Raw genomic sequence first — 72,089 nt, forward strand, 5'->3', positions numbered from 1 at the left:
ATGAACATTTTTTATCCCCTTGAAATCTTTAATCACACAACTATTACACTTTTAAAGGAGTCAGCAGACAGACTTCAAATCTGCATGTCTCAAACGTGAAATGTCAACTTGATTAGTTATGAAAGTAGGAATGAGTATATAGATTTAACAGCAATGAACACTTAGAGTTTAAAATGACTCAGTCACACATCTGTACTGTCAAGATAGCTATCCTAAACTTAGATCTCTAATTAGAATATTTATGCATTCTGTTGCTCTTGGTTGCAAAAAAGATTCTTTCTGGTATAGACCTAATATAAAAATATACATTGTCCCTGTTTTCTAACATAGAAATTCTGGATAGGTACTTTCTTAGTTTATGACTCAAAATGAACTAGAAAACTATGCAGATAAACAGCTGGCAAATTTTGGATAGCATATTATTTTCTGATTTTATTTCAGAGGATGAAGAAAACTCCCTGAGATATTTATTAATAAGGAAGCTAGAGTGTTTTTTCTGCCAACATCTGCACCAAACATTGAAAAGAACTCTACTAAAGTATTTATACTTTAAAGTATTTATAGGACTTGTGGATCAACTGAGACTCAGTATATTAACATATACATAACTTAAAAGGTATTTATCTCTGGAATAACAAGCTCTCTCCTATATCAATACAGGCACGTTGGCATGGATAAGGACAGAGTGCTCTTAGCCATGATCACAGAACCAGAAACCCAGAAACTAGCATTTGCTCTTGTTAAACTTCATATTGCTCATGGCTGCCCAGCCCTTTGATTTTTCAAGATCTCTCTGCAGGGCCTGAGTGCTTTCAAAGGAGTTTACAGCTCCTCCCAGTTTAGCGTCAAGCAAGTTTAATTTGCATGCCTTCAATTACTGCATCCCAGCCATTTATAAGGACATTGAAGAGAACCAACTCTAAAATGGAGCCCTACAGGACCCGGATAGTGACTGGTTGGTCACCAGCCTCATGTAACAATTTACTGCAGTCCTTTGTGCCTGAACTGTGAGACAGTTCCTTACCCATCATATCTTGTGTTTATTCAGCTGTTTGCTGGACATTTTGTCTATAAGAAAGACTGTGAGAGATGTTATCAAAAGCTTTACTGAAATCCAAAATAAATTAGATCAACTGGCTTCCCTTGATCAGCTAAGTGAGTGACTTTGTCATAAAGGAAATTCAGTTTTTCAAGCAGGACTTGACCCTCAGTGTATCCCCTCAATGTAATCCCAATGCATTTGTGAGTGCAAAACTAATTACCCACTGAGAAGATGAATTACAGCTAGAGAAGTGATGGTGCCTTCAATTTCAAAAGAAAAGGGTCAGTGGGTGAGGCCTACAGGGCTAAAAATGAAATTAAGACATACAGTAAGTAATTTAACTCTTTCTGTATGCATAGATCTAATGGGATTATCTGCAGGAATTTTGATACCAGCTAACTCTTCTAAAAGGTTTGATATAGAGAGATTTTGTTTCTTGTTGGTTTTGGTTTTTTGTTGTTTTTTTTTTTCCCTTTGGCTCTGCAGCTGCTTCTGGAATGAAATAAGTACTTGCAGTGCCATAATGCTGCAGAAATAACCAGCAACAATGAACACTGGGCATCAGGGCATTAATGTTGCCTAATAAATTGTTCAGGGGAAAAGAGATAATCTCTGAAATGAGGTCTGTCCATCTGAAACTCCAAATATTAATTTTGCTTCTCTGTGAGAATTCCTCCTCGTGTTCCTGCAAATCTTCTTTCAAATACAATACACAGAAGAAGTACAAATGCACAGATTCAATTCCGTCAAGCACCTGAGAGAACACCTGAAATACTACCAAAATATCACCAAAAAGCTGTGAGACTTCAACCAATTTCCTGTCTATTTTTCTTCACTGCTTAACCCTCCCCTAGCTAGTTTAATCCAGCAGGCAGCAAAACACACAGCTGCTCCCTCACTCCCCACTCACACTGAAATGGGGGAAAATATCAGAAAAAAACCCTAAAGTCCCCATCTTCACATAAAGGCAGTTTAAGGAGGCAGAAAAAGAAGGGAAAATAATAATAACTAAACCAGCTACAATGGAAACAGAATTATTAAAAATAATATTAACAAAAACAACAATGGCAGTAATAGCAGAATTTGAAAATTCAGAACTAGCAGTATGCATGGCATCACCTCAGCAGCCAATGGCCAATACCCAGCCAGCTTTCTCCACAGTTGAGCATGATGCCATAGGGTATGGAATTATCCCTTTGGCCAGTTGGGGTCGGCTGTAGTGGCTGTGTCTCCTCTCAACTTCCTGTGCCTTCCAGACTCCTTGCTGGCAGGACACTATGAGAAGCTGAGGAGTCCTTGACCACTGCTCAGCAACAACCATAATATCAGGGGGTTATCAACATTTTCATCCTAAATCCTAAACACAGCACTGTACCAGCTACTAATAAGAAAAATAACTCTTTCTCAAATGAAATCAGGGCAGGGATACATTCCTGTAATTAACATATCCAGTTAAATGTTTCAATAACAGAACTTGGCTGTAGGTTAGGAATTGAATCTTAAGAGTAGAAAGGTAAATAATAACTTTAAGTGGAAAATTTTCTCAAAAGAAAAAGTAAAGTCTGAAACAATAACCAAAAGGAAACATTTGTGCCAATAGACTTAGCAATAGAATAACAATTTTAGAAAAAAATTATGTTCAAATACTGTGAAATCAAAATTGTCTCAGTAATTGCTTTTTTAGAGTGTTTTTGCAAGAGGCTACTGGCCTTATTGAAAAAAAAACCCTATTCTTGACTTCTTTTCTTTTTTGCTATTTTTCATCTGAATGAAGATCATTGAAAGAAAAAGAATGAAATAGCAGCAAATAAACCCAAACCAAACTAACATACACCTTCCCCAGCAAGAAGCACTCAAGCAAACAGAATACTAAGGAATCAGCATAAGTCTTTAGGTAAACATTTAAATGGTATGGATAATCTTGATTTGGAATTGAATAAAGTCAATAAGGTTAAAAATAGATGGACATTTGGACAATGAGAAGCTTTACATACAACACTTTGAAATCAAACATCATACTTCAGTTGTTTTTGTTGTTTTAATGGTAAGTACTGATTTATAAGTTTCAGAAGAACATCATAAAGAAGATGCTGGTATTTCAATAAACAGAACAGAACACAGCATAATAATATTGGCCCAGTACAAATTTTCTTTCCCAATTTTCTGTATAAATCTATTTAGTTCACAATTTCAAGATGGCAAACCTGGGACAGAAAGATGAATGATAGGTACCTACTACGGTTTCCAAATCTAGGTATCAGATCAAGATCCCAGAGGTTGCAGATTCCTAATCTAAATTAAAACGAAACAATATTGTTGATCCTGCTCTCCTCGTGCAGCTGGTTATTGATCTAGTATCTGAAAATATGGGGATTTAAAATAATTTTTCTTTGATATTTCGTCCCACTATGTTTGAGGTTTAAGAGTATTCCATATCTATATACCAGTTCGGTATTTTGCACAGGGAATATTCTCTACTGGCTGTTTACAGTGATAATCTGTACAAAGCAAGCAGAGCAGATCTAAAGGCTTGATTTTTTGTGCAAACAAAATCCTTTCCTCCCCTGGCTATTGAGGAAGCAACGTTGGAAATTAAGATATAAATCTGAATGTCTGTGTATCTGTGAAGTCTATACATTTTTTTCTGCTCAAAGTAGGATTTTTTTTTCCCTAGGAGAATTAGATTACATACTTTTAATTTTGAGTAGAAAGTAAGCAGATAAAAAATTTCTTAGATCAAAGTTAACTTACTCTAAGTGATACATAAACAAAAGCAATTTACAAGCTAAGTTTCTCACTTAGGATTATACATATTTTTATCTTTTTAACAGTCTAAACTTCACATATGATATCAGTTTTAGGACATTATTAATTTTTCTCATTTGAAATGTCTCAGGTTCCTAAACTCAAGTTATTTACCCATGCTTTTATTTATAGTCAAAGGAAGCACTTTAAGAATGACTCATCAAATTTAGATCAAATTTAGAGGTCAGTTTTAGGATGTTGTAATTGCCTTTGGAGGTGTCTATCCATCTTTCCCAATTACAGTCCACTTATCTCAGCTATCAGTCTCTGACAGTAGCTTGTTACCAAACTAGGCCTAAAAGAGTACTGTTAGATTCTAGAAATTATTAGAATCTGGGTTTTTTGGGGGGTTTGTTTTTTGGTTTGTTTTTGTTTTTGTTTTTGGGTTTTTTTTTGTTGTTGTTGGTTTTTTTTTTTTTTTCCTGGCATTTAGGAGAGACTGGAGTTTTCAACGGACCTTTCGTTTTCTTCATTTGTAAAAATTTTTACAAATCTTTTACCTGAGGAAAACTGTGACTTATTTTTTTCTTACAGAGCAGTTATATCTTTAAAACACTCACTTATATTTTAAAGTTATAAAATCTCGGGTTCTACTGGTTTTTTCAGTTTTCACTGTTCTAATGTAACAGAGCACAAGTTATTTTTAACCTGTTATTTAATCGGAAAATTGCTATTTGCTAGTGGATTTTTTTTTCTAAAGATAAATACTATTATGAAAGAAATTAGTCTGGAAATATAAGTTACAGTGAATTTTTCTGTGTATCAGGGGGCTTTAATTTACAATTTCAGCACCATCTATTCAGTGTGGGCAACCACCAGTCAAAGGATCTGAAGGCAACCAGGTTGCTTATTGCTGCATTTCATTAGTACATGACTTCAAATTTACACTTATGCAGATGTATGTCAGTTACCATAAGTACCTACAGCAGTCTGTCCACAGCAGACAGAATTTCAGTGCAGGCTACTTTATTCCTATTTAGGATCACAGAATTATGGTTTGAGCTGGAAGGGACCTTAAAGATCACTAGTTTCAACCTCTCTGCCATGGGCAGGGACACCTTCCATCAGATCAGGAAGCTCAAAGCTCCATCCAACCTCACCTGAACACGGCCAGGTATAGAGTATTGGCAGCTTCTCTGGGCATCTTCCAGGGAGTCATATCCCTTGTTTGGCCTTTTTTTTCCTCTCTTTGCTCCAAACCCCACACTGAAGCAGCCCTGTCAGCAAAGCCTGCACCCTACTCTAACACTGCTCACCCTGCCTGTACCTCTCCCTACAGCCCTGCCCCCAGCCTGCCCTCACAGAGCCCTGCCCACCTGTGCCAAAATGCAGGAGCATCATTCAGGTACACCTGTGTACCTCCAGGCCCATGGCTGGTACAGGCTCTCGTGTTCCAGCTGTGCTCCTTGGGTTCTCTCCGTGTCTGGGGCTGGGATTGATGGCATGCAGCAGCAGAAGGCTGTGCCACTGAGATATGACTGAGAGATTTTGCAGGCACCTGGTGAGGACAGGCAGCAAGCCAAAATATGGTCGGGCTCCTGTGAGTCATGTTGCTGTGCAGTGACACTGAGTGTCCCTTGATCTTCCTGGTGGAATTGAACTGTCACCACAGAGCTGCTGGAAAATAAAAACCAACAAACAAAAGATGTACGAGCCACTCAGAATTATGGCCTGGTCTCTGGAAGAATGTGGGCTGAATTTATACTACTCCTTCCACATCCACAGCCCCTTCTGGATGTCTTACTCCTGCTTTTATTGCTCTGAAGGGAAAGAAATGTTCTGAGAGAAGAAAATGCTGCTGAGAGTTCACTTGTGACCCCCACAATGGGTTAAATGGTCAAGATTTCCAGTTGCTGGAGCAGCAGGTATTTCAGTGTCCCTGGGGTGTACTGGTGGGTTGAAAGCTGTATTCTGGCCTCCCCCCAGAGCACACTGCTGCTGATGGACAGCTGTGCTGCAGCGTGCTCAGGCCAGTCTGGATTTCTGTCCCCAGGGAAGCTTTGTCTTCTACCATGCAGACCAAAGCATGCTCCAGTAGCTCTCAGCACCTCCCTGTCGCGTCCCTGCCTGAGCACACAGACAGGGTAGTGGCTTTCCTGGGCAGAGTTATCTTCTCCAGTGCCACTCTGTCCTCTGGAGCCATCCTGCCAACCCAGCACCCACCTGTGCTGCAGCCATTTCTGTTCACTGAGCATCCCCAGGGTCACCTTTGCTGAGCATCCTGAGCCAGGGTCATAGTGGACTGGCCACATGAAGCTACTGTCATTCTGCAGGGAGGTCACAGCCTGTGGGTGCTGAGTGCCCAGGAGAACAACCAGCAATACTTTCTCCCCACAAGTGGGTTGTCAGTGTCAGCAATTCTGTATGGCTTCTGAGATTATGGGAAAGAGTTCTGATTTATTGAGTTCATTAGCTTCTGAAAAGTAAACTTTGTAAATAATAAAACACAGTAATCTGTGTTTTATTATTCTACTCTCTAGATTCAAAATACTATATGAAATAACTTCACAAAATGCAATGGATATTTCTCTTTGGTGTGGAAAAAAAATATTTCTTTCGTTACACTGTTGATTTTTCAAGATGACTATGGAAAGTGCACAGACAAACCTGGCAGAAATGGAAAACAAAACATAAGAATAGAAAACAGAAATACAAGAATATAATGAGTTTGAATTGTTTACATTCCAGTCTCACCCTGAAGCAAAATACACTTTTGTCCATGGAAATTTCTGCCTCTAAGCTAGTGCAGCATATGTATTGTTATAGCAATTAAAGCACAGATCTACTCACACAATGAATGGATTTTAGATTAGAATTCTGTTTTCAAAAGCACATAGCTGTGTAATTTAGAGACAAGATGTAACCAATATTCTACTTTTGTCCGAAAGGAAGTCCTATTTTTCACACCACAGTACAAAATTTAATTCACTAATGAAGATGACTCATATAGTGAAGCATCCAGAAAAGACACACCTACTCACCTTCAAAATTAAGCAACAGAAAAAGTAAACAAACAGAAAGGGCTACACGAAGACTCCATGAACACTACACTTTTATTTTTCTATGTATTTCCATTCTGATTCTAACCATCCTTTAAATTTGGAATTTGCATTGATTAGACAGCCGCTACTAAAATGAAATTGTTCCTGTAGAAATGAAAGTACAGCCCACAGAGTTAGGAAAAGTAGGATCTACTTAAAGTAATTCATACCAAAATAACAATTGATCTTGCTTTTTACATTCCATGATTCCACTTCACAAAAGAAGAATATTATCTGAGAAAATAGATAGACTGTTGATAAATGCGTCTTTTCCACATTAAGATTGAGGGGTTTAATAATAATTAAGAGTATTTGAAAGGTAGCTGCCAGAAACACTCCTAAAATCAAAACTTTATTGTGCCTGTTACTGCACTATTATCCAGAACAGAATGCAATACTGTCCAAGAGGCTGGACACAGAAAGTACCTCAAGTCCCTTGTAAAGGATCTGGGGTTTTAGCAATTGCATCTAATGATGCAATATATTGGCGATGACACAGAAGTATTTTTGCTGATTTCTCTGGGGAAGATATTGCTTTTGCTACCTCTCATTTTTAAAAGCAATGTTTGCTTGTTTGACATTCAAATAGAATATCCTAGCGAATGTTTATTGATGGGGTTTGGATACATTAAAGTTGCATTTTTCCTGTATTTACCTGTTTAATATATTATTACAACTTATGAAATAATGATATTGAAGTAAAATGTACTGTACAAAAATAATATCATGCAAAAAAGGAGGTATTTTTGCTGAGTTGCCAAATACTTGTCTTTAGGTTGCCTCTGGATTATCTTCAGCAGCAATGAGGACTTAGTAATACTCTGCCTTTTTTGGTCCTTTTATTATTTCTCCACTTAAGTTAAAATAAAAATGGCCTAAGGCAAAGCATGGTATGGAAACTTCCACAATAAAGCAAGAGGGGTGAGCATACAGCTAGCTAAGCATACTTTGTTTAACAAAAGAAAAGGACAAAAATAAAGGAAAAGGGAATAAGCAGGACAATTTTACTTTTTTTTCTATTTCTAGAGTGTGTCATGTGTGTTTACTATGGAGATTATTGTTAAATATGGCCTCTCCTTCATGAAGGAGTCAAGACACGCCATTTCTAATAAAATAAGACTTATTACTGAATCTGGCAAAGAGACAGGAATATTGATGTACAAAAACTATTTAAATTGAGAAAATCTCTATCTGAAATTAAAGGGTTAAAGTGAAGGATGCTGTACTGTACACATATTTTACCTTTACAGGACATGTATCGGCTGATAGGGCTGTTGCTGATAGTCTTATTTAGTTGCTTATTTTTATGACTCAGTGAAAGTACAAATGATATTTCCAGCATGATTTGGGCTAAAAAGAGAGCATCATTCTGGAACTCTTGGGCATGTAAACACAGCAGAACAAGTAGAATATGATGCACAACTAACTGAGCATGTAAAAACCCATTCTGACACAAATTTAACAAATATTTTCCTCTTATGCCCTTTCTAATGTAACCTTTTGGAGCAAGTTATTTAATATTCTGAAAATTCAGGCTTTGCTGCCTCTTCTAGATTTATATATCCTCTTCTCCTGCTTCCATCACTATCATCACTTTAGTGCTAAGCAAAATACCTTATTTTCAAATGCATTAAAATTACCACTTTTTGTTGAAGTCCATGTTGCAGTAGCTACAACTTCAGAGTTTGATTTAATGATGAGGTTTTTTGCCCACAATAATTACATCTTATCCCCTAAACCATTGCATATGGCTTCTCTTATTAGAACGTTTTCTATAAATTAATGGATTTAATTTAATTAAGTCTTTTTTCCATAGCTGTTTTTTTAATTCTTCTTGTGTTACTTGGAAGGTAAATATTCAGACCTGTTAAAAATTAAAGGGAAGGAAGAGAAAAGGGAAGAGGGAGAAGGTCACAGAGGTAGAAGTTAAAGTAGAGGGAGAAGAAAATTAGAGGGGGGAAGAAAACAAGATTGGAGGAGATCAAGGGAGGAAAGGAAAACAAAAGAAAAAACAAAAAAAAAACCAAAAGAGGAAAAGAAAAGTAAACAAATAAGAAATTTGAGCTCAGATGATGGATAAATTGAGTAGGAAGCTGTGAGAGATTTTTTTCCAGGATAGTAAGATGCTCAATGTGATAAGTGGAGTTCTTCAATCAGTAACAATGCCAGCTGCACTACTAAATATTCACTTAGAACAGACATTCTGAAGTGGGCAAGTCAGTTTGGAATACTAAACAATCCTACAGCTGCTTTCCGCCTTTCTTTTGCATTAAAAATTATACTTTTTTGAGAGAAAATTTATATTTCATATGCCAGTGTTTTTCTATCATGAATGAAGCCATTTTTATTTTCTGTGGCAAGGTGAAGGGCTAAAAGTCTTTCAGTATGTTTCCTTTCTCTACTAAAAGAATCAGTTATGACTGGAAAGTATTGCACTGCAGGCATTTTTTGTCAGATGCTGAGAGTTTCATTTTTATTTATATGATGTATTACTTTTTGCCCGCTTCAGATGCTTCGCCTGACACCTAACACCAGCTCCAAGAGATATTTATCAAATTGGCAAGTGGTAGAAAGAAGAGACTGGCTTTATTATCTTTGTCCTCTCCCTTGCTCAGACCTCCCATAAGGCCCATGAAGTATCCTCAACTTTGTGAAGATTTTTGGAGGTTTAACTGTTGCTGGATACTTGAAGAAATTTCTGTCAACTGTTAATTGCTAATTCAAAAATTCAAAAATAATTTTTGATCTGGAAATCCAAATATTATCAGTGACATTGAAGTTACTTAAAAATACACCTAGAGATCTGATTCAGTTCTCTAAACATAGTTTCTAGGCTCATCTCAGATGCCCTAAAACTTATTTTTCATAAAGACACAGATCTTCTATAGAAACTGTGTCCAGCATGTCAGCCCCATGCACATATTCTGCAAAAATAATGTATTTCATAACAGTGGGCATGTTGCTTTGATGGGAAAAAGCACAAAAATACATTTTTATCTGAGGATCCTCTTTGTGTAAAATATACATTCTTTCAATAAATTACAATAATGAAAAGTAAGAAATACATCTTAAAATGTGCATGTCTATATGCATGCAGAATAATTTTAATGCATATAGGGCTAGCAGGGCTTGGAGAAGAGATTTTCTCTTTTGAGTAATGCTGCAAAAATAAAAACTCTGTGTATTTTTATGGAAAATCAAGTACTGATGTCAGTAATTCCCAGAAGTATGATTTTACTAGCAGTTCAAGGAATAAAACCATAGCTGTTTGCAACTCATAAATGCACATCATAAATGTGGGATGGACTTCTGTAAAATCAAATAAATGGATGAAAGCACAACTTTTTCCTTTTTAAGAAGGGGCAGTCATGAAGATGTAACACAATATATTGGAACTGAAATCTGTTAATTTAATTCTGATTTTTTTCAGAAATAATAATTCAAAAATATCATTACTGTTATTAAATTTTAGAATGCTCTGCCTTTTCAGTATCTTACACATGCAGAAAGCTTCTGAGGGTCACGTCACTCAAAGAGTTTCATCAAAATTCAAGGAGATGTTGGCATCAGATTAGCATCCCCTAAACTGGTGCAAATTGAAGTGTGCTGCTGTCTGTGCCTTACTACCCCAGCTCCAGACCATCCCTGTGGCAGCAGCAATGTGGGATTGAAGCACAGTACTTTTGATTGAAGTTCAAGTTATATGGATTGGATAAATGCAAATCTTTTTAAGAGAATTTTTTTAGGAGAATCTACTCTATTGTCATTACTGGTGATAATGATGGTTTTCCTTATTTATAAGTTATATAATTATTTCTGGAATATAGCTTTTTTGTTAAACACACCAAATACTCCCCTTTGATGCATACAGTAATCATAACACGGTTTCAGTGCTTGGAATTCCTCTGGGGCAGATTTTACCTGTGAGGGAAATCTTACTCTCACAGTTACCATAATTTGTTTTCCTTGTATTTTGATTATGCTTTAATAAGAATAAAAAAGGAAAATAATAATCAAATTGTATTTTGACAGACATGTCAGACAAAAAAATATCTTCAGTGGTGTACTTTCAGAGCTTAGACATTTTCCAGATGACAGAAGAAAGAAACAGGACCACAGGCTGTACTGTACCTGCTTTTTTATCTGAGCAGTTTACTACATAGAAAACAGCATTTGTCTGACTCAATTACTTTTGAATGGACTTAATTACAGTGAATAATCATAAAAATAAATATTTAGAGAGTTTCAGACATATACACTGCCAGAACTTACATATTACTTTATATTTGCTGAATCATTTCTACAAACATGGATGCTAGAAATGCAGTATGTGAAAATGGTCAAGGGAACTGCTGGATGTCTGGACAGAAAGCAAGCACGATGCCAACAGTGTGTATGTAGCTCTGGTCAGATCTTTTGTAGATAAGAGATGGATTAATTTGCTTGCATTTTCTTCTAAAATATTTTGCTTTTTTGTACTTAAGAGGACTAGACCATCAAATATATTAAGCCAAATATTTTAATTAGTTTTGGAAGTCTGCTGTGCATCAGCCATTGCTACTGAAAAAGGTGTACTTTTGCACAAACAGGTAATGCGAACCAATAGAAGGTAATTTTTTACAGTAAAACAAATGAAAATGGTGACCAAGCATCCTCTCACAGGTATTCCAGCATTTTGTTTCTTCGGGGCAGCTTTAGGCTAGCTTCAACCACTGCAACATTTAATGCATTCTGAAAAGCTGAACATGATGCCCCAAGTTTTGTTCTGAAACCAAGAAATACACCATATAGATAGAGCTACAAATGGCAGAGTATAAAGTGGTGGGATACCCACAGCAGCTGCAGACCCCTCAGCCTGAGGTCTTCCTCTTAATTCTGGGGGTGCACCTTTCTCCCTTTCCCTGCAACCACAGCTACAGATTACAACCCCATTGTACACTCCCACACTGTGACACAAAGTACTGTTGTTCCCTTCTCCCAGGGGCCTGGCAGCTCCCATTGCAATGACACCTATACCCATTCCACAAGTCTCACAATCCTTGTTTTCGGCGTAATTCAAAGAACAAATCCCATTCAAGCAGTGAATACTCTTACCCACAGCTTTTGTGGCCCCTGGTTGAGCTACATATATTATATAACCCTGTAAAAGCAAGGAAAAATCAGCAAATGCTGCAGATCAGTAAACCTGTTAGGAGAGAAACAAAAGCCTTGTAAAAATATCCAGTACCAATGCAAAGAAGACCAGGGCTCTGACAACACAACAAGGCAGATCAGTTTGCCGCACTCCTGGTGGATCCATCTAGTTTGATACCTCTGGCACTTAGCAGCGTTATGCTGTAGCCTGCACATCCCACTGTGCTAACAAGATAGAAACCTGTTAGTGATTCTTCCTGATCCTTATTAGGGCAATAAAGGTGTCAGCTGATGTATGCTGTGGTTGAATGACCATCTGTTCAGGGGTAAACAAGTCACTTGAATGCTGGAATAAACATCGAGAAGCTTCTCTGCGGTATGGCTTCTGCAGTAAACCCTGCCGCACAAAATGCAGTCTCCATTTCAGACATTTCAAGATAACAGGCTGGCAACAGCTTTAGATATCCTGAATTTACCTGCATAGAATCACATCCTGAAGCAATTGCGTGTTTTGTAAGAGAACTGCTGCTGATTTCACTGGACAAATTCCTTCACAGATGGCACATACTTAGCTACATTTATGCAGTTGATTGCCCCAGGATAGATTTTGTGCCAGAACTCTTGCTCCCTGAGGATGTGTTTTCATTTTAGTGTTTTTATATTTCTGGGTAGCTCTTGGAAACTAGTCTTTCTTGCTCTCAGACCAAAAGCTTGGAGAACTGACTAGACTCCATGGTGTTCCTTGAAAACTGGAAAATATAAGGGCTGTAAATAATTGCTCTGGATTATTATAACAGTATTTTTTATACATTCAAAACAAACAGAAGATGGTTTTCATGTTTTCAAAAAACTCAGTGGGTTCACATTATTTTTCTCTGTGAAATTTTAACAAGTACCCAAAATTTTATTGGACTTTCACAGATGTATGTTAAGTAACTATTGCTAACAAAAAAGAATGCATTTAGGTAGAAGATGATCAATTACATCTAATTCTGCTCTTTTACATAATGTAAAGGACATTCCACAGAAGAAAATAATTTCAAATTGAGAAATCAAAATGTTCCGTTCCATTTTGAAAGGGAACACACTGACATTGAAATGCTCCACTTAAAGAAATTATCAAAATAGTTATTTATCCTAAGATACATTTGGCACAAGTCACTGTTTTCAAACCCCTTTGTAATCTTCCTAGACTTTCATTTTAGTCACAGACTACTTATTTTAAATGTAAAACTTATCTTTAATATGAGTATGCTGGACACACAGTTTGTCCACATAGATAAAGATCTTCTGCTTTCCTAGACTATGTTTTGTCTCAGTACCTTTTTCTTGCCTGACAGAGACAAAACTGCATTTAATCTGGACTCAGAGTATTATTCATGACAGTATAGCATTGCTGGGATTCATGGTAGGGCAGAATTATGGTTTGACTGCCCATACTCCCACATCATCCTCTCTCCCTCCCTCCTAAGCTCATTGTTAACTCTGGAACTCATGGGCCTGCTCCTCCAAGTGACGACTGTTTTCAGCCATGCAGGAAACACAATGGGACAACTACTACCCTGAGTACCCAGTACCTTCAATGATTACTGCAATAACTCCTTTTCAAGTATACATGCTTAGAACATATCAATTCTCAGTTTCCTATTAAAGTATCTTTTCTCAGGGGGGATGGGAGGGAGCAAATGGGTGGGCAGGAAATAGAAAAATCTCTTTTCCTTTTTAAAGGAAAATATTCTGAAACAGAAATTATGACCTGTTAATAGGGAATTTAAAGTATTGCTGTAAAGACAGGAACTTAGTCATAGTCTTTCCAAAAACTCATTGCTGTTACACTTTTTTACACTTGGTTTCCATAGTTTTTCCTTGCTTCTTTCCCACCTGAATACAGTGCCACTCTAATAATAAAAAAAGCACGTTATTTTGAGACTTAGAACTTGTACCCTGTGTATTATTCCTTTCCCAGTTCCTGTTCCAGCTTCACCATCTTTTCACCTTACACTATAACTTCATGAATACAGTCCTCACAAACTCCTCTAGTTCTTTAAGGTTGCTGCATCTTGGAAGTCAAATGAAGCTGCAGTCTGAAGCAGCCAATGGTGACAGAGGGTGCTTTTAGCTGCAAGCACTACTGTAGGTACACAATTTGTGGTAATTGGGAATGGGGCTGTGGCTGAGCCTCATCCCTAATGGGCTACAGCTGTGAAAAGCAGGTGGGCAGTATTGAAGGTAATGAGACATGGAGTGCCCAGGGGCACTGACCTGTCATGAAAGGGAACAGAGGGCACACAGGTGCCATGCATGAACAATCAGGAGTATAAATGGTTGGGCTTAAGAAGAAGAAGGGCCAATGCTTGAAGCCTTCTGGAGAGGTTTGGTGTTACTCTGTATGGGTTGGAGCTTTCTGAAACTGTATGGTGATACTCTGTGCACCGTGGTCATCTCAATTGCAACATATGCTGCAACAAGCTACAATCTCCTGTTTCACTTTGTGTTATTTCTGCTTCCTCTCCCTCAGCAACTCACTTTTTTTCCTTTCACCAATACTTCTCGCAGCTCTTCTTCTAACCTAGTGTTAATGGCAGCCTCTAGATGCCAGAAGTGCAGGGCAAGAGGGAGAAAATGCTGTAAGTCTGAGATATTTACTTTCATAGAAACAAAAATAGCAATTATACTCTTATTCATGATGTGTTCTCATGAACATTCTGTTTAGATATCCCTTTCTTTTCTTTGCTGCTCCTCTTGTCTTATGTGCATTATTTTGAGATGCTAGAGTACTCAGTACTGAAACATCTGTCTTTGCAGGTAAAATTGAAATACATCTGCTCCCTGCCTAAAGAAAGAAAGGGCAAAAGGCCATAGTCTTTACACCAGTTGTATTTTGTCCTGCTTTATTTTCCTCTCTGCTTTCAAAAGCCTCGGGACTGGGGTGCATTAAGCACAACATCACCTGCTGGGCAAAGGAGGTGATTATCCCACTCTGCTCTGCACTGGGGCAACCTCAGTTTGAGTACTGTGTGCAGTTTTAGACACCACAATATGAGAAAGACAATAAAGTATTAGAGAGCACCCAAAGGAGGGCCACAAGGAAGGTGAAGGGTCTGGAGGGGAAGACTTATGAGGAGCAGCTGAGGTCACTTGGTCTGTTCAGTCTGGAGGAGACAGAGGGGAGAGCTCACCACAGTCTACAGCTTCCTCATGAGGGGAAGAGGAAGGTCAGGTACAACTCTTCTCCCTAGTGATGAGTGACTGGACTCAAAAATGGCATGAAGCTGAGTCAGGGGAGGTTTAGGCTGGATAGCAGGAAAAGATTTTCCACCCAGAAGGTGGCTAAGCACTGGAACAAGCTTCCCATAGAAGTGGTTACAGCACCAGCCTGTCTGAGGTCAAGAAGTGTTTGGACAAGACTCAGGCACATGGTGTGACACTTGGGCTGTCTGGCACAGGGTGAGGAGTTAGAATATGCCTGAGTGGGAAGGCACTCGTGTGGATGACCAAGTCCATGATTCTATGACTCAGAAGCTACAACCATCAGAGACTAGGGAAATGTGAGTCCTAATTCTAAAAGTAAAGATGAAAGTTTGGTGTCTTTTAGTTCAGTTTGCCTTTCTTTTAAGATAACTAAGTTTTTCAGCCATGCAGGAAGTACTAACTGCATTTGTGACTCCTTTCCTATCTTTTCCCTCCTATGCTCTCTGTAGCTGTTTTTCTCTGCCTCAGAAGTAGCAAGTAGATAAGAGAAATAATACAAGATGAGAACTCCCAGGTTCTTGTGTGGAAGCAAAAATAGTAAATTTCATTTTTTACGGTGATGGAACAAAAGCTGTCAGAGATTCTTCATTCTCAAATAATCTTTCTAGTGACAAAGCACAACAGCTTGACATACTAGGACTGATACATTGCAAAGCATCATGGATTGACAAAATGCTCAACGGTAGCAGACCATGATGAGTTGCCTCCAAGTATTTCAGAAGAATGCAGGAGCTTCATTAGGTTAATGTCTGTTCTAATCTCACAGAAAAGTGAGATTAGAACAGACATTAACCTAATGTCTAATGTTCTAACTTTAGCTCACAGAAAAGTGAGCTAAATCCTTACCTTTGTAAATCTATGGCACCCTACTGATATGGCTGTAGCATTCCACTTGCTGCAGCAGTTGTAGTGCTTGTCCACTCTGAGATGTGATGAGTCCATTGAATTTTAAATTAATCAGGGAATAAGACAAAGTGAAGCAAGCAACTCTTTTGAGTTAGGTTATTGATTTGTTTTTTGGGGGTTTTCTGTATCAGTTTCAAGATTTTAGAGATAGAGCCTTACCCCAACTATTGAACAAAATGCAAAAGGCAACACTAGCAGGTGCAACAAAATCACAGCCAACAATGAAGAATTTATGATGAAGAGCAGTATTGCACTGCAGATAACATAAATTATAGGTGCTGCTAATTGTGTGAGACCTTCACTCTGTACTGTGATAAATAGTGAACAATTCTACAGCTGCCAGAATTGCTGAGTTCGCAAACATGTAAGAACTTTTGATTTCACATCCAGTTCAAAATGTTTTAGATTTGTGTAGTGGGTTGACCCAGGGTGGATGTCAGCTACCTACTGAAGTCACTCTATTACTCCCCTTGGCAACTGGACAGAGGAGGGAAAATGAAACAAAAGGTTCATGGGTTCAGATAAGATCCGTGAGAGATCACTCACCAAAAACCATCACAGGCAAAACAGACCTGAATTGGCGATATTAATTGAATTTATTGCTAACAAAACCAAAGCAGGATACTGAGAAGTAAAATAAATCTTAAAACCACCTTCCCCTCACCCCTCCTGCCTTCCCAAGCTTTACTTCCTCCCCCAGTGGCACAGGGAGGTGGGAAATGGGAGCTATGGTTGGCTTATCACAGGTTGCTCCTGCCCATGGATAAGAGTCCTTCTCCTGCTCTAGCCTGCAGTCCTTCCCAGCAGAGACAGTCCTCCATGGACTTCTTCAACTTCAGTCCATCCCATAGGCAACAGTTCCTCACAAACTTCTGCAATGTGGTCACTCTTCCCGAGATGCAGTCCTTCAGGGACAGGCTGCTCCAGTGTGGGTTTCTTATTTGATCACAAGTCCTATCAGGAAACCTGCTGCAGTGTGAACTTCCCTCTCCATAGGTCTGCAGGTCCCTGCCAGGAACCTCCTCAATCTCCCCCAGGTTCATAGCCCACTCTCAGGCATCCATCTGCCTTGGCAGGGGTCTCCTTCAAGGCCTACAGGTGGATCTCTGCTTCCCCATGGATCTCCATGGGCTGCAGGGGCACAGCTGCTTCACCATGGTCTGCTTTGGCACATGGAGCATCTCTTCCCCCTCCTTCTCCACCGACCTTAGTGGCTGCAGTGCTGTTCCTCTCACATATTCTCACTCCAATTGCATCTTCTCTGGATAAAATTACAACTGCACAACAACTTTTTTTTTTTTTTTTTTTTTTCTTAAATATGTTATTACAGAAGTGTTGCCACCATTTCTGGTTGGCCCAGCCTTGGCCAGTGGTGTGTCCATTCCAGAGCCTTCTGTCAAGCTTCTCACAGAAGTCACCCTGTAACCTTCCCACTATCAAAACCTGGCCATGCAAACCCAAAATTCAACTGACGTTCAAAATGGTGCTACATAAAATATATGCCATCAGGCTAATATACTTGGTCTTTCAAGGAATTGCTACTATAGAACTTTAAACTGAACATTCAGATATTGTTTCTGCACAATAGTTATGGCCTAGGGATTATTTTTATGGGAATAGTGGCCCCTATGGCTCTTCTGAGCTGAACACTATGGGCTTGCTCTAAGCCTCTGCCATGACATAGAATTTAAACCTCACCATTCAATCCCCACAATGGATTGCATCTGTTGCATCCTATATCCCACATTTAGTTTCCTCAGTTGCAGCCTGAAATCCTCTTCTGTTTCTCACTGACATGTAAGTTGTGATACCTATTTTTAACACCTATTTATTTCTAATTCCTTCACATAATTTTTACTCTTACAGTATGGCAGTTGTATAGTCTACTCCATAAAAAAAAGCTTGAATGCATTATTGTAACACATATGTATTCTTACTTTTTTCTGTAGAAAGCTGAAGATATTTTTGTTATTTCTCATCCATTTACTAAAGTTAGAATAATATTCTTGCTAACATGTTAAAATAACTGTGAAGAGTAGATTGAGTTGTCATGCAGTTTGGCCTTTCAATTGGTCATGAACCATTGGTGTGATTAAGGCAGGTGTATCTGAGCAGTGAGTCAGAGAAGTCCAGAGATTTCTACATAGTCTTTTATGAACTGATTTAAAGAAGGTGAAGATCTGGTTCAGCACATGAAATCACAAATCATGAGGTATATTTCTCATGTGTTCTTACACCTTTACTCTTTGCAAAGTGTGCTGTCAGTATTTGCATATGCACAGTCATACTTTGTCTAATGGCAACTCATCTAAGTATATCTATATATATGAACCTGTGGGGTAAAGTAGCTAAGATAGAATCGGCAGGATTTTATTTTAGACAGTGCAAAATAAGAACAAAACAAAACCCAAATTCCCTCCACCCCCATCTTACCAGTATCATCCTCACTCCTGACTCATCTACCTCTTCCCTCCTCCCTGAGCACTTTGGCAAGGACTGGGAATGGGACTTATGATCACATCCCATTTTTTTTTCTTTTGCTGCTTCTTCCTCTTCACATCCTTTGCCTGCTCCAGAATGGCATCCCACCCATGGGAGACAGTTCTCCACAAACTTTGCCAACATAAATCCTTCCCACATAATGCTGTTCTTCATGAAGAGTGCCAACATGGATTCTTTCCAAGGGGTAGAGTCCTTCAGGAACAGAGTGTTCCAGTGTGGGTCCTCGCTGGGCTCCCAGGTCCTGTAAGAAAACCTGCTCTGGTGTGACATCTCCATGGGATCACTGTGTCCTTTGTGCACACACATCTGCTCCAGTGTATGATGTTCCATGGGCTGCAGATGGGGATCTGCTCCACCATGGACCTCCATGTATGGCCCGTGAACAGCCTGCCTCATCATGGGCTGCTCCATGAGCTGCAGGGCAATATCTGCTCTGACTCTTGTAGCATCTCTTCCCAAGCCTCTTCCCTGACCTTGGTGTTGGCAGAACTATTTCTCTCTAATTTTATTACTGCTCTCCCCTTTTTTTACCCTTTCTAAATATTGTCCCAGAATTATTGCAGCACTATACCAGCACTGTCGATGGGCTCATCTTTTGCCAGCAGAGGTCCTGTCTTGGAGCCAGATGGAACTTACCCTGACATGGGAGCAGCTTCTGGTATCTATTCACAAGAGCCACTCTTGTAACCTCTGCACTACCAAAAACCTTGACATGGCTATTACAGATATTTAGCAAAAATAGTTTCATACCACCCACAAAGAGTGACTGTTGTTATCTTGTTGTTATTATATTCTTAAAGAGTCCATACCTTTTAACTGCTGTTCTCTGTAGTGCAGTTCCTTGTGGTTTCACAGGGGCTCCTCGCGGGCTCTCGACCCACCCCTTTTATCCCAGCTATCTTTACGAGCCACAGCTGCTGCCCAACTAAGGACTTCGCAGCTGTGACTCATTTAGAATAGCTAGGACCACCAAATACAATATAGATATTCACTAGGACTCCTACTATATTTCAGTTGTTGTATTCTTATTGCTGTTATAACAATACATATATTCAGGCCCCCACAAGTGACTAGTTGCACTCATTTCACCCCTTGTGTCTTCATCATAATCACACACAAGAACAGAAAAACCCGATTATTCTGCCATTCGCAATGGTTGATCCATACTGTGCCTCTTACCTCTCTCAATTACTGTCCTCCTCTCAAATTTTTAAGTGCCCTACCTCAGTCACTGAAAAGGACTGTGGTGGGCTCTTGGATTGCCACCCACCAGGTGTCCACAAATCCACTTTATGAATTCTCTCTTCTGTAGGACAGGAGGAAAAAGAAAAAAAGAAAAATTTGTGCATCAAAATAAAGTCAGCCTAATGAAGAAAGGTGAAGGACAGACATGGAAGCAAAGGAAAACAAAAATATATATTCTCAACTTGCCAACCAATCACTCCTTGGGAAATAGGGCCTCAGGATGTGTAGCAGTTGCTTTTGAATATGAACACCTTAACTACAAATACCTCCCTCCTCCTCTTTTCATTGAGCTTTTGTTTCAGAGAACAACATCACAGACAGAATAACCTCTTGGTCTGTTTGGGCCAGCAATCCTGGCTATGTCTCCTCCCAAGCTCTTGCTCACCCCCAGCCTCCTGGCCTTTGAAGCAGGGGTGAGGAGTGACAGAAGAAATAACCTTGATGCTGTATGAGCGCTGCTCACACACTCACACTCACTCACACACTGCTCCCACTCCTCTGAAACAGAGGTGTGATATCAGTACCATCCTGGCTACACAGCACAGCACTAAAAACACTGCTGTGGGGAAAGCTAATTCCGTCCCAGCCCTACCCTGTGTGCCAGCCTTCAGGTTCTAGCAAAGAGAAATGTTTAGGTAAACAGTTTTCTAGTCTTCCTATTCAGATGAGACATTATTCTGAAAAGGAGTTGAAGCTGGGATGAAAGAAGCTAAAAAGAAAAATATCTGTGCTTTTGCTATTATGGCATTTGACAAGGAGAGTGGAATCCTCTCTATTCCTAGGAATCCTTATATAATCCTTATATTGTATAAAACATTGAACAAATACACATAAAATATAAACTCACCAGTTTTCTGGTCTGGTGCCAAAAATGGCTGTAAGGCCCCAAAACCTCACTTTTCGAGCCTCTTAAAAAGGCTTATGGTTTTTTATGTACTCTGAGTTAGATGCACAGGAGAAATACAGATAAGATATTCTCAAAAGGTCAAAACAACAAAAAACTTTACTGACAACTTCAGGACATTTGAGAAACTTTGGCAAAAGTTTAGAGCAGCATTCAGTCAACGTAAAGAATTTCACAAAGCCTTGATTTGGCACATTCAATTTAGCAAACTTCAAGCCTGTTCGATTTTATGCTACTCAAAACTCTGAGAAGAGGGAATTAGAAGAAGAAAGAGAGAAAAGATACAGAAAAGAACAAGTATAGCTACCACTCCTGGTTCTAGTGGTGTTTTACTGGCAGAAATTACATGAGGAGATGGGATCAAGAGATCTTCACTTCATGGTTTGTCTTAAGCACCCTTTGGCTTTCCTGGGCCCTGCCCCCAGGTGGGACTTTGGTCATTTGGCCGCTCAGGAGCTGGGATAGGAGCTCCAGGGACAGCTGTGGAGCATTGCCTCTGGTGTGCCAGGGATTGGTGGCCACTGCAGGGATGGGGTACAGGCCGGGAGAGGGTGGGGTGTGCAGAACGGAGCATCACCTCACCAGGGCACGGCCCGACCTGTCCTTTCCCCCCAAATGCACCCAAAATGTTTTGAACCAACAATCCTTAGTCTCTTTTACTAATTTTCCAAAATAATAAGCTGACCTCATAGCAAAGAATTAATTACTTTAAATATTTGCTAAAATCTAAAATGTTAAAGCATTTGAGAGGGAGCATGTTTTTACAAAATCTACTTCTAACATTAAAATATTCCCCCTTATGTTTATATTTCTAGTGCAAAAACCACTTACAATTAGAACAAAAAATTAATAACATGAATTAATGAAATCACAAGCTTTGATTTCTTGCTTTAGCAGACAAGACACTTCAGATTTTAGTCTGGTACATCTCAGTGGCAGTTCTAATATTACAATCAAGCTCTGTAATGAGCCTTCTTGAGTGAAAGGGAATCAGTTACAGGTCTTTCCTCTGATTAATATTTGAAATACTGATTGGATATGAGGTATTGAGTTTTTAAAAGTACCTACAAGTATTATAGAGATACCTAGCCATTTGTATGATAATAATCTAATCATTCATTCATTTCATCTTCCTAATAATATTCCCTTTCCCTTTCTTACCTCCTGTTATTGGAATTTTGAGCAGTCTGTATAGAGAATCTTCAAATATATGCTGCAGTTTCTTTTGGAGTCCTTACCACTTCAAAGACACCACCAGTCATAAAAGATTTCTGCACCATCTATTTTTTTTTAATGCAATATCATTATTTTCAGAAATGTATCTTATCATTAAGACATTAATTAAGTGTTTTTTATTTCTGGAAGTTTCTCTTCTTCTGCCATCTATCCACTGTCTATACAATGACTAGCCTCTTCTCCATTAGGCTCTTTGATATGATAATCATGTCTTCGTAGAGCAAAAATTGGCATTAGACTTTCATGGAATCACAGAAGAAGTATTAATCAGTAACTCTAATTAATTATAAATATTGGGCTATTCATGTCTCCTTCCTGCCTACACTCAATTATATCTCTGCAAAAAATTCATGACCGTGTTGCAATTTATTTCTTGGTTCCTTTTGATTTATCACTATTATTCTGTTTGCAACACTCATAGGATCCTCAGCAGTATTTTACCTGTGGATTTGCACTGTATGGGAACAAAGTGCTGTATGCAAAAGAATTTATTATTACTAGTTTTATGAGGAACATTACTGTTTGTGTGGTGTAGGCCTGACTGCAGATTCACAGCCAAATGTCGAGCAAACTGTCATCTCTTATTCTCTTTTAGTTTTTATGTTCTTCACATTTTCTCTTTAGACTGAATACCAGTTCTTCAAATAAAGACACAATATAATTCAATACTTTTTCCACCTATTGAAATAAGTAATTCTTTTTAATTTGTGGTTTTGCATTATTTTTCTGTCTTAGCTTATCTCTCAATTTAGAAAAAACAAGTAAACAAAAACCCCCCTTTCTTTTCCTAATTTATGTCCTAAAATCCAATAGGCTAAATAATCCTAAAAAAGCAGATATTCCTTTACTATCCCAATAGATGAATCTTTTAGCCAAATACATCTACATTTACGTTTTCTTTACAGCCATTTAGTTTTTGAGTTCCCTTGACAGCATAATACCAAATCAATCCTCTTGTGTTTTGAGATTATTACATTTTTTTCAAACCTACATTCCCCTGTTTTGTAATTATATTCAAAATGCTGCATTGTATTTGCAATTATGCTTAGTTTAAAAAATCAGAGAGCCTTACCATGTCATAGCATCCAGCAAAGCAGGTAATTTACATTCAGCTTGACTGAAAATGTAAGGGATGTTCCTTCTTTCTCAAATTTGAAGTCTTTTTCCTTCCCTTTTAAAAATAACAGAGCAACATAATCTAGCACATATTATCTGATTAATATGCAATACTGATTTTGCTTTTCTCTCTGAGAAATAATCAGCAATCAACTTTAAAGTCTAACTCAAAATGTCCAGATCATATATTCTTCTCTAATTTGTTTTGTTATTGCTTTTAATATATAAACATATGCCTTCTAATAAATACTTTTTAGGATGAAAATATGTCAGTAAATTTTCCTGCCTGAGTGTTCTTAAGGAAAAGTTTTGCCATTAATTTTATCTTCCTATGGTTTTTAAAGCAGAAAACCTATTAATGTTTTCATTCAAGATTGGTTGAGTGTTTAGTTCCAGTAAAGTTTAGGTAAAAAACTGGACTTTATATTTTGAGTTTGCTTCTATTGGCTTTAGTCACTGCTTTTCAGTTCACAATCTATAATATAGTCAGTTATGCTTTCCAAATGCAAAAGAAAGTATATAAAAATTGTAAATAATTACAATATTTATTATTTTCATGACATTCAGGCTTTGAATGGTTCACTGTCAAACAAAAGAAAATAACATGAGAAATGCCTGAAGCAAATATTCCTTTAAGGTGTCCTAATGCTCTACTCTACCTGGAAAATATGAATGCCTGAGAGGCAAGAAATACAATACTGGTTTTTCATCATTAATGTACTTCAAATTTTCATTTGTCTAACATTGTATGACAAAAGAAAACAGTTTTTACTGTAAAATCCCTTCCCAAATAATTTCAAATTATTATGCATTACTTTTTAGCTCAAAAACAGCTATAGGGATGTATAACACTAAATACAACAAATTGAACTAGAATGAGACATACCATGACAAATGTTACCTAGTTTCACATTTGCAAGACAGCTCTGGCTTCCATGTGCTGAACTTACCTGTGAGGTATTATCAGCAAAATTTCAATTTCTCCTTGAGTTAAAGGCACACTGTCTTCAAAATACTAGCTGCTTTTTCTTGAACTACAGGAGGTATCTAATTGCCATTTGCAAGTTAAAAAGAGTGGCCTGACTTCATTCCCTCCTTTCTTCAAAACAGCTTAAAGCAAAGAAAGCTTAATTAAATGCTAATATTAAATGTTAAATGTTCATAAAGTTAAGATCAACTCAAAGTTTAACTTCCCAAAAAATCATTGCAATTGTTGAGATGGTGCCTGTCATTCTATAAAAGTTCATTGGAAAATATCATAACAAATCCACTACAATGTGAAAGAAGACCACCAAAAGGATTAGCAGGAAGCTTTTTACCTCAAAGAGCAAGGGATCTGCAGATTGGCTGAAGGTTTATAAATTAAGTGAAAGTCAGAAGGATCCTAGACCAGCTCACATATCAAGTAATAAATATGTATGGTCGGAGAGCACTTATATAGAACGGGAACAAACCAACTCTAGCAGCAGATTCATTGTGTTGGGTTGGAGATCCTATTTCTGCCTGTCAAGATTCCCACCAACGAAAGCATATAGAGAATAAATTATTTGGGTCCTAAAAGCTCACTGTAATTTTAGATGATACTGTGTTAAGGAATATTCCCTGTCTGACCATCCAGAAGCCCCTCTGGCTGTCACACTCCCACCACCTGAGACTGTCACTTCTGGAACCAAAGACCATGGGCAGCTTCAGGGAGATAAGTGCCCATCATGATGTCCTACACAGCCCACTCTCACACAGTCAGACCAGGTTTCCATACTGGCCCAGCCCTTGGATTTCCACAGCAGAACCTCAGACATCTGGATCCCTAAAATAATTTAATCATGGTGCGACCACAGAATAGCAGGCCAAGCTGGTGCCTCTGAGGACTGACCCTGACCAAAGGACTCCTGGGCTTTCATACCCTCACAACTGGTTTATGGTAGAGTCTGGGGTCTTCCAGCTGAGTGTCCCCGAGTTCCTGGTCATCTGACTGGGCCACAGGCCCCTGTGCCCCCTGTTCTGCAAAGGGTCAGCAGTTCACGGCCTCTTGGCTGGGGCTGCAACACCCAGAGCTCAGCCTGCACCTCGAACTGCAGCTGCACCCCGACCTATCAGCACTGAATGTATTCCTCAACAGTCACAAGAAACCTTAATTGAATAATTATGAAACAACATTACCGAAAGCAGAAGAGACCTCTGTGTTTCATCTGTTTCAGAGTAAAGCCACTTTTAACTAAGAGTTAAAAACAGTATATCACTACTGTGAGATGATAGGAAGGGAAAGGCCCAGTCTTCATCACTGTAGAGACCAATTTACATTTGGACATAAGAAGGAGTTTGTTCCTTCTACAATCAAGGAGCCTTACCAAATTCAAGATCAGTTATTTCTGTTTCAAAATCAAATTTCTTTCCAAGCTAATGAAATATGTGCTTTTAGTTCAGTTTTTCTAGGGAGAAATTAAGAAATTATTTAGTAGAACACAACAGAATGGCTCAGAAACAGGGATTAATGTAACTTAATGAAACACATGATACCGACAAGATAAAGAACAATGTATCCACAGTACAGTGAAAAGCCACACCACTGCAGTTCCAAGCTTGTTCCACATTTCTAAGCAGTAAAAGTAAAAAGGACAGATAGATTTGGTTTTGAGAATATTAGTTTATCCAGGATATTTCAACATTGTACACATTTTCATAAGAGAATATATAGCATTATTTATCCCAGAGGAGTACATATATAATTATTTAATACACAAGAAAAATTGTTTGTTTCTTCTCCATTTCGTGCTCCAATTCCTAAAAATTACCTATTCACAGTCCTTCAAGAGGAAAACAAGAGGCTGAGCCCAGAGCCCCTTGCTGCTCTGAGGCTGGGCATCTCTGTCTCAAGCACACAAACTTCACCTCTTGTCTAACAAATGAAATAGCAAGCCTGGTTGTGTTAATGTGGACAAATTGCAGCTCTAAACTATCCAGTATTAACAAATACATTTATTTTTGAAATTTACATTTATGGTCACTTGATTTTAGTCCACTTCCTTGGACTACAACCTGTTACTGTTGGGCTATTAATTCAATAGTTTGATCCAATAGCACAATCTCTGTGCAAGTTTACGTGGTTAGTGGAACTTTCCAGTTCCCCAGAATATTATCAATGCTACTGCAACATTTTCAGCAGATTTTAGTATTCTAAGAACAGAACATCTGATTTGGCAGCACATCTCTTCCACGCACTTGGTTGTTGATATACGCCACCATCTGAAGCTACTTTGAATACTCTAGTTTCCCCTCTTCTAAACAATCTCCCTTTTGAATAAGAAAAGAACAAGAACAAGAAACAAGGAAGATGATAACACTTTTTCTGTGCTTCATAGCTTTGAAACTGACACACCAGAAGGGTTTTTAAAATTCACAGTAATTAGAACTTTCATTCAAAGTATAGGCCAGTGAGAGCTGAATCAAAACTCAGTTTAACATCTGGGAAAAAAACTCTAAAAAATAAAAACAAAAACAACCAAAAACTCAAAAAAAGAAGCATCAGTCACCAATTGCAAATAACACTTCAAAACAATGAAATACTCCTTTATTCACAAGAAATTTCCAGACTGTCAGCTGAGAGCAAGGAACTTGTATGAGCTGTTCTATCAAGGAAACAAGTGAATGTATTCCAGTTCAGAAGGGAAAATTCTTTTCAAATATAAATATGTGCCTTGTAAATCAGGAAAATTATTCACAAGGCTAGTTTTTCAAGGAGGGGAATACTTAAGACAATACTTTAAAAACCTGATTTTTGCTTGGATTGAGTGTTATTCCTTCACAATTTAACTTAAATTAAACAGTAATTCTGTGGAAGTGTTTACCTTTCTCCATGATTACAGGTGGAATTTAAAGTTTTAGCTAAGATGTATAACAGAAATAAAGGTAGTCAGAGTAGTCTGCTATATCATATATATGACAAGTAGAACCTAATTAAAATCTATACAAATTATTATAAATTTTTTTCTATGTTTATGTTTGTCTGTAAATTTTTGTGTATATGTATAAAATGTTAGGAGTAGGAATGATTAATAAATTAGGAAAAAAAAGCTAAAATATAGTCAAAGTTGGACACTCTGAACTGGGACAGATGACAAAAACCCAAATGAAAAATAACATAAAAAAATTAAAGCACTGGATAAAGGAAAATAAAACCCACCAGACTAATGTTCTCAGATCTGCTAATGGAAATATTGAAGGACATGGAAGGAAATGAAAGCAAGTAAAAAGCTCTTTGAAATCTGTGAAGTGAAAATGTAAATCAATGAAGCCAGAAGTGATAAGATCTTTTATACTTATGTTTCAAAAAAATAGTAAGATTGTTTTTTAAGATATTAATGAATGAATATTCTGATCTTATAGTTTTGAGGATAAAGTACAACCAGCAGCTATTGCACTAGTAAGAGTTAAAGGCGTTATGGACACCTTATTAGGTTTTTTAAATTAAATCTTACATTTATCATGACAAGCATGTTTTGCCATTTCAATTCTTTTAAGCTCCCACATAATTTAAAAGAATACATAAAATGATCACATCTACTTACGTGACAGGATGTGCTAACCTTGTTTTGCTGAGCCTGAGGGGTAATTGAATGCCTGTCTCATTTTCTCAGAAGAGATTTGGCTGTAGTTCAGTCCAGTCATGAATATAATGTCACCCACGTTAAGGTTATTTTTGTGCTTTTGCTCACAGCCTATAGGCTTATTCTGGCAGCAAGAGATCTTTGACTAACCCCATTTTATGAGGGAACTTTCTCTGGGCACAAGCCCAAAATATACACCATTACAGCGGTTCTATAGGGAATCCTCAGGAACTTAATGAATCAGCTTTATGACTTCTTTGCACTGAACCATTACAAATTTGCTGTGGAGTATCAGTGAATCTGATCCAAGAATTAATGTTATTGACCAGCTTAGCATGATTATTGAAGAGTTAAGCTTTAACCTAGAATTAAAGGAAGGGTTTTTTTAAACCAGAATCAGATCCAAACAAGCAAATTTGTAAATTTGCATGCATTCATTCAAACTGAAAGACAGAATTATGTGGAACTTGCATGAAAATTCTGTGGTTACAGGTATAAAAATAATCCTATTTTAGGGGTTCATGCTGCTACCTTTGCACTAGAAATAAAATCTGTAAATGTTTTGAGTGTCATTACCTCCTGCTGACTTCAGCGAGAAATGGAGTTATTCAGAGCCTTAAAAGTATTGGACTTTTGTTGTTTTGCAACGTTATTAAAATTGTCAACTCAGCTTAAAATATCTGCTAAAGTTATAAAACTTCCAACCGGTATATTTGTTTAATTTACCATTGAATGCAAAGATGTCTGTTGTAGTTTATTCTGGCATAATTTTCTAGTCTAATCTACATTGATTAGATTATTATTTCCTTCAATTTCCTATTTTAGAAAAAAAAAAAGAATAAAATAAAATGATAATTCCTTTACTTACTAAGCTGAAGTGTCCTTAACATTTGTACTCTAAGCTAATAATGCTGGCAGTGTACTGCATTAGCTGGTTTATTGGTTTTCCTGACAGCTTGGAGGCAGAGCCTCCCAATGTGTCATCAATACATAATGTGATCTTTTTCTGCAGAGGGTCATTCTTATTTGGAAGACACATCACATTATGATAAATGGCACCCACATAATATAGTATTTTAGACCCACATATCTAAAAAGGTACATAATGTTCAAGTCTTGAAAGAATTGGGGAGAAATACCATTTTCAATGTAATAGCTTTTTTTTAAATACATTTTCTGGGGTTTTTAATCTTTTGTGAAAATCTGACTTAAAAACGATTTTCATCTTCTTGTTTTAAAATTATTTCATACATGATTATAGTCACTAAAAAGAAGCCATTTTAATTCACTGAGATCACATTAACCTTGACTTCAAAACAATAAAGAAGTAATTGTTTTTGAAGTAGATATTTTAGCCTTCAGATTCTTCTTTTAAACATACAATAATATATTGTTTAATATTGTCACTCAAAAGTCAAATAATGCATTCTTTATACTTCTTAGCATTTGTAGGGGTCAAATCCCTTTTTGTATCTGAGTCAAAGCCAGATTGCCAAACTACTTCACAATATTTTGGAGAAAAGAGAGAAAGAGATTTATGCAAGAACTTATACTAAAAGCTTTGTTAAAATAATGAATATAGCATTGAAATAAGAAAACTAAGAAAAATCATCCATTCTATCAATCTTGTTGCAGTTTGGGCTTGCTCCATATGGAGAAGAGGTGAAGGATCCAGGGCACAAGAGGTTAAGGTCTGTTTTTTTCAGCTGGGGAATGCAGAGAGAGGAAAAAAGTGAAAAAAAAGTGAAAAAAGTGGAAAAAAGGGAAAAAGAAGAAAGGAAATAAGGAAAAGGCAAAAAAGTAAAAAGGAAGGCAAGGGAAGGGAAGGGAAGTTCCGGGAAGTTCCGGGAAGTTCCGGAAAGGGAAGGGAAGGGAAGGGAAGGGAAGGGAAGGGAAGGGAAGGGAAGGGAAGGGAAGGGAAGAAAAAATCCATTAAGTATTTAGAGTCTCCCACTATCTAAAGAGAGGTTATTCAGAAGATCCCATATTCTTCTACTCTTATTATAGACTTGCAGAAGAAACTGCACAGTCACAAGCTGCAAGATGGAAAATCACAGAGCAACAATGAAGCAATACTTAACAATAAGAGTTGCTAAACCCTGATAAAAGATGTCCAAAGGGGATATGGAATCTCCGTCCTAAGAAATTATTTGGGTAAAGTCTTGAACAGTTTGATAGCAATGTTGAGGGTAAAGCTACAACAGTGGAATATTGGACTAAGTGACTTTCAGAGATCTATTTCAACTTACATTTTTCTATGATATGGAAACGGTTCTGTTACAGTGTTTTAAGGACATAAAAAAAGTTAGATTTATAAAACTGAAGTCTGCTCTTAACAGTGTCTGCCAAATTTTGGCACTCTATTGACTTGGCCAAGGGTTTTGGTGATCTATAGATCTATAGCTCTCTATAGAGAGCTTGCTGCACCTGTTTTAAATCAAATGAGGCATTGAAGTAGCTTATTGATTTGTCAATGACATCAACTGTCAAAGAGTTCAAGGTCAATAGCAGCCATACACTAGATACCAGACACTCAAAAAATGTCAGATAAGCCCCTATACATTTTTAAGCACCTTTTTATATAGCAAAGCATTCTAATTCACACATAAACCTACATTTCACACTTCACAGGGCATGAAGATGCATGTCCTCCTTTCCTGTGAGTGTGAGTTCCCCCACATATTTACACCTTTTCTGGGAGAGATGGTTGTGCCATTGCTTTACATCTACCCAGCTCCCTACAACCTGCTAATGCACGAGTGTGAGACAGAACACAGGCCTAGTGGGACAGCAAAACAGACAAAACAGTCCAATCAGTCAAAACAAACAAACAAAAAAATCGCCACAGTATAAAGAATGACAATCAAACCTAAATGCCCAAAGTTGTCCCCTGATCCTGTGTGGCATCCAGCTGACACTCCAAGAGCATGCAAGTCCTCACTGCATCTTGTGTCATGCCTGACAGCACAGCACTTGGATGTCCTATCCCACTGCAGTGTGTTTAATTGCTCAGTCACACACCTGGTGCTTGTCACCACACTCATTCCACAGGCTTCTTTTCTGTATTGTGCTTTGACTACAATGTGGCCAAGATTCCAGTGTCCATGTGGCAAATATATAGTCACCAACATATAGACAGCTTAAATCTGAAATGGAATCCCTACCTAGGTTTCACTAGCAGTGTTTAACTGCTCTATGGTCAACGAAAGAGAAGGGGCTGATATGGGCAGGGGAAATGCTGCTTTTGATACCAGGAGAGAAATAAATGGATAAAATATACCATGCTCATTATAGCAGAGAGAATAGAGAGCTGAGCATAGAGGGTCTGACAAAGTCTCATGGGAAAATGGGGTTTAAATGCACTTCAGACTGCTTTGTACCGTTCTATACCTTGTGCAAAGGAGAAACAAAATTCTTTCATTCTAATTTTCAGTGTCAAAAAGATAATTTCTGCTTCTTCATTTTACAGACATTCAAAATATACAAATGAATTATCAGCATAGCTACTTTGTTTAGTTTAATATATAAATGAATTATCAGCATAGCTACTTTGTTTAGTTTAAAATCTGTAAATATTAACTTTCAAACAAGCTCTAACATGGTTCATGGTGCACAGTGCTCTGTTTCACTGTGTTTAGTTGAAGCAATTAATCTTATGATAGAAAAAGCAGATTCAGCAAATGAACAAATCTGGCTTTTGCAGATCTAAGACCCTGAAGCACCTGCAGCCCCCACAGCTTGTCCCAGTGTGAAAGGCTTATCAAGCACTATGTTATTATTCCACTGGTCAGATTTATAGAATCACCCTGCCCTCTCTTCAGATCTCTAGGAAGATTTTTGCCTCCAGGGTTTCTTGATTCCAGGGGAATTTCAGGACAAAGGTCCCTTAAGACTCAAGGGTCTGTTGGTCCTTGGGGACTGAACATTCCTCAGAATGGGGTAATTTTGAGGATGAAGACAGTTTCAACTGCAGAAAATCCAGGAATGAGGATTATGAGAAAAACCAGAATCTGTGCATTTTCATCATACTCTGCAATCACATAAAAAATCAACATGATGTACAGAATCTAATGAATCAAAAATATTTTTTAAAAATCTATTATTTTCATCAGCTTGCTAAAGCAGCAATCTCAACAGATTTTTAGAGGTTTAAAAACACTATGCTGGAGCAGCAGATTTATGAATACACAGGAGAAACAGGTGCAAGGCATGTAGGAAGAAAGAAAGATGCTGAGACGATATTATGTGAAACTATAGCATTGTATCTAATAATGTATTTTAGTTAAAGTCCTTGCTAAAGGATAAACCAAATTTTTGTTTTGTCTTTATGGACCTTCAAGAAAATGTTTAAGTCCATCAGTCTGTTTCCTATGAAATTAAACAAAATACAGAAAACATAAATAATATCTTGGACACTGTGGAGAAGGTCAAAAGATGTGGAGGATAAAACCTTTGATTTCTCAGACTCTTTCTTGTTATTGTGGGTTTTTTTGATTCCAAAAATTGAATATAGTTGTATATTGATAATTAATGTCTTCTCTACCAGCAAAAAAAATATAATCCAAGCATTGGAATAGTTTCTAAGTAATCTCATCACTATCTGGTGGAAAGGAAAGCTGAAGACTACACCACAGGCATTTTGCTTAAAGAGCTACTGATCTTTACAGGACTGATGCATATTCTATCCTCCCTTCTCTGGCCTGTCTCTGCTGGAAATAGTAAACTCAGCTCCACTTCACACTATCTGTAACAATAAAATCTCAAACAAACAAATTTAGCTTCAAATCAGTCAAAAAAAATCATAATTGATTTCACACAGTATGAGAAGTGGAGAGCTAAGAACTGATTTAAATCCTTGTCTGAGTATGTAAATCCCTGGTAGTCGATGAAATAGTCTAGGGAGGATTTTTCTTTGTAGGTAAAACGAAAATTCTATTAACTTGTGTTCTTAGTTGAACAACTACTCATTTCTCTGTCTTTTTATTCTAGATTGGCTCTGAGATGACCATCTAGAATGAATCTACCACATGAAATACTTTTCAGAAGTTTCATAGAATCACAGAACATGCTGAGTTGAAAGGGACTCAGCAGGATCATCAAGTCCAATTCCTGGCCCTATGCAGGACTATCCCTGTGAGTCACATCATGTGCCCAATAGCATTGTCCAAATGCTTCTTGCATTTTCTCAGGCTCTCAGGCTGGTGCTGTGACCACTTCCCTGGGGAGCCTGTTCCAGTGCCCTTCTTCTGGGTGAAGAACCTTTTCCTGATATCCAACCCAAAACTCCTCTGACTCAGCTTCATGCTGTTTCTTCAAGTCCTGTCACTGATCACAAGAGTGAAGTGCCCCTCATCCATCCCTCACAAGGATGTTTTAGACTGCAACGAGGCCTCTTCTCACTCCTCTTCTCCAGGCTGAAGAAACCAACTGACCACAGCACTTCTCCATAAAGCTTTCCCTCCAGACCCTTCACCATCATTGTGACTCTCCTTTGGATGCTTTCTAACAGCTTAATGTCCTTTTTATTTTGTTGTATCCCAAACTGCACACAATATTCAAGATAAATCTGCACCAGTGCAGAGTAGATTGCCAAAGCTCATTCTGTGTGATCTCTGCTATTTACATACACTTCCAGGTCTCTGATTCTTTTTGTATGTACTTATGCAGGGACTGTCTCTGTAATAATTATTTTAAAGTGATAAGGAATGTTCACATTGAGACTGTCATTGGAACTGTTCATTGTTCCAATAAAATATTAAAATAGTTTCTCTTGTAAAAAAGTCATGTGCCATTTAACACGTTCCAAAACAAATGCCAATCTTGGCCAAAGACTCGGCATAAGCCATCACCTATTTCCAGTTGGCAAATTGTAAATCTCAACCCTGACTGAGTGGGTTTGAGTAACTTAAAATCTAGGGCCTAGGCTTACACATTTCTTCAGACAAGCACATGACTAAGTAATTTTTCTAAGAGCATAGATGTAGCCAATGTTCTGACCAAAATTCTACCTCAAAATAATGAATACTTAACTCCATATCTGAGCAATAGAAATAAACCCATCTCCATTTCTTAGAGAGTGGGATTTGTTCTGTATATCATGGCTTCTCAGTGTAGTTGTAATAGCAATTTCAAAAGTACTTAAAACTTTTACTACAAGCTTTGTTACTTTGGGACCAATACAAGCAAAAGATTTATGATAAGGCAGAGGACAGCTTTTCAAAACAAGTCTGGTTTTATTACTTGACTGGAATGTAAAGTTTTATGGGTTAGAATTGAAAAACAAAAAGTTTGATGTCCATATTGGCAGTATTGTGTTCTGCTGAATATGAAGCTTCATCTCTGTCTCATTTTTGAGCAGGAGAGTTTTTATCACTAATATCCTATTGAGAAAATCCTTTGTTCTAAATTCTGCTCATGCTGTTTTCATATGCCTCCTCAGTCAGGTATTCATTAAAACTTGATATATAGTCAATCATCTTTCATTGTTCTGTTTAAGAAACTCCAATCCACCGTTCAGATTTTTGTAGTTCTTTTGTGCCAATACAGACATGTTTATTTGCATAATGCTGGTCTCGTGTATCCTTTTTCAGACACAGAATTATTTCACAGACATTAAAAATAGTAATAAATTGGAATTAAGAAATAGATCTAGAAAAATGAGACCTACTTACCTCTTATTGAAAATAATGCAGAGCCTCTTAACACCCTGCTCACTAACTATATCTCACTGATTTGTCATGGCATTATGTGCACAGCATGCTCAAATAACACCGTAAAGCCCTGTTGATTGGATATCTGTCACTATATGTGGAAAGCAGGACTTTGTAAGATCTTTGAAGCTTTCAGATCTGGGCTTGTGCTTCAAATGCCTCCAAATTCCAGGTGGATTAGGAACTCCCAAAAATCTCCTTCTTTCTCTGTCCATCTTCATTGGATTCCCTAAACTGCCTTCTCCTGCAATTTTTCCTACTGATAGAAAACCTAATATCTCAATTAGGACCTTCAACAAGAAGAGATAAGTTGGCTAGAGTCTTGAAATGAACTACTGTATGAGTCAGAAGTACGTGTGATTAAACTCTGAAGAAATTACTTCAGTTCAACTTATTTCCTTTAGGGTCATTTGGGGACCATCCTATAGTATGACAACTCTAGTATTTTCAAACTCATAAAATACATAGTTATAATGGATTCACAAGGATGCCAAAGTTAAATTCTTCTTCCTCCTTTAATGTTTAATCCCTCCTCTTTGTAAAGAAAAAGATTTTTAAAATATTTCTTAAGAAATTGACCTTCCTTATTCATGTAATTTTGCACCTAAGTATGGTGAAATTAGAGAATTACAGAATAATGAGTTTTCATTAATACTTATCCAAATTATATGCGGATTTCTTTTTGTCAATCCGGCTTGCCGTCAGTGTAGCCATTTATAATGTCAATAGTGAATATTACAGCAAGATTTTAATTGTGAATGACTTTCACACTATTGCAGAATGATTGAAGTTGGCAAGAAAACTCTCCAGGTCATCTGGTCCAGCCCCCTTGCTCAACAGGGTCACTAAGAACAAGTTGTCTAAGACAGTGTCTAGATTTTTTTTCCTATCTGCTAGGATCAAGACTCCACAACCACCCCTGGAAATTCAATTGCAGTACTTGATCATCACATTTGAAAAAAAAAAAAAAAAAAAAAAAAAGGTGTTGCCTGGTACCTCCTGTGATTCAATTTGTTGCCATTGCCTCTGATTCTGTCACTGGGAACCGCTGAAAGAACCTGGCTTCATCTTCATTGCATCCCCCTTGAAGTATTTATGTTCATTGATAAGAACTCTCATCCATGCTGGACAATCACAGCTCTCTCAGCCTTTCCTCATAGGAGAGATGCTTCATTCCCTTTCACACCTTCATGGCACTTTGCTGGACTCTATCCAGTATGTCCATGTCCCGCAGAGGAGCCCAGAACTGTACACAGCACTCCAGGTGTAGCCTCGGCAGCACAAAGCACAGAGGAAGGATCACCTCCTTTAAACTGCCAGCAATACTCTGATTGATGTAGCCCATTTTGTAATGGGCACATTGCTAGTTTATGCTCTACCTTGTTACCCAGTAGCACTGCCAAATTTCTTCTGAGCTAGAAGATCTTCCCATGTGCAGGACTTTGCATTTCTGCTTGTTGAACTCGTGAGATTTCTATCTCTAGCCACATTTCTCTTCACAGAGAAAAGCAAGGCACAATTCTTCCCAAGAATATTTCTGGGTTTCACATTCTCTGAACCTCAGAAAAAGGAAAATAATTCTTATCATTTGCTGTGCCTGTGTTTGTGCAAAAGTAGAATGCAATATGGAGATTGTCTACCCAAAGTAATGGTGTTTTGTTTCCCTGGCCTGTGAGAGCCAAGTGTGTGTGTGTCAGGACTGTTGACGGACAGTCATGAGAACCTGTGCAGTTGGAGTGCAGTTGTGTGCAGGGTTGAGTGCTTGGCAGCTTCAGTTTTAGATGTATAGAATAATATAGTATAATAAAGCAATTCATTAGCCTTCTGATAAGATGGAGCCAGATGCATCATTCTCTCTCCCCTTGTTGGAGTTCCCTGCAAATACAATATCTATTAGCCCACTTCTCCAGCCCCCTCAGGTCCCTGTGGAGGGAAGTATACCCCTCTGGTGTCACAGCTACTCCTCTCAGCTCAGCCTCCAAACTTTCTGCCTTGTTATCCAGATCTTTACTGAACAGGGTAAAGAGGACCAGATTCAGTATTAGCCTCTGGGGTTCACCACTAGTCACTGTCCTCCTACTACATTTGGTGCTGCTGCTGACCCCTTCAAAAGAAGTCAGATAGTTTTCAATTCAGCTCACACTTCTCACTGTTTGTTCACTGTGCACTTTGATATTCCAACAAAGGGCAGCTGCTAAGGTTTTAAATACATCACTGCTGATATTAGCTTGCTTGTCGGCATTCCTGGCTCATAACTTCCTGAGTCAGGCTAATGCTCTAGTCCTGATGTATGCTCCATCTGCATGATTTTTAATGTATTGATTCTAATGCAATGTCTTCTGAAAAATCATATTCATCCAAAAGAGGGTAAGGTTTGAAAGCTTACTTCTCTATACCTGCCAGGAAAATCAGCAGCTTCCTCTAAGGCATAAATAATAACATTTTCATCTACACCTGGTACCTGGGATCCACTTAGAAGGATAAGTTGTAAAGCAGTTCCACAGTCACACATACAGTTCATATATTCCAAGTGTTTTCATATGTACAGCATGCTGGCATTCAGGTTAATGCTCTGACCTGGGTAGGAAAAAGCTGGTATGGAAATTTGCCCCAAAAGACTGGGATTGAATGATAAAGATAACTTCCATATCTTCCATTTGGTTTCTTTATTTTAAACTAAGATAAATAAATCACTGTGAGAAGTTTTATTATAGACCAAATGCACTTTAACTAAATTATTGAGTCATGTTAAACAAAGGCTCAGTAATGCTATGATCTTGGCTAAATGTAGCATGTAAGCACTTAGATTTGAGACCATTTTTGGTTTAGATTTGACAATTTCATCTATGAGTCCACTGAGGTTGTGCCTCTTCTGTGAAGTAAAACACAGGACCAGAAACTTCCTGTGAGAGTGATAACATGTCTTATCCCCAAAAAAAGGAAAAAAAGGTTGTAGTTCTGGAGAATCCTCAATTGTAAGGGATTTTCTCCCTCTTACATCCCCAAAAGTTCACTGCTTTTGTCCCTAGGACTACTCAACACACTGCCTATCCAGACAAAGATGCAGGACTATCTTTCCTGGCTCATTTGCATTGCCATTTGGTATAAATACAAATGAGCCGGGGAAAAAAAATCCTATTTTGAGTATTTGTGTTCAATAAATTACTTCCTATGAAAGCATAAGTAGGATCAAAAGCATGTTCATGTTCACTGTCACACAGGAGAACATAAAGGGTTAAACTGAAAACAGAAATTAATTCAAAGTTTAAAAACAAAATAGTTTTACATTCCAAACAGTGACCTGCTTTCATAGTCTTCACTGTGAAATCAGTAACAAACATCAAAGTACAAATTTGTAGCAGAGGAAAGTGATGCTTGCTTTACATAGCAACCAAAACCACATTTCTATCACATCCACAGTATTGTCTTTAGTTTTCCCAAATTACATAAAATATGATTCCTAAAACTGGAGGTGTTTGCTTGGAGAGGTTTTCAAATATGACTGCTCTTTCTTCATGGTGGGGAAATTACTGGTTTATTTTTAAGAGAACTATTTTAATTTCTGCACCTTCCTAAAGGATTTAAATTCTGGAATTATATACACTTTATCTAAGTCCTGGCAAATGAGAAAGCCCGTAAATAATTGGAAGAAGTTTTAACCACATGCACATCAGGAAGACAGAGCATAGATTATAGAAAAACATGAAAGTAACACCCTGTAGATTTTCTCCTCTCATAAAAAAATGCAAGAGCACAGGGCAATCAGTGTACATGTAAATTCTGTTACTAAAATATTCAGTTTAATCAGTAAAATAGGCACAAGCTCAACAGTTATACTGTGCAGCTCAATCTGTGATAAATATCAAGGCATGAAGCATGAGTCATAAAGTAAGAAAATGCAGTGTATCAAAATATTTCTGACTAGTATATATTAGCTTCAGCCAATTATGTAAATAGCAATATGACCTGAAAAGTGAATAGTCATTTGAATGAGTTGGAGTTGACAATGAGAATACAGCTTGATCACAATTTGAAACTTAATTTCTAGGATGGTTATGAGGTGCTGTCCTTCAGAATGACATTGAGTACAGCCTGTGTTTTGAGATTCTTCCCCTGAAGAGGAAATTAGGCTCAGGATTCAGGTTTCTTGCTATAAATTCATCAATCTCTTCTAACTCATTTCTGAGGTTTTTCTATCTTATTTTCTATTCCCTTACCCCTTTGCACACAAACCCCCATCACCTCAGTAATTTTTTTTAATCAGTGACATAGAATATTTTCTACCCACTGTATCAAATAGAGGGAAAAAACCAAACACCTTAAAAAGGGCTTGTAACAAACCTGTATGAAACATATATGAACACAAATATCTTAAAACTTATCAAGATAAAAACATGTAAACATGTATCAAGATAAAAACATGTAAAGTTGATGCAGCAATGAAGAGCAGCTTGTCAGTCATGTCACGACTCCATCTTCTAATGGAAGATGTTTTGGAAACCGCTTGCTTTGGAATACCTGTAAGAGGAGGGAAGAAGAAAACTTAGTGCCGCTTAGATTTGTCTTAAAAAGAAAGAGCTTTCCGTCTGGCGGTGTTGAGCGTTTTCTGTCGAAGGCAGAAATCCCCGAGGATGCGGCAATTCCGCCCCTCGCCCCTAGAGGCAGCAGGCGCGGCGCTGTACTCGCTGCCGCCGGCAGGTGGCAGTGCGGGACCGTCCTGTAAAGCTCCCTGGCGCCTTCAGGGAAACCGAACTTCCAAAAATTTCCCACTTTATTCCCAGGGAGCTTCCATCCCCTCCACCCTCCCCCAGCTCACTCTGTGGGGGCGATGCCAAGAGTTTTTCTCAGTCTCGAGCCTTAAATTTTGCAATAAACAACAACAACACAGTCAAAGGCTGATGGGGCATCATCTGTTTCTCCTGCATTGGTTGGAGTCTAGCTGCCTCCCACTCTCCTTCCAATCTCTCACAACGCCCTTGTAAAAAGTCCCTCTTCATCCTTCCTTTAGGTCTCTTTTACGTACTTAATGGAGAGGTTATTTTCAGAATATATCACAAAATAATTAATTTTTTTTCCTCCATAGGTATGTACTCTCCTTGGCATTAAACTTAAGCCAATTTCTTATATATTACTCATGTACGTTCTTCTTCTAGATTAATTCAGCCTTACAAATAAAGCATTTCAAACTGTCTAGCATTTCTATTTGGCATAAAAGCATTTTGAAGGGCATGAGACCACTGGGATTTTTTCAAGTTGAGATATTAAAAGACAGTAAATCAGTTTTTAACTAACCTGGTTCTTTGGACATATACCTATCAAAACCGTTATTAGATATGACCTCTTACAATTTAAATACATGGAAATCTGGCTATTAAACTTAATTGGAATTGGAAAGTACCCTTATAAATAAGTTGCAAGTATATTTCTCTTCCTAAGCAAGCAGATAATAATTTCTAGTGCTTTTAAAATTGAAAAAAAAAAAAAAAACAAACAAAAAAAGCCCCAAACAAAAAACCAAAAAAACTCCAAAATAAAAACAGGAGTGAAGCAAAATAACCCACAATAATCTGTTCCATTTTAATTTTTGCCTAAATCTCTCTCAAATAGAAAACTTAGATTCTATATCATTAGGAAAAGACATATTTTTATGTGTTATTGGATATAAATGCAGAAAAATAAAGAAACTTCAGAAACATTAAGGTTAGATTAATATTTGTTGGTTTGTATATCAGAAAATATAAATGAAAATTTTGAGCAAAATTAGTTAACGGAGTGACAGTGAGTAAACAACATTAGAAATGTATCTAAAACTAATTTTCAGGAATGCATAAGAGTCATAGGTTTTGCTCCCTCAGACCTTTAATTTTGCTCCCTTACACTTTTAATTTTTCACCATCTACTTAACTTGGCACATAAATTTTGATTCATAGGGTGACATAAAAATAATTAATTTATGTAAAGAATTGGAAGAATCCAATCCTTCCATTCACCAGATTTTCCTGGAGGGTTAACTTTTTAACTTTCTTATTTTTATATCTTTCTTTAAATACTTCTCTTTCCATGCACCAATATCTGATACCTAGAGAAGAGAGTACCTATGAAAAATATATCTCCATTTGCATACATAAAAATGATGCTTGCCTGTTAGATACATTCAAATAGTTAAGAATTTATGCAAAAGTTAAAAGAACCTGAGTTATTACAGAATAAAAGATATTGTCTTTGCATATCCTAGCAGTGAAAGCTTCAGATAGTCCATACATCCATAAATAATCCCCCTGCCCTTAAAGTAAAAAAAAAAATTGATAAGTAAGGGACAAGCACAAACCACAGATTTCAAAAAACAAAGCCAAAATCCCCCTTGAAACTACCAGGGGTTGAAGGAATTATATTTTTTTTAACCTTGACTCAAGTTCCTGAATTCCTTGTAATCAAATTCAAGGCCTTATTTGAGTAAAGAATATTATAAGTTCTACATGCCTGGGGTTTTTCTTCACAGAAAACAAGAGATATTGTGCATTTTGATGTGAGTGCAAACTTTGGCTGGGATAATCCTTTTGACTCAGCAACTTTGAAGCACTTCTGGGACAAGAGGCTCCAAGATATCCAAAAACCCCTCAAATAAAATGTTTCTAGAATTAACCACTGTTAACAAAATTATACCCGTATTTTCTTTGTTCAATAGAGAGTACTTTAAACTCAATAATGTCTACCACAGACCAATCTTCACTTCTATCACAAGAATCCAGAATTGCAACACTATAGGAATAAAGAACATGTCAACAAATAATTTAATTCAAACAAACCTTCATAAAAGTGAAATTTTTTTTTTATTAATTCCAATTATTGTAAAACATATTGTCTCTGAAATTCAATATTCTTACTTTATAGAAATGTAAGTAATATTTTTAGAATTCAATATCAAGTAATGTCAAGAAAATTATACTCATGTAAAGCCACTCTAAATCTAAGTATTGGCACATTTTTTCTATCAATGATGTTTACAGAAAGGATTACAAATCAAATAGCTTAATTACATATATCCACTTTCACTATCTAATTTGTATTTTTAATGAAAAAATTAAATTACATAAACAATTATTAAATTTATTACCAAAATATATCTATTTTCACTAATTTCCAAAGCGCTTTTTGCTGTGCTTACAGGGGAAAATTGGAATAGGGAGGAGGAAAAACCAGAAAATCTGTTATGAGATTTAAAATCTTAAAAAACAAATACTAAATATAAGCATGAGTATGAAGATTAGGAATAGATAGATAGATTAGATAGATAGATAGATAGATAGATAGATAGATAGATAGAACTGTTGACCAATCAAGGCAAAGGAATCTCTGTGGATTACACAGAAAAGAGAGAGAAAAAGGAAGATTCTTATTTACTTATTATAACTGATATTCCCTACACTGAGATATTTTTAGAGGAAAATATTCCATCTAGGTAGATGGTGATGCACATCAAATCTGTTTTTGAAAGTTTGCTGTATCTCTTGCACCATAGTGATGTTTAATAAAGTTCAATCTGGGGAGTAGGAGTGCAAGAAACTTGTGATTCAGTTTCAGTTTAGACATATGAGGTGAAGTTGATGTGCAAGAATTTTACTCATTCATAAGTTGATTAGGAGTCTTTTTCTTTGGAGATAAACAGGTATTTCCTGTGAACAATTATTCTCATATATGCATCTATAAAGAATTTAATTAACCACATTCTGGTCTCAAATGCCTACTCATAGAGGGTCAAACTGAGGTGCTCATAATTTCTGCTCCTATTATTGCAATCCAAAAGACAGCCCCCACCCTGCTTGTAGAAAACTCTGAAAATGTCAAAACAGCTTCTGAAAAAGACCATGGAGTTGCATTCTGATTTATACAGTTATGAAATTGCTGGATGCTACAAATGAAGTAGCTGCTTGTAAAAGCAAACAAAAAGGCTGAAAGGATGGGTGACAGTGCAAGGCATAATAGGATGGCAATAAACCAGCTGGTGACACAAATCAGTTAAGCACTGCAGAACAGTCATGAGAACTTTATTCTATATATCACTGATCACAACCAGCTGTGTACAGAGCACAACACTGATATCACACGAGATTGTCAGCCCTATTGCTGTCACAAGGAATTTTTCTTTTCCCAGTCACCTTTCCTCTCCAATGAACATAAATTTCAGATTAGAAGATAGTGCCTTTGCTTGCAAAACAGAGAGAAAATCTGGAAATATTTTGCCTGAGAATGTGCCAGGAAATAATTATAAGTTGCTGCTGAAATTAAGGAACTTAAAACAATGGTACTGCCTTTCAGTGAAAAGCTCTAAGCTTAAAAAGAAGGCATTTTAATTTATTTGAAGCGTGCAAAAGTTTGTGTGTTGGCTTTTTGCTTTGGAATTTTGTCACACATACATATAGACAGACACACAAGGATAAATATAAACGTGTATGTATTTGTATGTATGTCTATGTGTGTGTACAGACTCTCTGTTAAAAGAACAGAAGTGTTTGGGCTGTGAAAATGCGCAGTACTGTGACCCATGCCTGTGACAGGATGCTTTCAGAGGGCAGAAGTAAGGTAGCCACATGCACCAATTTCTCCAACAACTACTTAAGAGTAATTGCTGCAGTACTAAGCTGATGCTGGCAAATCCTTCTCTGTGGCAGGGTCTAAACACTATGCATACAAAAATAGCAGCGCTTCTAGTTATCTCAGAATGAAGGCAGAGCAGGCTTGTCTTGCCTGTGGGGGATTATAAAGACCTTGCAGTGTGCATTCCCACACAGAAAGGCTGGGAAAGGGGCTGAGACGAGCAACAATCCTTTTATGTCAAAGACTTGGGGAAACTGTGTCACTGAACAGACTAGATAATTGTCATGCATCTTATTCCCAAAGCAGTTATCAAAGGCTCAAATCTGCATTATTAAGCATTTGCTCCTAAATGTCTAGACAATTTACACCAGATAACAGAGAGAATCCATAGCACAGCAAAGAACTAAACTATCTCCACAGCAAGTTATAGACTAAGCCACTAGAATACTCTGCCTTTTTGCTGACTTAAAATGAACGAAGGACATTTATTTTGTTAGTACTGATTGCTCTTAAAGACAAGGAACAGAAGAAATATGTGCAATTTTAATGGTTGCTTAGTTTTGGAATAGAGTTTTCTTGCGCTGCAAACAAGTGTCTTTCATTTCTACTTGGTAAATTTGATCAAAATGCATGCAATTACTTTTTTCCCCTAAAGGCAAAACACTCATAATAAGATGGGTACTATATTTTCATCTCATATATCATATTAGAAAACTAACAGAAAGAAAATGTGAAAGGCTAGTCATTCCAGGCATGCATAGCCCATTAATTAAATAAAAGAGTAAATCTACAATAGTTGATTATGTTATTTATGAAAGTCTGATGAGCTTGCATGGTGCACTGCTTTTTGGATGTCATTTTTTGTTCATTATACTCCAGTGTCCCAGAGCTGTCTAAATTAACCACAAGCTACTTAAAGGTAAGAAGCACAACACCATTATGATTAACCCTCATTTCTTTCAAGTATGTAAGTTCAGGTACCTCAAAGCTTCTACAAAACAAAGTACTGAGAATTCAAGATCTGCTTTGAAATTCAAGGAACATTTTGATGAACTAGGATTTGAATTAATAATCTTGGGAAATAATTAAAAGTTAATCTTCATATAATGTCAAAGCAAAAGAAACATTTATTTTAAAAAATTAAATATAATAAGCAAATGCTTTCCATTGTGGCACTCTGAGAGGCTGATTTTACTGCTATCATTTGAAGGCTTTTCCATATGGCAGTTAAATTTAATAAATTATTAATTATATCACTAATGTTATGAAAGACAGTACATCCTGATTTTAAATAATTGCTTGTTTGATGCTTTTATACAGAAATACTATATGTGCTGGAGCTCTAGGAATCCCATAATAGTGCAAAAAATTACCTTTGAACTTACAGTTTTAATTATTAGTTATGGTAGGTTTACTACTGTTTAGGACTCTTTTAATCCCTGTAGTCCTTAAGAAGTGCTATTTTAAACTCCAATTTCTTATCTAACTGATAGAATTTTTTCAAGGTTCTAGCCTGGCTTTTGAGCCAAGTGTGATGATTAGCAGTGTTTTTTTCCCAATATTTTCATCCATTCAGTGGAATACTAGAAGGCCAACACAGAAGGACATGGTGTTTGATAAAGCTGTTTTAGCCATTGTAATTTGAAGGAAAGGAAAAAAAAAAGAATCAAAGAAAAGGTGACTTTATTAGTTGCTACAGACTTTTAATCCATCATCACTTTTATTTACTGTCAGTTTAATCTTTTCTAAGCTACATCCACTGTTGCACTGTTATTATTTGAAGAAATACTCCTACTATTTTAGAACTCATCCTAATTAACTCCTCTAGTTATACATATTTGTAAATTATAGAGTCAGCCCAGACTTTTTACCCCTTTGAGGGACAACCTCTGTGATCTCATGGTAATTTACCTTTATTGCACACTTTGTAATTTGATTGCTTCCCTAGGCATGATATAAAATAAATATATAACAAAAATAATAATTAGTAACATTCACAGCTTAACATGACTGCAACATGACTTTATACCACTAATGTCACCAATTAGAAGAGTATTATTTAGCAGTCCGACAACAAATTCAAAAGGACAAACCACATTGCATATGAGTGAAAACCATAATAAAACTTGTCAAAACATTTATCAATGTAGAGTTCAGGAAGGCTCAGTGATGATTCATAAAATTTCTGAACTGCTACATTATCTTCAGCTCTAAATAAGTTAGATAAAATAAAATCAAAACAACTTAAATTTCATCATGCCTTTGTACTTTCTGAAACTAAGGATAATTCAAAATCTTGATAAATTGTGAAACTTGATAGAGGTATGAAAGAATGAATAAAACAAAAATGAAATAAACTCATGATTTTCCTAAAACTTACAAATGTAACATAAAAATTTACAACTATCCAATATTCAGAGGAAGTATTCTTTCTCAGTAATCACAAGGAAGTACAGTGTAACATCATATTCTACATGGCTATAGAAAGAAAATAGAGGAAAAAAAACCCTGTAGTTTTTGGGTTTGTTTGGTTTTTTTTTTTTAATATGTATTTCTTGTGAAACACATACATAATTTATTGTCATGAATTCCATAATTCTTATCTGGGCTTTTGTTTTTATTGAGCCTAATAATAAACAAAAATGGAGAACTGATTTGTCTCAGTGACAGTGCTGCTTTTTTCAGATTGAAGAATGAGTTTCTCTCCAGTAAGGTATCTCAGATGCAATATAATTTCATTTCTTGCTTGCCTAGATCATGTCCATAAGACAGAGACATAGGAAACAAATTTTTGTTGAGTTTTAGTCCTTCAAAACATGAATCAGACCTTTTGGATTGAAATCACTTACTTCTGTTGGATAAAAGTATTCTGTTTTGTCTCCTTCAACAACAAAAGAAACAGTGAAAACAATTTTGTCTCTTAAGAAAATGCCTGGAAAATTTCTCACTATTTTCAGCTGAAACAAGTTCTTTCCTACTCAGCATTATTAAAAGAAGATGATACTGCTTTTTAGGACAATTTTGAAAACAGAAAACTCAAAATGAGAATGCTTCATGATTGGTTTGTTCTTTTTTATTCTCTCTCGCAATGATTGGACTGGTTTTCTGTTCCTGCGTTGGTAAATACCTGAATCACTTTCACAGTTGAATGCAGGTAAACCTTAGAACAAAGGCCAAAAAACTGGAGAGTGACTTTAAATAAAGAATTGTGGGTAGGTCAGACAGTGATTTTCAATGCTGGTAGGAAGATGCCACACATGACAGCTCTAGAACTTTATGTGGCACCATTTGCTATTTAGCTTAATTTCATCTAGGGTCTCCCTGGAGAGAGTAGGTTTACTGTATTTCCCTCAGATGAAACAGGTAAGTCTGTGCACAGAAACACTTTTTATTTTCTCGTCTTGTAGGGGCATGGTTTGAAATAAACTTCTATTGATAATTAATGGAGGGTGCTCCAGGATGGTTATCTTCTGCCTCTTTAGAAAAGCGAGAGGAAAACAAACTGCAAACCACATGAATCATTTTATTATGAGCAGTCAGCCTCTAGGCTTTGTCTAATTGTATTCCTCTCCCCTGAGAAGTCAGAGCACATGCTTTCCATGTGACAGAAGAGCCTCCTCCTGGTGGTTGTCCCTACCCTTGGAAGTGAACCTTTCCAGCAGTCATGGCTCGGGGAACACCTGGGTGAAAAGACGAGTGAGAGTTGCTCACCAAGAACTGTTTTGGGTAGCCCTTGGGCAGCAAGGTGATGCCTCTTTCACAGCTGTGACATTTCCTGTAATGCCTCACCTGCCCTGTGGGAAAAACCCCTCCAGTGCAGTCATTACCCTCTGAACGTGGCCTCCCTTTCCCTTTGTCTTTGACTGAAGCACGCAGAACTGGCTGCTGGCGAGCAGGATGCACACCAAAAGGTCCCTCAGGACATCAAATTCCCTTAAATTTCTTCTAAACGGCTTCCAGTGCTCTTTTATGGGCAACTCAGGCTTTTTTACACTGCAGCACAGCATGCAATGTGTACAGATGCTTGGGGCTGACTTCTTATAAGCCCTAGACAAATACAATGCGTAAAAAAGAGTGCCAGGTGCTCAGGGCTGGGATGCTAAAGAGGCCAAGAGCACTTGCAGCTCCCATTGACTTCAGGGGCAGCTGGGGCTTCTTGACAACTCTCAGGAAGAGCTCAGAAGCTTGCAGAAGTTTTAAAAAGGTTTTTCTATTTCTGTATTCTTAGAATGGCATGCTATTCATATGATACTGCCTTAATTTGATACCTCCTAACAGATTTAAATAGTAATGAGCAAAAATATTCTGCAAAGTAAACAAATGAAAGTTAGACTTTTTAGTAACTAACAGAAGGACAACTGTGTGTTAGGGTTTAATTATGAGAAGAAAGTGATATTTGGCAAAAGGCATCTGTAATTTGTGTTTCCATCATTTTGTAAAGCTTCCTTTAATGGATTAAAATCACTTCTGGCAGCTTTTTCCCCTTTGCTGCCATAAACTAAACCCAAATCTCTACTTTAGGGAAGATTAGCTGTTAGAAATGCAAACAGAAAATTCTGAATAGAAATAAATAAAAGTATCAGTATGATTGCTTCACTTTTTAATAGCCAAAACATTTCATAAGATGCTTTACTTTGTTGTAAAATAAGCTTTTCACATCTTTGCAGCTGTTTCACATGTACCTGAAGGAATATGAATATATATTTAGATAATCTTACAAATATGAATATCCAGATAGTCTTAAAAAATAATAATCATTATCATACCTCTTTAATTAATGGAAAAATATGGGGGTTTTTTTTCCCTCTAAAATAAATATAATTAGGCCGAATTTCCAGCTTGGAAATCTGTAAATTATTTAGTTAGATGTACTTTTCCGAGACATACATTGCAGCATTCTATGAACCAGCCTGAGGAAGAAATAAAAATGAAAGGTTTTTTTCGTATAGTTTTTCTGCTCTTTGTAAATTACCTGTTTTTCTTTTTTTTTTCCTCCTGTTACTTTGTGAGAATCAATGTTAATAATCCAAGAAAAATGTGCGCAGTAGAGAATTTCTGCAACAAATGCTGGTGTGTTTAAGTGGCAAACCAGCACTGTAGATCCATATTCAAAATAGGAAACAGCAACATTGCAATCTTGTCAACCACCAGCATAAATATACACCAATCCTTAAGACGGGGGCTGGAGGGGGAGTGTGAAACTATCTTTCCAGAAATATGATTGCTATAATGCCAGAGATTTGCCTCTTATCTATAGATTAAGACTGTGACTTCAAAAACTTGAACATTTACACCTAGATGGTGTGAATTTTAAAAACTATTTATAGAAAAAAATTGTTTACATAGAAATGCAGCAAGGAAGTATCAGAAAATTTTTTAAAATCAATTTATATGTACAGTAATTATAAATGAGGTCTAAAGAGATCTATAAATAGACAAAATATCATTCCATAGATTTTTGTTTTATTTTCTAGGGCTATAATGGATTATGAAATATATAAATTCCATAGCAGTTCAGCTACTTCAGAAAGGCAGCTATGATCCCATTGTACCACTCAGCTGCTACAAATGAACCATAACCCAGTCAAAAATTTCTGGCAAAGGATTTCCTGTCTTCAGCAAATTCTCTTCTGACATATATCTATCATTCCCAGGCACTGTAGCTTTATGTCTTCACTGTGAAAAGGCACATCTCAAGAGTAAGAAAGTTCATGGTACATCTTGCTATACTCTTTCTCCACTGATATAAAAACCCCACCAAAATTCTGTAGCATCAAGAAACTTGGACCAAGAAAACACAGGACAGTTGATAGAGGCTCAGACCCTTCTTATTTTTTCATCCCGTGTTCAATCAGACACAGTTTAAAAAAAAAAAAAAAAAAAAAAAAGCATTTCCAACCAATTTGTGTTTGTAGTGGAGTAATACCACTGTGTTCACTATGCTAGTTACAATTATCATGCACATCCTGCTTTAATTTTGAGCTCTTGACTACCTGGGAATTTTCTTTTAATTTAAAGATTTTCACTAAGAAGATAGCTTTTTTATTTATCCTGAAAAGAGAAAGAGCATTTTTCCTACAAAACCAGGTATGGTCTGTGTAGATTTTTTTCTTTTCTTATCCTAGTTTACCCTAATGGCCATTGGCATATATCTTGTTTTACCTTTCCTCCTTCTTTTGAGATCTCTCTTATTTCCTTAACATACACCATGAAAACAAACAAAGATCCCAAGGTCATGTCTATTTCAGTGCCATAACTTCTAAAGGATGCAACAAAACTGTCAGTCTCCTTGTCTATGGCAGTAGAGCTTCTCTCTAATTAAATAGAAAATGGGATTTTCTCCCTCCTACTGACAAAATAAAGGAAACAAAATTCTGAATAATGTGATTCTCTCTGACATTTCAGCATGAATGGATGGAGCTGTTATCCACCCATTAGGAAATAGTAATGTGCAGAGCACGGCATTTATAGTAAATATAAAAACTGTAACCATTTAGATTCTAGAATTGTCCATGCTTACAGCTCTGTATTAATGGTAAAATCTTGTGAAAACAAAAAAGTGACATGGTTAAAAGCTCAAACACAGGACTGCACAATATAACAGATTTTTCATTTTCTAAATTCAAGAAAGATGTAAATGGCCATGACATTTAGCATTGCTGAGCAATAACAGTTATTAAGTTAGTCAGAATGAAGGTAATTACATTAATATGTGGTATTGTTTGGCAATGAAAACAAGAAAATAACTGTGCGGGCTTGAAGTCTATTTATAAGGCTCACGTGTCTGTGACTGTGTGACCACTGAAGGGCAATGAGCAATTTCTTGATAAAATCTGCATCATTATTCTCATATAACAAGAAGAAAATATAGGGCACAAAGAAAGACAGCACAAAGTGTAGTCACACAAATAGTGTCACACTTAAAAGCAAAACCTGGACCACATCCAATTTGGGGATGAAGAAATAGAGTACTAAAACCTCACTCATAATTTTAATCCCATAAAAAATGGGGAGCACTAGAGCCTTTTCAAGTGTGTTTGAAATGGTAATATTCAAGAAAATTGCTTTACAGAGAACTGTTCATGTTACTTTATGATGTAGGAAAACATTTAATAGCACTCTCTGGAGGAATTTAAAAAAATAGAAATAGGTCAGGATTTCAAATAAGAGAAGAGGGAAGAAAGGATGCAAAGGAAAAGAAAGGATGCAGAATAATATATAGAAAACAAAAGGCTGCAGCACTTAACTCCATGAACAAGCAAGTGAACCCAAAGAGCATGATATGTTGTGTTATGGAATTGCAAATGCTATGGTTCAGTAAGGATGCACATTGTACACACAGAAGTAGCTGGAATTTTTTCCCACCTCAGAAGGTCTTCAAGGCTTGGTGCCTTTTCATCTGTGTCATAAACTGTTGAGTCAAATGTATGCCCCTCAAGAAATTTTAAAAAAAGTCAAATCAAATTTATCCTAAGGCATGTAAAATTAATTTGTTTGTATTGTTTTTTCATCTACCTACTGTGAAATGTCTTGATGTCCAGAGAGAAATGACAAGTTTACCTTCAAGAAGTAAATGCTATAGAAAATAACGAAGTTACATGTGCCTGAAAAGAAAGAGTGAAAAAAAAAAAAAACAAAAACCACTTTAAGTTATTAAATGCATGCTGAATATGCTTTACAAGATACTGTCATCGGAAAACAAGAAAGATAAGAACAAGTAAGATAGCTGTTATATATTAAATAAATTCTTGATACAGCAGCCACAGTAAAATTTGTTTTCAAGGTGAAAAATTGTGCTTTTTAAAAAAAATAAACAAATATGTCAAGGAATATGTATCAGAAGCATGAAATATTTTATAGTGAATGATAATATTTTATTTGTTTTCTGCATAGAAGAAGCTATTGCTTCTCTGTGCACTATTTCCAAGGACCACTTTGATTTTAAGAACAGACTTGAGATGAAATGAACCAAAGCAAAAGGGAAGCCAGTCTTGACAGAGTACACCTTTAATATGCTGATAAATAAGCCAGGTTATACTCTCAGTGAAGATCATATAGCACCTTTATTACCTTTATTTTCAAAATTCGGGGTTAGCCAAAGAAACTAAAAATCCATGTCCAGATGACACTTTACAAAATACTGATCAAAAATACACTTTGAACTTTTTTTCTGAACAAGATGAACTATATTACATGCCCAAGTTATTATTTTTTTACCCAAACCAAGGTTAAGGTGTTACTCCCATCTCTACCCCCATGCTGTAGATTTATTGATTCAAGAGTATCAGATATAGAAGTTTAACAGTAACTCTGTGGGGTAAATTATTCACCTTATCAGGGAGTCCCTACTTACATCTGGACACAATATAGGTCGCCTGCTGCATACACAGTACGGGTATGAAGGAGAAGCAGAAGCATAATTTGCTAGATATGTTTTCTGCATGCCTGATGGGGAATGGGAACTGTGCTGGCAAATCAGTCAGGCCAGTGGAACACTTTCCTATAACCACAGTGCCCAGACAGCCTTACAAATAGCATCTAATCATTTTAGGATTATTTAAAAATTTCATTATGATGTTTTAAGCATCAGGAAAAGAAAATAAAACCAAAATCAAAAGCAAAGTAGCAACAGCAGAACCACAAACAAACAAACAAACAAACAAAAAAGCCACAAAACTCCCCCTGAAAAAAAACCCCGAACAATTTACTCACAGCAAAACATTTTGCAAAACTCGTCAGTTTTGGTGAAACTTTCAAAGTACTGTTTGGCAGCTTATCTGGAAGGGTAACTCAGTTTCAAGACTGTTTTTTCAAAGAATGCCTCATCCTCCTGTCAGAGAGAGCATCACGCAGTGAGGGTCCCCTGTGTTCTCTCTAGAGCAATGTACTTTGCAAACTCTTGGAAAGCTATGATCCCTCTAACTTGAGACATTCTGAGTTACTCTACTGCATCAGAATTACACATAAGGAGGATATGGAAACTCATTTAGCAAAATTTCAAAGAACACTAATTATATTACAGCAAATTATTGTTTTCAAAGAAAAATTTCTCTGAACAATTAATGTTATAATTTTTTAGTTAAAACTTTTACAGTGGCACAGGCCTTATTTTGACTTCTTAAGAGAGAAATTATTTAATTTCTTACTAATGTACAATTGATGATGATAATTTTATATCTAAAACCAGCATGACATTATGTTCTGATAAATTATGTACTTGAAACAAAATAATATGCCCTAGCATTTATTAAATTATTTATTTATTCATTTGCTTACATTAAACTAGTGATTTAAAGCTGGTGTTTGGAGCTTTGAGACTTAAGATTATTTGTAATGATCACACAGATATTATAGCACCAGAGCCCTCATGTGCATGGTAAGAATTAAATGTACTGGCAGTCACACTTGAACTGTATCCCCTCATGATTTTCTGTAAGATGTAGAAATAGAATGCGGGAGATGTTTGTTATTCATTCATCTGAGTTTTAAAAAAATTGTTTCTGCTTTACAACATGGGTTATGGTTCTGTGTGTGCAATAAAAATATTTAAAGAAATTTTACCATGTACAAAAAAAATAGGCCTGGGGCTATAGACGACAGAAGAAAAAGATTCCCTGCATAATTCCTTAATAGTGTGTAGAGTATCTCCAGAGAACCTACATAAAAATTAATGCATTAAAACTGCTTTCTTTAGTATTTAATTTACAGTATTTTTTTAAATTTATTCAAGGTTTGAGATTAGTTCTAGGAGATAAAAAGCCGTATATAAGCCTTGGGAGAAAGAATTCCAACTGCTTGCAAAGGACAGGGAGTGATGGCTGACTGATCTGACTTCCTAGAGCAGCAAAGTTTACAGCTGTACTCTCCCAAGGGGTATATCTCAGGAGGAGAATTACAGAGCTTTACCACAGTATTTTAAAATTGTAAATTAAAACCTCTCATTTTTTTACACAGGACAGTGAATAATGCTTCACCCAACTGGGTCCTGGGAGATTATTCAGAGCTGTTTCTTTAGTATAATCCTTTTCATTCTTCATTTGAATTTGCCACTCACTGGAGGGAAGCAGCAAATAAAGTATCAAGAAAGAAGCTTTCTAAATTTCTACTGAAAAGTATGTTTGCTACATGTCCTGTGATTCCTTGATCTCCCTTTTCTCTGAGCAACCTGAGCACCTGCTCAGGATTATAGAAATATAACATCCCATAAGAAAAAAAAAAATACAAAACAGAATCTTGTGAATTCCAGAGAGACAAAGAAGGACTGAGGGATGGTGGTGGTCCACCTGGCTGCATGCAAATGTCTGCAGTGCAGACACCTCTGACACACCTATATTATTATTTACATATGTTCCTTCTATAGTCAGTGGAGAGGAACAGCTAAGTAATGATTCACATTGTCTTAGTAGAAGTTAAAAATGCATGGAGTGTTATGTCCTGAAGTATTTATTTCTTGTCACTGGTTTTGGAGTCCATATACTAATCTTAGAGGGAAGTCTCTAGAATGCAAATGTCTACGGATATGTGATATTAATTCAAAGAATATAAACCAAACTTCTCCAAGAAATTCTGTGTTTTCCAGTTCAGTTTAATACTAAACAAGTCAATTTTAAATTAATATACTGAATTCAAGCACATCTATGAGTGTTTAAATCTCCCAGTAGAGAATGTGGAAATAAAAGATCTAGGGCAAAACTGGATTTAGATGCTGCGACTCTTGAGGTGGAGACATGTTGATTTCATTCAGCTCTAAAAATAGAACCTTGTATAACATAAGTCCACAATACAGGAATATATGTAAACAGATATAGGTAACCATAAACCATAATTTGTTACAGTAAATCGAGTTATGTCTAATAAAATTAGATGTGGAATTTTCAAAATATTCTGTGAAGTTATAAATGAATTTTTGATTTAAAACCACATTTTTTGCTGAGGGATTTAAGACAGAAAACAGGTTTTAACAATTAAGCATATAGCAGGATAGCTAGTTTTGAGTATGTTTTTAATTCATTATTGTGTTCAAATGCTACATGATCCTGTCCCAAGTCAAGTAAACAAAAATACCATGAATGTGATTAATGTCCACTGCCAATAAATACAGGATCAAAAAGTCATAAGTATTTTGTTTTATGTCAGCATTATTCAATATATAATGAAGCCTGGCAAAATCATTCAAATTTTTTATTGTTCCTTAATTGAATCTTGATCAGCATTTCATTAAAAAAAATTAATTTTAAACACACCCATTCAATATTCAGCCTCAGGCATATTATTTGCTAAACCTTTGAAAAAAACCCAACACTGTCAGGCTTTAGTAGCTGATGTCAGTGTTTATATTTGATAGTTATTTATGATGCCTTTAACAATTTAACTGAAATTGTATATAAATATTGGAAACCAGACTTCTTAAAAATTCCATAAATTATCTTAGAAATCACTCCCCAGTTAGGTTTGCTTGCACTAGTCCTCTGAAAATAATGAATATAAATCTAGTCTTAAAGCTGAATTTGAAAGGAAACCTCATTCTGAAGGCCAACTCAGCATTATATTAGTGTGTAAAATACAATATCATTTGTTTAATGTAGTCTTATACAGTGACTTCATTCAGCAGTTGGCCCAAAAATATGAACCTTTTATTTTATTCAGTTATCCAACATAGTTTTAGAAACATATAGACTGTAAAACCAGTGTGATGCCAGATCTTTGCTATTTTTAGTCAGAAATGGATAATTATATTTGCTTAGTAATGTGTTTTGAACCTTGAGAATCCTTATACCAATTGCATAAGTACTTTAAAAATTTAGAAGAGTGACAATAGTATTCTTATTATTTAAGACCGTCATAATAAAATACAGAAGACCAAACTGATTTTTTTGTACAAAATAAAACACATGGGTACAACAAAGGGAAGAGCTGGGTCTTACCCTTGAGTTGCAATGACCCCATGAAGCGCTTGGGAAAGAGCGGCTGGAAAGCTGGTAGAAAGGACATGGGGCTGCTGGCTGAACATGAGCCAGCAGTGGGCCCAGGGTGGCCAAGAAGGCCATTGGTATCCTGGCCTGTATCAGGAATAATGTGGCCAGCAGGAGCAGGGCAGGGATTGTCCCCTGTACTCAGCACTGGTGAGGCCACACCTCAAATCCTGTGTCCAGCTCTGGGTCCCTCTCTGGAAGAAGGACATGGAGGTGCTGGAGTGTGTCCAGGGAAGGGCAATGGAGCTGGTGAGGGGTCTGGAGCACAGGTCTGATGAGGAGAAGCTGAGGGAGCTGGGGATGTCTGGTCTGGAGGAAAGGAGGCTCTGTGGGGATCTCATTGCTCTCTAAAGGTAACTGAAAGAGGGCTGTAGCACAGATTGAGCTCTTCTCCCAGGTAAGTCATAGGACAAGAAGTCACAGCTCAAGTTATGCCAGCAGAGGTTTAGATTGGATATTAGGATAAAATTCTTCCCTGAGAGTGTGGTCAGACATTCTAGCAGGCTTACCAAGGAAGTAGTGGAATCACCATCCCTAGAAGTGTTCAAAGTTTGTTTGGATGTGGCACTTGGGGACATGGTTCAGTGGAGAACATGATGGTTCTGGGTTAAGGGTTGAAACGGATAATCTTAGAGCTCTTTTCCAGCCTTAAAAATTCTATGATTCTGATGTTTGGGTTATGTTAACCCACTTTTTCTTGGTGAAAAGGCAGAGATCCGTTTGGCATCATCTGTAACTTCTCATCTCTTATTGGAAAATGTTGTAATCAGACATGTTGTGCCTACAGCATTGTTCTAAAAACAATTTTCTCAAGAGAAGTTCTAAGCTTTCAGTTTTGGGTATGTGTTTGGACTTTGCCATTATCTCTAAAAAATGTGTTTTAGACTAATGTCATCTACTACTGAAATCTGAGTTGGAAGTAAAGTTAGGTTACTTCTTTCTCTGTTGAGAATCTGAAATTTTAAAGTAGTAACTGGAAGGCCACATATTTTTTAGAAATTAGTGAGAGCTATTGTTTTGGGAAAATTGCAATCAGTTGAAGTATTATTCATATATTAAAAGCTCTATCAGGAAAAACAAAAAATTATTTTTAAAAATTGTTAGACCTTTTATCATTTCAGAACATAATCCAAAGTTGAAAAAATTTGTGTTTTTTGTCAATGATAGGCAAATTATATCTGGCATATTAAGACATCTTCACAGAAATTTTTCTTATAAGAAGACAGAAACAAAACAATATGACATTGTAAGTTTTATAATTAATATTAGAGATCAGTTACATATCCTCAGGCACTAATGTTGTACACAAGCATGTCTTCCTAATTTTATTTCAGGTTAAGAAGGGAGAAATGGACACTTATCAGGCAAAATTAATCAGAAAATTTTAAGACATCTACATTAAGGCAAGATTAATTATGTCCTGAAAACATACCATCTCATTTATTTTGTTAACCATTAAGGCAGCACAGGGATTTTAATTCAGATGCATCAATATAATATTTTTTCATATCTATGACTGCCTTAGCAACAGCACAGCCAACTACCCACAGCTAAAGGAGGTCACTTTTACAGCTTCTATTTCCAGAGATACTAAGAAGCAATACATCAGTTCTCTCATCAAGATCAACATCTTCATCAACTTTTAGTAGCTAAACTGGTGATTCAGCCACTGACTGAATTCATTGAATCACAATCATTCATGAACTAGCAAAATGAAAAATGTTTAATAAGCCAGGATGCTAATATGCTGCTAAATTTTCTGGATTCATTTCCCAAGTGTGTGCACTTTGAGTTCATTAGGACTGAGGTAGCTCTTTTACTTTCCAAGTATTGAAAGTTACCTTGAACTTTCTGCCTTGAATTTAGAATTCAGCCCACTAGATGAACTTGCATGATTGACATTCCTATATTATAATGTCTTCACAGAAACAACACGCCTCATGTGGAAGAAAGAATTTATTTAGACATGGGGTTTCTAGGTTCATGCTGATAAATAATGGCATTATTTTTATTTTTACATTATCTTGTAAAAACCACTGGGGCACAGCACAAACATCTGTTGATTTCTAATGGTGGTAACAGGTGTCCTGTGGCAGGAGAGCCATAATGATTTAAGGACAGAGATGGTATACTGTGAAGCTGCCATTTCCAGTGATATTATAATGTACTACTACCTCAGAGCTGATGGACTTTTCCTTTAAATCAAGCCTAATATTTTAGTTTAATGCTAATTCACATGAATTCTCCTCTCATTGCTGACAGTTTAATTGCTGGTTTCTCTCTGGAATGGAATGCTGTGGATGAACCCTTTAGAGGAATGTTTTCCTGAGGAGTTGATATCTTAATTATAAACACGGTGAAACAAGTCACCAATACACAAAAAAAATTACTTTCAGATGATTTTTCCTTCATTTAACTAGAAGTAAATCCCAAGTAGTATGACATTTCTAGGCTGGTCCTCAGAGAAAGATACTACCCACAGGCTGCTGTGAGAAAGGGTAGGACAGGGGCACACATCAATTGATTGCTCTCAGGGGACTGGCATCATCTTTTCCTTTATTAGTTTCTAAATAGCTAAAACCCCACTTGTTTTTAGTAAATTGATATTCCTCTAAAAAGATTTGACAAGAGGACAGTCAGAACAGCAAACACATCAGTAGAGGAAGGTTTAGCATACATCACCATCTACTGTCATCCTTATCAGTTTGCCAGGGAGCCTGAATAGCTGGGCAAGAATAAGTGTAATGCCCTGCAGGGTTGTCTTTGGAGCTCTCAGCCCATAAAAATTAATTTTATTGGACAGAGATGTATAGAGCAATCTTAACCTGCATGACTAGTAAGAAAAAGAGTTAAAAATCTGAGATTGCAATATTAGAATCACAGTGGAAAAATAAATTAAAATTTGAAGTTCTTTGCAGTCATAAGCAGCCATTTTAATTTTTTTTGTTTCTGTAACATACAAAATCAGATAATTATGTGATATTTATTTAATTTTGGTTTTAGTTATTGATCACGTAAATTCAAATGTTTATGCACTAGCAGCATATCTCATATGCCCAAGGGATAGAATTTAGCGTTTGTTTGCCTGAAATTTGAGACAGTTTATTTTGTATTGAAGTATTGCAGAGATGCCTGCTTCTTTGACTGACACTGTGGGGAAAATCTGTTGTCTAGACAAGGTGAAAATCTTTACATCTTGTCAGCCGAATCTAATCTTTAATCATTACATCCCGATGCTTTTATAACACAAATTAAAGGGACAGACATTAATATATTGATAGTTCATAAAACTTATGATTGTGTTGAAATAAAGGCATGTTGTATTAATGTAGAGTTTGGCTAAATTTTGAAAAGTAGTTTTCATTGACATAATTATGTCTATTGATCTCAATTTTATCTTAATAGGTAAATTTTAAGCTTCACAAATAAGCAACCAAGGAGTGCAATATCAAATACAGGCAGATAAAAATTCTAGTCAGAAGGATAAATAAGACTTTTCAGAAACATTGGCAAAAATATATGAGACTAACAATCCAGAAATTCAGGTCAATATTTAAAAAAATATGCATTAATCAGGAGATTACACACAAAACAATATAGAATAGGCTAAAAAATAAGAAAGTGCTTAAATGAGGAATTACTATATTTTATAAATACTAGATATAATAAATATAGTTTTTAAATATATTTTAAAATAAAAAGGTTAATTTCAAAACAAAATTTAGGTATGATTGTGTAATAGGTTTCCTACAGGCACTCTTACATATGCAAAATGTGCATAAATTAAAAGATTTTATGAATCCAGGCTTTTGGTTCTGTGTATAGACCATTGGCTAAGCCATAGTTGTTTGGGGCTTTTTTGACTGTTTTCTTGTATTGCAATGTCTTTTTAAAATGTATTAATACATTAGAAAACATGTAATTATATTTTCTCAGATATCTCTGTTCTTTGTTCATTACAAGACTGGTGTGACTACTTTAGTAGTCATTAGCAAAATTCCCAGTGACTGCAAGATGGGAATGAGGGAAGGCTTAATCTGTTACTCTCTCTTGAATATAGCAGTTGTATGTTAATTCTATCGTTTCTTATTTTACAATATTTTTTGGACTGTTTGTATTGGTTTAGTTACTTAATGTATTTGAAAAACCCACCAAATTACTCTAAATGCAGACCTATTTACTACTAAATAATAAAAGTCCTTAGAATATGCAAACTCTTGCATTGTTGGAAAAAAAATCTATTCAGCTAACAACTTCGTATATTGGATAAAGTGAAAGCAATTAAAATTAATTTTATTAAAGTTTTAAGTGGAACAGAGAGAGTACAGGTAGACAAAAAAAAAAGAGCCATACAATAGACTGCTCAGCTACTTAATATCCTGAGCTGCTTCTCCAAATCTGTTTGTTACTAAACTACATCTTATTTTGACACATAATCCTCTTAAGAATTGATCCCCCTTGTAAATGCAGCTCACTTCAGAATGTAAGCAAATTGGTTTGCAAGGACTGATTGATAAAGGGAAGCATGCATTCATCATGCGCCATAGTTGCCTATAATAGAAATGTGAAGGGATCACATTTTCCTCTGCCTACCCCTTCCTTGAACTGGTCAAATATTGGTCTGGCTTAGCAAATGCAAATTGTATTGCAGTAGCAAAACAAAATAAAAAAAAAAAAAAGAAAGATTAATTTAACATTTAATTTGGAGCTTGACCCAAAATAAGCACTGTGTCTTATTAAGAGAATATTACTTAGGTAAACCTTAAACACCTTACTTATCTTCTTATTCCTAAACACTTGTGAAGCCTTGCAATCTCTCAGATCAAGTACTGAATTTTGTTAAGGGTAGTCTGTGAAAGTTCTACTTTTTGAGAGAATACCATTTCTCATAGCACTCCCCTGACACTTTCATACATGACTCTTCAGAAAGTAAAGACTGAATTAAGCTGCAGGTTCACTAAAGTGGTTATTATTTGTAGTATTCTTAAACAGTATAAGACACTGATACTATGTGACATTTTTTATTCAGTGGTCATATCCTGCAAGAAAGTATATTAAATAATTCAGATAAAAAAAGAAAAAAAATTAAATTTATAAACATGTTTTATTACAATATTTTTTTCCATAAGACATATTTCTTCCCATTTTTCATCCCATTTTTCATAGACTTGAATGCTCATCAGATAAGTAAAAGCAGAGTAGGTAGAGTAAGCTGAGCAAACACAGCATGTCTGCGCATCTTCAGTGTGCAAATTTGGGGCAAAAAGCATAAGGTCCAAGCTTGGCAGGAGTTCAGCTGCTACAGAGCTCAGAATCATCTGGGAGCAAGTGACAGCTGCTTTCCTGTAGACAATAATCTCCTTTATGTGAGACAAGAATCCTTACGAGAAGTAATAAAAGAGGAAGGATTTATGACAACTTTTTAAATGTGTAAGAGTCTCCCTAAAGTAACATCATCTGAACAAGGAGAATCTTCTCACACTCAAAGGGATTTGGGGCTGCCATTGAGCTGTGAAATCAGTGTTAGAGGACTGTGATTGTGTATCAACCACAGCTCCTTGCAGAAAGTTGTGGAAATTCTGATGTCAAAGGTGGCTGAGGAGTCCTGAGAACCCCGGAAGACTCCCAAGATCTCTTGTCTTTTGAGTTATTCTCTTTTTAAAATTAACACCTAAGCACTTACCAAGACTCAGTCATTTCTTTTTATAGGGTCTTGGAATTAAGTTATGCTACAGATTAGATAAAATAAGTAACATTCACTTGAAGAGTTGCAAGACTCACATCCTGTGATTGATCAACTCAGTTTAGACACAACTTTTGCAGCCACCAGGTCTCTCTACAAGAATTATTTCACATGAGTAAGATACCAATTTCAGATGACTGGTAGGGTTTTTTTCATCCCTGAAGAGTGATGGCTTGTACTCCTGTTAACTCTTGCAGGTTTGCTTGCAAGAAGTTATTGTGATCTCTTTAGTAATTCTGGATAAAATCCTTTCATTGGCAAAGGAGATGTTTGTACTTTTTAACAAAACAAAAATCCCAAAATCCCCCAAATCAATCAACAACAACAAAAAAACCACTACAAATACTCCCATTAAAATGTGTTGTAAAAAAGGCTGTGGTGCTTCCAGCCATCATATATATGATCTATAAAGAGAGAAAAAAAATGTACTAAAGCCATATCGTTTAAGTTTGACCATATAATGTGTTCAGATGTGACATTCAAGTTCCTTGTGCAAATATAATGCCTGCTAGTAAAATTATGCCTCAGAGACTCTTTTGCAAAGGAACACACAAACCCCTGATCTACACAAATATAGCAATTTATACAGATATTTCTTTAAAATGTAGAAGTTAACAGACTCTGGCATTTAAAATTGCATACAGAAATATTAACCATAATAAAGTTGCCAATTTTATAGCTATTTAGTTCACTAAATACTGCATTTTTTCATGTAGAGTAAGTGGGACATATAAGCACCATATATTACCTCTTCTTCACTACAATATGTCTTTGACAATATGAATACTAGTCCTTTGTAATTTTATGCATTTGTTTTCACAAAGTAGGTGGGAATATGAAGGTAATTACAATGAAAACAAATGTTGGTTTATAAATACCGACGTTGAATGTAAGCTGAACCAGAGATACATTATATGCTGTATCCATGGGTGACTGACTCTCTTGCATGGTACATTAGGTAATGAGCTCCTTTTAAAGCACTGAGCCACAACTGCCTTGGCCAATTGTATCATTTATATTTGTCCACCTGGACTACATGCAAAAAGAACACTTTTGCTATTACAGAAATCCATCAACTTTGAAGAGGAGAAATGACAGGCCTGGAGAATCAGACCATCTTCCTAAGAAGAAAGGGTTCTTGGAAGCACACCTATACAAGTAAGATTAAGAATTGCAAAGTTAGTGAAATCCCTCATGTTTTCATGGGTAAAGCACAGGTGTTTATGCCAAAGACGCTGATACTCAAAAAATTATTCTTTATTGTATTTTGATTTTTCCTTATGAGCCTTAGGCTATCCTCCTAAACCCAAATTTTTCTAATATCAGTTCCTCCCACAATGACATTTCTGGCCATTTTCCACTGTTATGTATTCTGCCAGTACTGGAAATATCTTGGTTCTGCCATCTTTGGAGCTAACATTCAAACAGTTGACTCTGCTGCCGGGGCATCCCATAGCCCCCTGTTCCCCAGACCACGAAAGTCTGGTGTCCTCAATTTTTCCTTCTGAGCCATATAGTTAAGCCTGATCACCTTGATAGATTTCCACTGGAGTTTCTTCAATTTTCCAGGCCTCCTCTTCCAGGCCTTCTGAGCAGAAGAGCCTTCCATTCACTTGCTAGCCATGCTCCTAATGAAGCACCATGGGATGCACTTGCACTTAATGGAGCAAGCAGTTCATCCCATCATCCCATTTGCAATGAGGGAACTGTTGGCTCATACTTGGCTTGGTGCCCACTGTAACTCCCGGGTCCTAGTCAGCCACCATTCCTCAGACTGTATCAAGGCTGTGTTTCTCCTTACTGAAATGGCATACACAGAGGTCTCAGAACAGAATTCCTGCTTACATTAAGCAAGAATTTTAGTTTAGTCCTTTCTTACCTACCCTAGTTTCCTCCTCTTATGCTTTGTGTTTATGTCTTAGTCCATAAACAAGGCCTCTGCTTTTTCAAGTAGGTTTTCTGCTTTTCTTTGTCCACAGTGGGATGACTTATTGATGAGTTCTTTCATAAAACATACTGTTTTATTAAGCAAAAAAAAAATAAAAACATCAATATAACATCATCAGCTTTCCTGGGCAACCTTTTTCTTTATGGTTACTTGTCAGAGAGTAATCCCAATTAGACCTAGAAATTCCCTAAATAAACCAGATTCTTCTGTTGTGAAGTCCAGAATCCTCACTCCTCTGCTTCCTTCCCAAGACCCTCTTAAGATCCTGGGCTCAATGGTCTCATGGTTTCTGAAGCTCAGACCAAGGTACATTCACCACCAGTTTAGCAGTAGCAGGTCAAAAACAGCATTATGATCAGACGATCCTTCTAGCATACACACCAGTATACTAGTGCTATCTAGACACTTCTGGAGTCAGGTAAGGGTCTGTGACCAGGACAATTACAACAATGAATTTTAGAAAGCCTTGTACAAAGCCCCTTCCCACAGAATCATTTAACATCCTGAGCTGGAAGGGATCTGGGGGTTCTTGAATTCTTAACTCCACCCAGGTCAACCTAAAAGTAAAAGAAACTATGTAAGAGCCTTATTCAAATACTTCATAAACACCAACAGGCCTGGGGCCATGATAACTTTCCCAGGGAGCTTGTTCCAGTTCTTTTCCTCCCTCTCACTGAAGATCTTTTTCCTAATATCCCATCTGAACTTCCCCTGGCATCTTTAGGCCATTCAATCACACTCTATCACCAGAAACCAGAGAGAAGAGATCAGCACTTCCCTCTCTCACACACTTCAGGAGAAAACCCTGACACAACTCCTCAGTCTCCTCTTCTGTAAGCTGAATATGCTTCTTAGGCAAGTAGTCTGGAACCGACCCTAATTTACTTCTTTCACAATATCCCTAGGATTGATTCCTTCTGATCGGTACTCAGTGTGGACTTAGGACTAATTCTACATTGTGTGTAGTCAAGGCAATGCGAGGGAAGGTCATTCCAAACATTCCTCAGTACCAGGCAGCTCTCCCCAACCTCCATTTTTTTAGCAGTAGACCTGCCTTTGTGATCTGGGACTTGGCTGCATGGCAAAGCTAAAACAGTTTTGTCTGTGCAGTGCTGTGTCAGAAAACACAGTAACAGACATAAAGGACTTGGCACTTAATATTTACCTGTTATTCAGAAATTGTAAGATCATGTTTCTATGAGATCCTTGAAAGATCTTAAGCTTTAAATTTATTAACCACCTATGAGTAGAATGGGACATTCGTTTGCATCCAATTTTTGAAAGAAATGTACTTCTGAAAAACCTACAAAGTTTAAAGACTATATTACCCAGCACATTTAGTTGTGAGCCACTCTTTACAGCAGGTATATTTTGATTATTTCCTTTGCAAGCTTACTGAGAGTGGTTTAAAAATACATGCAGCTTTGTAGAAGCTGATCCTTCTAAGCATAATACATAAGAAACAGACGACAGGATTCATTGTCCAAGCGTAAACCTATAACTATATGTGACACTTTGCTTTTTTCAATAAAACATTTAATAAACCAAATTTGGTTAAAGATATAATTCTATACTTTTGGAGCTGAGAACTCCAGATGACAGTGTAACTACTTTTATGTGAGGTAAAAAAAACAAACATTATCTTTCTTTACAGATGGTGAACTGAGAGAGAAACTTCAAAGAAGCTTTCTATCTACAAAAGCCTAAAGTTCACTTCTCTCTAATAATGTGATTATTACCTCCACAAAAAAAAAACCCCAAAAAACCAAAACAAAATACCAAACCAAATAAACCTCATTCTTTCTTTCACCTGATCATTTTAATGCACATTTTGTTAAAGCTGTCAAAATGCCAAAAGAAAAAATAAATTCATGTAGATATTCAAGGAAATACCTATGCTAAAGTGTCTAAGTGATGACATAAATCCGACTCATAGTATTAGTACAGCTTTAAATGAAGATTAATGGAACATCTGAAAATCATCACAGAACATTAAAGTATACTTATGAACTTTTATCTTACTGAAAAAAAAATTTTGTATATATTAATGGTTTTGACATATTTTTGTCCTTCTGCTTCACCTGTTTCCATAAGTAACTACTTCAAAAACTGCCGTCAGAAATATAAGAAAAGAGCAGAAAGCAAGCATGAGGAGACAACAGGCAATGTTAAATCTCATTTAAATATTAACAGTATTTTTTTTTCTTTCAGTTATGTACTCTAATTATCTTTCAATATAAAGTATGATCCATTGTCTTGTTTTATTTCAAAATATATTAAGAATAAGAAAAACATCTATATTTGAAGAAAAATAAAAGGCAAGCAAGATAGCTTGGAGCCATTGTTGTTACTGTAAATTGCAGTCCAGTTTTCCAAAAGAAAAAAGAAGAAAAGTTGATAAAAAGAAAAGAAACACAAAGCTTAAACTGTAGCAATTCTTGCTAGTTATGACATTTAACTGGCAATTTTTCTTTTAGGGAAGTACATACTCACAGAGATGCCCACAGTCCTACAGCCACACACACACACACACACAGACTCTCACTCCTATGAGCTTAACAAAGACCAAGCAACGTTTAGAAGCATCAAGCTGTATAAAACACTGCTTTTAGCTGCTTCTCTCCTCAGCAGTTCTCAGCAGTGTGTCAGAGAACACTCTCATTAGCTGAGTTGGAGGATTATTAAACCCAAATTAAGAAGAAAGAAAAGGAAGATCATAGCAGAGAAACAAAACACACACAAGAGAGGAAACCCAGATTTCCTTCTTTACCCTTCAGACATTTACCTGAGTACTCAGTGTGTGAAAAGGTAATTTGTGTTTTAAATGCTGTGTGTTATACACCTGGTGCTAGATACTGTGAATCTGGGGTAGGGCACACAGAGTATATATTCTGTGCAAAGTTAAGGATTTAGCTGACATTTCTGGGAGTCCTCTAGATTCACATCTCTGGTTCCTTTTGGTTAGGTTATTGCTCAAGCTCTTTCTTATTGACCTTAATGGTCCTATGCTGGATCTAAGAAAATTTTAGGGGATTTCAAGTTATAGATGATATTCAGTTAATGTATCTCTGCTCAGTTCTTTCATTTCAAGCCATAGAAGGATAGAATGTAAGAGAATAGTGCAGAAGGCAATCTCACACCTGAGGAGTTGCAGCTGTACTAATCACCAAAGATTAGGAACAGCCCTGCTCTTAATAGGCCAAAGCTGTGTCCAATAAGAAGATGAGTGCTACAAAAGAGTGGGTTAGCTGGGTGAGGGGAGAATTGGGAATTTGGTGGTTGTACTGTGAAGAAGGAGTCATTGCTGTGAGGAGATACCCATGAGAAGTCACTGAGAAAGTATGGGACTATTGAAATATGGTGACAACAATTGGTGAACCTGATGTGATCCCATGGTGGTTTGGGAAAAAGGACTTAAATATTAAACTGATGTGATCCTGTGGTGATTTGGGCAGCGAACTCTAGAGACAGCAGTAAGGAGGGGATCCTGTTGTGGTTTGGGGAAAAGGACTTAAATGCTAAGTGACATGATACCAAGGTGATTCAGGAAGATGACTGCAGACCTAAGAGAAATAAGACAGTGGAGTCAGGCAGAACAAGAGCCTGAGAGCCTAAAAATCCAGATGAGCTATAACTAGGCAGGCCTGGGAGCCTAGAAGTCTGGACAGTGTATGAGACACCACTCCCAAGAAGAAGAATGTTGGATATGAGGAGCGGACCCTGCACACTTTGCTTATTTAGTGCATTAGAGCAGGCCCTATGCCCCCTGCAGGCATGGCTGCAGTCCAGAGGGGACCCAGGAGGTTCCAGGTTCCCCCTGAATGGCAGAGTGTGCAGCAGGACACAATGGCAAAGTTGCAGCTACACGAGCAGACTATATGTAAGAGGAGCTCTCTAAAACTGTATCGTGGCCATCTCCACAGTAACCTGATGTGATTTGGGACTGGGCTGTAGGGTGAGGTGCAGCCGGAGACGGAGTCCGGTGTAGCCCTGAGAGCAGCAGGGGAGGCTGCCTGCTCCAGAGCTGACAGATTTTGACACCTGGAGTACATGTGAGCTGCTAGGGACACAATGGGAAATAACAGATTAGGGGAAGAACAGATTGTTTCATCTACGTGGAAAACCTAGCAGGGCAAGAGAGGCTTGCAATGGCCAACTAATACGGCAAAGAACTGTAAAAGGAAGGAGAGAATTATTAAACCAGCAATGGGCGCTGGGGACAGAGTAGCTCTATCATTCAGTATGGTGTATTCCTTTGCTGAAGGAACGTGCATTTTGTTTGTGAATTGCAACTATTAATCTTTGATTAGGCATAAATGTGAAAGTTTATATTCCATAAGCATAAGTACACTCAGCAGATACTGGATTGATGTTGTTCAAGTTCTATAGCTATTGATCAAATTAGGTAACTGTTGATTTGTTACTAGCCTAATACATAGCCTTTAGCTTATTCTTGTGAGTTGCCTTATAAAGTTGTACAGCTATTGTTACTGTCAATATTCTAGAAGTGTAAGTATAGGAGTTTCTGATAATATGTAATGTAAGTTTGGGTAATGAATCAAGGTTAGCACACAGATGCATTCCAAAGTTAAATAGAAATTACACAAAAGAACTTTGTACTGTGTTTGCTATCTTTTCCAAAGGGACCTGCAAAAGATAGTAAACACAATTGTAGTTTATGAAAAGCCTTAGGTTGATGTTCTAGACTATGAAAAGCAAAACTAAATCAGAACTTAGAAATGCATGTTCCTACTGTGACATGTTCCCAGAACATTTGTATATTGTTAGTCCTAGGTGAGATATATGAATATGTTATAATATCAATTTACTCAAACATATCTTTCTAGAGATGCTGCAACTTTGTAATGAAAAGAAAAGGGGGAATTGTGGAGGGATAGAATGTAAGAGAATAGTGCAGAAGGCAGTCTCACACCTGAGGAGTTGCAGCTGTGCCAATCACCAAAGATTAGGAACAGGCCTGCCCTTAACAGGCCACAGCTGTGTCCAATAAGAAGACGAGTGCTACAAAAGAGTGCGGTAGCTGGGTGAGAAGAGAGATGGAGTTTGTTGGCTGTGCTGTGAAGAGAGATGGAGTTTGTTGGCTGTGCTGTGAGGAAATGTCCATGAGAAATTACTGAGAAGGTATGGGACTTTTGACATATGATGACAACATCAAGCTAAATTAGTTTCTGGACAATTGTGATCAATAGATGCTCTGTTGAATCATGCAGTTGGAATTAATGTTTAACACATTGTTTTGCGCAAACTAACGTTATTTTAGGAGTGGTTGTTGTTTATAAAATAGGCTACAATGGCTAACCTTGATGTTAAGCCTCGGTATCAAGAAATTAGAAATGCTTTCATAGTTGATGATGCCACAGCCAGTAAAACTAGTGTCAGTGTATTAGTTTAATTTTGTGATATACCCCAGCTTTAAATAATGACAAAGCCACTTCTGTAAAAGAACAGTCCTTAAGAGTGAACAGGCATCTACTGAGAACAGATGCTGGTTCCTAACTGACAATATATATCCTAAGTAGGCTTAAAATGTCAATATTTTTCACCTTGGTGTGAGAAATGTTTCCTTCTTGTAGGAGATTTGTCTATCTAACAATCAGGAAACAGAAAGTGACTCATCAGATGGCAGATTAACTGGAAGAAGGCTCATTTTGTTCTGAATTACATTTCAGGATTAGTTTTTGTTTACTCTGTGATTGCAGCAGATATAGAAAGGATTACTCTTTATTTTAGGAAAAAAGGTTGGACAGGATTCATTGTTTAATATTTTCCTTCCATAAAACTGGAAGTCGTCTTCAACAGCAATACTATGACTGGAGTCAGAGCATTTGTCTATGCGTTTGTGAGATCTAACAAGGAAAGTGTTGCCAGGATGAGGCACTTTTGAAGGAAATCCCTAAATATGCAAACATTAGCTTTGCTGATTTAATTTCTTATTATAGAAATGCTGCTCCATTAGGGAGAGAGAGAGGAAGAACTGCAAACTAAGGGGTCTGATTTCAATGCAGAGCAAAGAACAACTTCCAGAGTAATCAAAAGCTTTAAAGATTCAGTGATTTTTCATGATAGAAAAGTGAACCTCAGCTATTTCCATATTTCATTCCCACTGTTAAACAAGCTTTCTAGCTCGGTAGATCAAACATTTGGTCCTCCATCGTTTGTTCAGTGTTATGCACATTTTAACAGCATCATTGCACAGTACCAAAATTACTGTTTTATGAGAGGGTAGCAGTTTATTTGTGTTTAATGCACATAGAATAAGGTGGCAGAGGGCTGCACAAAATCGTATGGTACATCAAACACTTGCAAACACTTCAGCATGTTTCAATCTTTTTGGTCCTGGCAATATCTATTCCACTTTGGGGCTTCAGCAGACTTTAACACACTTTGGCAAAATAGAAGTTTGAGGTCATGTTTCTGATGAGACAACAGCTTTCATTAATAAATAAATTATAATAGTTATTGTGTGCATGTAATTTACAGTGCATAATTTTCCAGTTTATTAATTTTAAAAATTGGTTGTTCTGTCATGAGTAGTGATTTTGTGTACTACAATTTTCATAGTCTTTGCAAATGATGTTCATATTGGGGTGTGGTGAAAAACAAATCTTTTGAATCCTACTGTCAACTTATTCACATGATAAATAGGATTATGTAGGAGGCCAAAAGAACATTATACTCTATCACCCTGTATTTTAAGGACTTTGGTTTGATTGTAAAAATCATGTGCAACAAGTAAGTACTGTATGTCCATTATTATTATTTAAAGTATAATTCCTTTAATTATATATATATTTTAATTTCCTACAATTGCTACAAATAATGTTCTTCTAAATTTATCTAATAATTTCCAATACTTACAGTGTTTTACAGGGTCCAGAAAGTTATTAAATAAATTACATTAAAATATTTTCATTTATTCACTGTGTTTTTTCTTCTCTAATATCAAATTTCACTAAAAGAAAACAGAAATGACATACTATATGTATTGCCAGCAGTGTACTCAAATACGCCTTAGAAAAATACTTTGTATGTTAACTTTATTTTGATATTTTAATGCTCTCCTTAAGTGAATTGCCATTAACATCACATACTAGAAATGCATTATGAATAAATATTACCAAGGGCAAATAACTTTACTTTTCAGAGGAAACAAATAGGGAAAGAGTGATGTAAAGCAAATTTCAAAAGTTTAGTACAGTAAAAAATATATTAAGAAAAACAGTATGTTAAAAGTTTAAGAACAAAGGATTTATACAGAATCAGATTTTTTTGTTATGATAACTCTGTTTCAAAATAGATGTATTTTCTGACATTTGATACTTAAGTGAAGAAATTCTCAGACACAAAAATCATAATTGTGAACAGAAACATTTGTTAAAAATGTTAAGGTTTTTCTATCCTTCTTTAGCTCTTCAAAGAGTGGACCTTTAAAAAGAGACAAATTCTTTGTTTCATCATAGAAAGTTTAAAATTTGGCTTCTGATAGAGTTATGACAGAGATTAACAAAAACTACAGTGTCACCACTGTTTACTGGAACACCAGGTATTTAATTGGTTTCCTCCATGTGTATTTCCTCTACTGTATTTTTGATTAATTGTACATTAAAATTGAGAATAATCTTAGGTTTAGTACTTGGGGAACTTTACAAAAATTGACCTCATAAAAGAACTTTAGCTAGATATCACTCTTTAACATCTAAACAAGATTAATGCATACAGATAAACACTCCTTCTCAAGACTAAGTCAAAATTTAGACTTTAGTGTAAATTTGTGATTTATTTGGTTTTATCATACCTTTTTTTTTTTTTTCCTTTTTTTATTTTCCTGAGAAGGAGGAAAGGGATTGAAATAAGTGTGTGGTTTAGTGATCTATTCTTAATCAACATCACCTCTAATGCAAAAGAGTTAAGTAATTCAATAGGTCATTCTCTGCCCTATGTAGACCTATGCAATCATTTTTACCCTGGCACTTCCTTCTGAATCAGTTCTTAAAAGCAGCGATATAAAACCTCTGGAGAATGATTAATATAGAAGATTTAGTTTAAAAAAAAAAGTCTGAAATAACTTTAAACAAACTCCTCTAGCATTTCAGGCAGATCTGAATTTTTTTACCCATATTAGAACACAATCCAAATGGAGATTATTATGTTCTGGATGAGTGGAGAATTAGAGGAATGAAACAGGTAACAGGGTGGGTTTCATGGGCACTGATTATTAGGTGATATCACAGGGTTTGCATTGGGCTGAATCACTTGCCTTGTCAGAAGAGCGTGATGGATCCAAGGTGGTTCAGCCTGGAGAGGAGATGGCTGTGGGGGAGAACTGAACATCAGATCCCCACTGCCTGCAAGGAGACAGACCCAGGCTCTTCATACTTGTGTGGTGAAAGGACAAGAGACAATGGACACATGTTGGAAAAGAAAACATTGTTTGGATATGATGAAGAGGAAATTCCCAACAGGATAGCAAAATGGTGGAGCAAATTGCTGTAAAAGATTCTAAAGCAATGGTGATTTTTAAGACCTGGCTAGATGTATCATGAGCAGAGTTGAGCAGACTACGTAGCTCTGACTTCACCACATCTCTTGGTGCAAGATGGACTAAAAACTTGATGAGATCATTTCATCTAAATATATGTAGTCATCTTTAGTGAGATTTCCTTAAGTTTTTTGTTGTTATCCTGATGCCTCTGACCTATATTTTGGATATAGAGCCATATGACCTTAGAATAATTCAACTGGGAAACTATCTCTTAAAGTATAATCAATTTTACAACCTCTCTAAGATTTTGTAGCACTTTATGGCAGCTGTATAGCTGGAAAGAGTGAAATAAACCTACACCAGTCTGGAGAAACAAGAAATGCAGCTTTGGTGGACTAATATTTGTGCAAATGCAGTGACAAAAGATTAATTTAAGCATAGCACTAAATTAAAAATTTTTGTGCTTGACACTGTCCTCGCTTTCTCATCTTCCCTTAAAAGGAAAACAAATTATGCTGGTTTGTGTGTTTGTTTGTTTGATTGCTCAATTTGTTGTTTTTTCCCCCCAGGTTACTAATAGTATGTTTAATCATAGTTCTCATCTGTCACAGCATCCTGGAAAGAATGCTGGGAAGTCCCATCCCTGGGCTTGGGAAAGGTGGGATTTTTGTTTCTGCTATTTTGCTTTGGGTTTGGCTTGAGTTTGTTTTGGGAGTTGTTTGTGTTTTTTGCTAATGAAAACAAATTAAATTACACGCTTCAAATTTGAAATAGTGTACTAATTGTACTCTAACAACAACTGACATGCTGTAGCTAAGGAAACATAGAATTA

This window comes from Melozone crissalis, unplaced genomic scaffold (assembly GCF_028551555.1).
Source record: "Melozone crissalis strain CALT ecotype California unplaced genomic scaffold, PUWL_Pcris_2 ptg000013l_1, whole genome shotgun sequence".
Lineage (NCBI taxonomy): Eukaryota > Metazoa > Chordata > Aves > Passeriformes > Passerellidae > Melozone > Melozone crissalis.